General features: G+C 39.1%; 2 protein-coding genes across 5 annotated transcripts; one reads left to right on the top strand and one right to left on the bottom strand.

The window, feature by feature from the left end:
* Nucleotides 1-1,810: 1,810 nt before the first annotated feature.
* LOC131140319 (piRNA biogenesis protein EXD1-like) lies at nt 1,811-9,177 on the bottom strand. 3 transcript variants are annotated; one of them, XM_058090603.1, is made up of 11 exons: nt 8,949-9,177; nt 8,728-8,796; nt 8,605-8,638; nt 7,570-7,643; nt 7,428-7,492; nt 7,273-7,359; nt 5,523-5,627; nt 5,373-5,453; nt 5,149-5,292; nt 4,891-5,082; nt 1,811-2,532 (listed from the first exon to the last, which is right to left on the bottom strand). In XM_058090603.1, the coding sequence occupies exons 1-11, from the start codon at nt 9,076-9,078 to the stop codon at nt 2,038-2,040; spliced, it is 1,476 nt and encodes a 491-aa protein (XP_057946586.1). In that variant the 5' UTR covers nt 9,079-9,177; the 3' UTR covers nt 1,811-2,037. The 3 variants fall into 3 exon arrangements, with proteins under 3 accessions (XP_057946586.1, XP_057946587.1, XP_057946585.1); XM_058090604.1 differs by having other exon boundaries at nt 5,200-5,292; nt 8,728-8,802; XM_058090602.1 differs by having other exon boundaries at nt 8,728-8,802.
* Nucleotides 9,178-11,158: 1,981 nt separating this feature from the next.
* On the top strand, nt 11,159-42,486 carry LOC131140554 (RAS guanyl-releasing protein 1-like). Of its 2 annotated transcripts, none has more exons than XM_058091090.1 (17): nt 11,159-11,512; nt 13,237-13,412; nt 21,658-21,763; nt 26,024-26,086; nt 26,165-26,296; nt 28,285-28,438; nt 28,618-28,791; nt 32,081-32,197; nt 33,364-33,639; nt 33,878-33,958; nt 36,274-36,378; nt 36,463-36,572; nt 38,324-38,468; nt 38,547-38,583; nt 40,408-40,542; nt 41,230-41,552; nt 41,616-42,486. In XM_058091090.1, the coding sequence occupies exons 1-17, from the start codon at nt 11,376-11,378 to the stop codon at nt 41,760-41,762; spliced, it is 2,418 nt and encodes an 805-aa protein (XP_057947073.1). In that variant the 5' UTR covers nt 11,159-11,375; the 3' UTR covers nt 41,763-42,486. The 2 variants fall into 2 exon arrangements, with proteins under 2 accessions (XP_057947073.1, XP_057947074.1); XM_058091091.1 differs by having other exon boundaries at nt 11,160-11,512; nt 41,628-42,486.
* Nucleotides 42,487-68,341: the final 25,855 nt, after the last annotated feature.

Genomic DNA, 68,341 nt, shown 5'->3' on the forward strand with positions numbered 1-68,341 from the left:
GACTTCTAACTGTATGGGAGTTATTCATGAAAACACTTTTTCCAGACCAGTTCAGACCGGTTCAAATGCAAAAAACTCATAAAAATAACGTATCTCGGAAACGGAAAGTCATAGCGAGTCGTGCTTGGTATCGTTGGAAAGATGGCGGCGATTTATGCAGGTGGGAATTAGTTCCAAGTCAATAGGACTTCTTACCGTATGGGAGTTATATGCAAAAAACACTTTTTCCAGACCAATTTAGACCAGTTTAGACCAGTTCAAACACACAAAAAACTGATCAAAAATTGCGTATCTCGGGAACTGAAAGTCGTAGAGTCGTGCTTAGGACCGTTGGAAAACTGGCAGTGATTTATGCAGGTGGGAATTGGTTCCAAGTCAATTGGACTTCTTACCGTATGGGAGTCATATGCGAAAAACGCTTTTTCCAGACCAGCTTCAGACCAGTTTAGACCAGTTCAAACACACAAAAAACTAATCAAAAATTATGTATCTCGGAAACGGAAAGTCGTAGCAAGTCATGCTTGGTACTGTTGAAAAGCTCACTGCGAATTGTGTACGTCGGTATTGATTCCAAGTCGGTAGGACTTCCCGTTCGGGAGTTTTTTGTTCCATACTGTAGATCAAAGGCAGTGCAGTCTTATAAGTCTTATAATATTCTATTTTATCAGAAGAATATCACTCCGGTATAGTTCCCCCATTGGGTATCCCGTATCGTCTTAAAGCCCCTGAAATAAGCATTTTTAGGGGGCAACATCAACACAGCTGGACACCCTCAAAGTTTGTGTGTTTACGTCTGTTCGCTACCTTTCCAACTTGACTCTAAAAATAGCTCGGGTGCATCCGGTTGGGATGTGAACAGTGCAGTCATCTTTCCCTGTGAAGGACACAACAGTGTCTGAAGTTTTGGGAGCAGGGAGAAGGGGGTTTGGGGGGCGGGGGGTAGCGACAGGGGGAAGGAAGCTGTGACTACCGTGTGACAAGCGCCCTGTTCCTTCCTCCCAGGCCTGGGAAACAGGAAGTGCTACACACAAGGCATTATTGTGATGGGTGAGGAAATGCAAGGTCCTCTAAAATAAGAGCCTCAATCTGGTTGTCAATGACAGGAGACTGTCCTCCACAGAGACCGACCCCCCCCCCCCACACCCCCCCACCCACCTCCACTAGTGAGGGATACGGCACTTGTACTATTTTATGTACTAGTGGAAAGATACAAGTTGCATGTCTTGTCGGTCCCCAGCATGAGTAACGACATTTCAAAGTGGGGGCTTTCAGGGTGGGGGGCAAAAATGGGAGGCAGTTTGTGTTCAGCAGACGTCGAGGAGGAGCCGGTTGCTAAGAGAGATGCAAGGCTTTGTAGTGGGCCGCCTCCCAGTTAATCAAAACCCTTCTTTTTATCTGTTTCACGCTTTCAATTAGACAGCTCTGGAAACGGTCCCGAGCCTCTGCATTGGAGATAACCATGGCAGCCCATTGGCAAGGCAGGCTCCAGCCGCGTCCTGCTGTTTGTTGTCCGTGCCTTGTTTCCATTCCAGATACCAGACCCCCCCCCACCACCACCATCATCATCAGAGCAAAACTGCAGCGTAGTGTCCCTTCTGCCAAAAGCAGCATGGCACCTCTTGTAGCAAATTAAACGGCTAAGATCTCAATTTTTGGTCGAATTTGGGAAATTAATAAAAGATCCATCAATGTCTGTGTCGGCTTTTCAATACTAATTAAAGCAAAACAGATGCCAAGGCTCTTTAGGTCATCAATCACACTTGGCAAAGATGCTTGCATTCAGTGTGAAAATATACTAACAATAACAATATCGCTTCAAATATTTTAATTATTATAATATTTGACATTGAACTTGTAGTCATTATGTGCAACTCAAAACAGGCGTCATAACAATGGAAATAAAGCTATTTAAGCGACCTTACAGGTGTTGAACAAAAGCCAAGATTTACTGCCATCTAATGGTTAAACTGCGGAACAACAAACTGGAGGAACTGGCTGCAGTATTGGGGTTTGAGGTCTGACCAGGAAGTAGCTGCCTCAATCCCAATGACTATGAGCCTCCCACTTCTCCAGATTTGTGCTAGTGGTCTCCAAAAGCGAGGGCATGTCCTGTACTAGCTCACTATCTGATCGTTCCTTACCAAAGAACGTTCCTCGACCCATCGCTCCCATTAGTAGTCCTGTGAATCCTCTACCCGCACCCTGAGAGAAGGGACGACTCAAAGGTATCTGGCTCCCGGGGTCACATAAGGTGCTAGAGACTGGATCTCGAGGGGCCTCATTTATAGAAGCAACATCAGTGACATCATAGAGATGTGTGAATGCTTGCTTTTGATCCACTTCCGGTGATGGTAATTCCACACTTGGTTCTTGTTCCACAGGTGCGGTCTGGGTGGGGGACCCAATTTCAGGACCGAAGCGAGCCAACAGTCCGTTATCAGTGACTGGGTAGTGTTTGGCGGCACATTCTCGACGATGAATGCGCATCTGCTCCAGCTGCCTGAGCTCCGAGGGTAACTCAAACACACTCTCCTGTGGAAGCAACACTTGAACATAAAAATGCAGGTACATGATACAAGGTGTCACTTTAAACCTTTTGGGGGTTTGGTATACTTTTGGGTTTAGAATTCCACCTGAAAAACTGTACGTCTTGCCTCGGTTGGTTTGCTTTTCTTCAGTACCACCTTAAGTATGACTGTACAGTTACTTTTTAGATTTTATGTGACTTCAAAAATTATACAGGGTCAGGCAAAATGATATGACACATTTCATTAAATAAAAGGCAAATAAAGTAAAGAAACAGAAAAGTACATATAATGTAATTCTGTTTCATTATTTTATTTACATTTTATTTATTTTAATTTAATTTAATTTAAATTGATTAAATTTTATTAAATTTTATTTAAATTTATTAAATTTTATTAAATTTTATTTAATAATAATAATTTAAATTTTATTTAATAATAATAATAATAATAATAATAATAATAATAATAATAATTTTAATTTTAATTTTAATTTTAATTTTAATTTTATTATATAATATTATAATATTATTATATAATTTGATGGTGTTGTCTACCAAGATTGACGTGCAAACGGAACGCTCGTTGTGTTGCAGTTACAGATTCGTTTGTCTTGAGCAACGTTTTCCACAATAAAAGCGCCACCAGTCTAATTCATGGCAGCAACTGAAAAAGAAACCAAAAACCATGAAGGTTATAAAGAATTAAAAGAATTAGCATTATAATGAAACAAAGCAAAATGGCGTTATATGTACTTTTCGAAAATAAAAACAATATTTTTAAATTGTACTTTATTTGCCTTTTATTTAACCCTGTATAATTTTTGTGGGTGCTCACCAGTTCCAAAAAATTGCATTATATGTACTTTTCAAAAATAAAAACACTTTTTGTTTTACTTTATTTGCCTTTTATTTAACCTACAAAAATTATACAGGGTTAAATAAAAGGCAAATAAAGTAAAATTTAAAAAAAGCCTTTTTATTTTGATTAGAAGTAAAATTTAAAAAAAAGTGTGTTTTCGAAAACAAAAACACTTTTTTGTTTTACTTTATTTGCCTTTTATTTAACATACAAAAATTATACAGGGTTAAATAATTTAACATACAAAAATTATACAGGGTTAAATAAAAGGCAAATAAAGTAAAACAAAAAAGTGTTTTTATTTTCAAAAACACACTTTTTTTTAATTTTACCTTTTATTTAACCTACAAAAATTATACAGGGTTAAATAAAAGGCAAATAAAGTAAAACAAAAAAGTGTTTTTATTTTCGAAAACACACTTTTTTTAAAATTTTACTTTATTTGGCTTTTATTTAACCCTGTATAATTTTTGTAGGTTAAATAAAAGGCAATAAAAATAAAAGGCTTTTTTTAAATTTTACTTTATTTGCCTTTTATTTAACCCTGTATAATTTTTGTAGGTTAAAGTAACATTTTTAAATGTTACTTTATTTGCCTTTTATTTAACATACAAAAATTATACAGGGTTTTTGCCTTTTATTTAACATACAAAAATTATACAGGGTTAAATAAAAGGCAAATAAAGTAACATTTAAAAATCTGTTTTTATTTTCGAAAAGTACATATAATGCAATTTTTTGGACTGGTGAGCACGGCGCTTTCATTGTGGAAACGTTTATCAACACAAACAAATCTGTAACTGCAACACAACGAGCGTTACGTTTGGACTACAATCTTGGTAGACATGATCCCGTACCAGCTCAAAAACACCATCTTGTTATGGGTTACCAACTTCAGAGCTACTGGATCGCACCGGCAGAACTGATTTAATTTTTTAAAACATAATGAAACAGAATGGCATTATATGGACTTTTGGAAAAGTAAAATAAAATAAAATAAAATAAAATAAAAATAAATAAAAATAAAATAAAATAAAATAAAATAAAATAAAATAAAATAAAATAAAATAAAATAAAATAAAATAAAATAAAATAAAATAAAATAAAATCAACTGTCCGACCTCGCACAGCCAGAACTGATATAATTTTTAAAACATAATGAAACAGAATGACATTATATGTACTTTTGGAAAATTAAAAACACTTTTTTGTTTCTTTGCTTTATTTGCCTTTTATTTAACCTACAAATATGTCAGATCATTTTTGCCTGTATATTTTTATGTAGTAACTGCTCCAAGCTGAACATTTAAATCCGGCAAAAAAAAATCGGTAAATCAATTTTCAAATGTGTGTACTACTTGTAGCAGATCATTTGAATACACTTAAATTATGTTAGTATGAGCAATGAGTTGTTGCGTTCAAAGACACCGCATCATTTAAGTTGAATTCACAAGTTTTCTGTGTTTTTGCTAGTGATTATTATCAGCAGTAAAATGACTCTCACCATATTTAAGCTCTCCAGATTATCCAGCGGGTACTGGCTGTTAGTGAGGTAGGTGTCCACCAGGGTCATGTAGTCCGTCAGGAGAGTATCCAGCAGCACCAGTCTCAGAGGCTGCAAGTAGATCACCGACAGCGCCATCACCTTCAGGAGGGGTATGGGACACGGACGCTTGTACCACATCTCTGTTTCCTCCTGCATAAAAACACACCGTCATGGAGTAGATGTTAAAACCGCGTTCCTCCTCCATTTACATAGTACCTTTGTCAGCTGGGACTTGGTCTTTAGTGACAAGAGCTGGGAGGACGGCACCTTCAAGTGGAGGCTCACCACCTCCTGAAGGGTGCTCACTCTATCTGGAAGGAAGCCTCCTGTCTCAGAGTGGAAGCACATGACATCTGCGACCTTGGACAAAAAAGGTCAAAGAGTACCTTCAAGGTAAAAATATATATAGAATATGTATTACTACTACTCTACCCTTATACCTGTGTGTCAAAGACATTCATTAGCTTTACTCCAAACTGTGTCATCAGACATCCAGCAATCGCTCTGCAGTCATGGATGACCTGCAGCGTGTAAAAAAATCAACAAAAGTTACGCCAGAATCTGCAAGACGAAACACAAACGATGCTCACCTTCAGGATGCGCTTATTCTCCAGAATCATGGAAAGACCATTTTTAAAGGCCCGCGCTCCAAGTAATAAGACGTCAAATAAATAGACCTTGTTTTTTGTGGCAATCTAAAAGAAAAACAAATAACATGAAAAAGTATCAAAAAATGTGACATTTACATACTTTAACCTTCATTCATCCATCCATGTTCAATAATAATAATAATCATCATCATAATAAAGCAGGGTACTGTCATGTCTGTCGTCTAGCTAAAACTCAACTCTGAATCCCCAATCTCACTTCCTGTCCGCACTTCCAGAAGACATTTATTGGAACGCACACAAGTGCCAGTCTTATTTCTGACTTAAATGTCTTATTTTCTGATTATATACACTATAGTGCAGGGGTCTCAAACTCAATTTAAAAAAAAAACAACAAAAAAACGCATTTATTAAAAACAAAAAAATTTAAAAAAACTTCACCTTGGTTCCAATTTTCTACAATAAAAGCTCTGATAAAACATTCCACTGTTCTCAAATATCTTACTTTTTATTTTTCTACACAAAATAAGACAAAAAATAAATAAACAAATCAAGAATAAAGAAAATCAATCAATCAGTAATAAATAAATAAATATAATAATAATAATAATAATAAAACGGCAAATAATCAAAACTTAAGAAACCACATATAGTTGGTGGGTAGACAAATTATTTTTTTCACATTAAAATGAACAAAGCATTATTAGAGCCCTGTAGACATGACAAAACACGACTATAGTCACACTTATACTCTTTTTATTTACAACATATTGCGCAACTGCAGGGTCTTGAGACACATGCTAACTCGCAAACTAGAGAGCTATAGCGACCTAAACGGTAGCCTTCAAGTTATTTCCTTTAAACTTAAATAGCCAAAAACTTACCACTTCCACACGGATAGGGAGGATAACTATTAACAGTTATTTAACCTTTAACATGAACATTAATCAAACGTAATAATTTTTTCTGGGTACATGATGCCATACAGCGGGGGTCTCAAACACGCGGCTTGCGGGCCACATTTGGCCCGCGGGCCGCGTGTTTGAGACCCCTGCTATAGTGGGTATTACGATTATAAAGGTGACTATGGGGTTGTTATGCTACGTTTCGAGGAGGTCATAAATAGGTTTTCGATGCTCTAACTCCCAAAATACTTGATTCATAAATACAAAATCCTACTTCGCAGAAATTCACTTATCACTATTGGGTCTACAAGCAATGAAGCATGATAAACGAGGGATTACTGTACTAGAGAAGGGTGGATTAAACTAGGAAAAATGTAATGACGACCGTGCAACCAGAAAGTGGATTTAAAGAATTCGGTGCCACACATGTCCTTGTTCTGGCTGCTAGGTACAAAACGGTCAAATTCAATTCCGTTATCCAATTGAAAATTAGTACATCAAAAATGTTACTGTATAGCACTTAATTATATAAAGTACGATGCCTGTTTCTGTCACCAATTCCCATTAGTTACGTGTCAAAGAGTGAGTAATTTGTTTATTTTAGTTTTATTTAGTCACCTATACAGTGGGGGACTTATTTTTTATCTTTATATGACAGTTAAGAATGTTACACTGTTACTTTAAAAGCATTGTTTGGACAATTTATGACAGATTTTTATGAGCTTTTGACCTTGGAATTGGGAGTCATGGAAACGTTCGAACACCCAAATCATTCCTGGCTACGGAAGGTCAGCACCAAGCTGACCGTTCTCACTTCCTGTTCTCACCTGAAGCCAACACAATCTCCCGTGATTGTATATCGCGACCCCGTCAACCCCCACGCCAACCACATGCTGCTTCTTGATGTCCATCACCTAAAAGTATGAAGGTAGACGTTATTTTTGGACGTAGCAAACGTAGCTTAAACACTCCGTCAACTTACAGCAGATGCAAATTTCTCCTGAAACTCATCAATAACTTCAAAGTTGATGTATTCTTCATCTTCATCTATATAAAAAAAATAATGGTTATTTATATTTTGGATGACAATGAATAATGAATATGATAATTGACATAGAGCTCACCGTGGTAAACAGTCTGTCTGTATGGTTGGAACTTCTTCACCTTCAAGTGCTCTTCCAGATCTTCAGGAATATTTCTGGCCAACATGTTTTGTTGAGAGAAACTCGATAAACGAGTCACTGGCGTCGGGCGAATTTTGGTATCGATCCATTACCAAGTAAATGATTTAATAATTTTGCCTTTAAATTACTGATCATGGGCTGCACGGTGGATGAGTGGTTAGCGCACAGACCCCACAGCTAGGACACCTGAGTTCAATTCCACATTCGGCTATCTCTGTGTGGAGTTTGCATGTTCTCCGTGTGCATGCGTGGTTTCCTCCCACCTTCCAAAAACATGTTCCAAATTGTCCATATGTATGAATGTGAGTGTGAATGGTTGTTTGTCTATATGTGCCCTGTGATTGGCTGGCCACCAGTCCAGGGTGTACCCCGCCTCTCGCCCGAAGGCAGCTGGGATAGGCTCCAGCACCCCCCGCGACCCTCGTGAGGAAAAGCGGTAGAAAATGAATGAATGAATAAATGAATGTCCTATTATGTGCACGGTGGATTAGTGGTTAGCGTGCAGGCCTCACAGCTAGGTGACCCGAGTTCAAGTCCACCCTCAGGCATCTCTGTGTGGAGTTTGCATGCGTGGGTTCCAAAAACATGCTAGGTTAATTCCCGACTCCAAATTGTCCATAGGTATGAATGTGAGTGTGAATGGTCGTTTGTCTATATGTGCCCTGTGTGACCCCGCCTCTCGCCCGAAGACAGCTGGGATAGGCTCCACCCACCCCCTCGTGAGCCTCGTGAGGATAAGCAGTAGAAAATGAATGAATGAATGAATTACTGACTGTGATTAATTTCATAATAAAACACAGGGTAGCTTCCACACAACTAACTTTAACCATAAAAATTAGACATATTTTTGCCCAATACATAAATGGTAAAATGTAAACAATGCAGCAAAAGAGTATCGGCAAATAATTATGTCATGTTGACATGATCGATATATGGATCGATCCGCCCACAGAAACCCGACAGAAGGCAACTTACCCATGAACGGCGTCCTCTTGGTCAGTAAACTCAACTATTGAATCACACACACAAACAAATATTAATAATTTTACATTTCTACCCAAACTATAGCGTCCAATTCCACCAGACGGCTTCCCTCACCGTTTAGAATATCACGACCGAAGAACAACCTCGACCCGGAAATGTTACAGCATTTGCCGCCATTTATGACTGAAACTTGGAAACAAATTTAACACTCACAGGAGTTCTATTTTGGTTCTCTGACATTCAGTACAATATAATAATTACTCATAAGTAACTTACGTAGCTAATAAAGCTATAAGTAGCTAATAAAAATGCAAATATACGAACATATGCCCGACCTTCCGTGAGGACCACTGTCTTGTTAGTATCAATGCGTTGCACGACGCCGAGGTAAGACGACGTCTTCAGGGTCAGTTTAATGCGTTTCCCTCGGAAGATATTTATGAAGTGGGTGTCGTCCTCCAACATTGTAATGTAATATTATTATCATATATAGACAGCTTCACAATGACCAGACACTCATCCGTGGACAATACACACATGTAGCGGCGTAGTAATGGTAATGATGGTGCCTTCAAGGACACGCTGCGTGTCACGGAGAAGTTCCTGAATAGGAAACTCCAGCATTGTTTCTCTTCTGTAGAGCTCCCCCAAAATACATTTATTATACAACAAAATGACAAATGTAAATAAACATAAAATCACTACTTCCCACCTCACCTCTCGGGCAAAGTCAGCTGGGATAAATGTCGTAGAAAGTGGAAATGACTGTAAATTCCCAGTGACTCCAAAGATCCCTTAAGAACAGGCACCATGTGAACTGTTTCTATGGTTCAGTAGAATTGTAACGCAACAGGTAAGTTATAATATAATAATTCACTCTTTTTAAACGTATAAATGTATTACATTTTGACGGGCTGAACAATAATAACATTTAGGCCTGCAAGTAGCCACACGGGGGCAGGCTTAATTCATGCAAACCTGTCATTTGCATTGCATGTACAGTCGCCATCATTAGTATGAACAATTAGTGCAAATATACAAGGGAAACTATGTTTATACACAATTAATTTGATGAAATTAGCTTTTAATGTGAAAATTGTATATATTTTAATCTATTTATTCAAATAAATAAGTATAATTGCATCCTAAATAAATAACACAATGCATGAGAATATACAGTATGGTCACATTCTACACAAAATAAGATGAAAAATAAATAAACAAATCAAGAATAAAGAAAATCAATCAATCAGTAATAAATAAATATAATAATAATAATAATAATAATAATAATAATAATAATAAAACGGCAAATAACAAAAACTTAAGAAACCACATATAGTTGGTGGGTAGCCAAATTATTTTTTTCAGATTAAAATGAACAAAGCATTATTAGAGCCCTGTAGACATGACAAAACACGACTATGGTCACATTTATACTCTTTTTATTTACAACATATTGCGCAACTACAGGGTCTTGAGACACATGCTAACTCGCAAACTAGAGAGCTATAGCGACCTAAACGGTAGCCTTCAAGTTATTCCCTTTAAACTTAAATCGCCCAAAACTTACCACTTCCACACGGATAGGGAGGATAACTATTAACAGTTATTTAACCTTTAACATGAACATTAATTAAACGTAATAATTTTTTCTGGGTACATGATACCATACAGCAGGGGTCTCAAACACGCGGCCCGCGGGCCATATGTGGCCCGCAGGACACTAGTTTGAGGCCCCCGCCTTGATATGAAAGTTTAGTGTTAGTGCGGCCCGCGCAAGTTTGATATGGATGCTGTATGGTATCATGTACCCAGAAAAAATTATTACGTTTGATTAATGTTCATGTTAAAGGTTAAATAACTGTTAATAGTTATCCTCCCTATCCGTGTGGAAGTGGTAAGTTTTTGGCTATTTAAGTTTAAAGGAAATAACTTGAAGGCTACTTATTTTGCGCAGAAAAATAAAAATTAAGATATTTGAGAACAGTGGAATGTTTTATCAGAGCTTTTATTGTAGAAAATCGGAACCAAAGCTCCGAAAAATTTTGTATAAAAATTTTTGTATATAAACTAGAGGCCCCCGCCTTGATATGAAAGTTTAATGTTAGTGCGGCCCGCAGAGAGCTAGCGACCTACGCGGTAGCCTTCAAGTTATTTCCTTTAAACTTAAATAGCCAAAAAACTTACCACTTCCACACGGATAGGGAGGATAACTTTTAACAGTTATTTAACCTTTAACATGAACATTAATCAAACGTAATAATTTTTTTCTGGGTACATGATACCATACAGCATCCATATCAAACTTGCGCGGGCCGCACTAACATTAGGCGCGGGCCTCAAACTAGTGTCCTGCGGGCCGCATTTGGCCCGCGGGCCGCGTGTTTGAGACCCCTGCCTTAAAAGTTGCATTCGCATCACAATTGGATTGAAACTAGAATTCAAGGGGGTGGAAAGCTCAGCGGTTTATACCATATGCATATGTATAAATACTTAGTATAAATACCGCAAAGGTAAGCAAAAGTGTCTTTAGCAGCAAACAAGTGACGTTCATAGGAGTTCCTCTGCCCACTATGGAGTGAAGTTAATGACATGCAGGCCACAGTGCAGCCTGCCTCCCGCCCACACACAAGCTGCCGCTGAATGTTGCTTGTTGCTTGTGTCACGTCCATTGACGAGTATGTGTGTGTGAGTGTGTGTGTGTGTGTGTGTGTAAGCTGCAGAGAGCCGAGCACCAGTGAGGCAAGCACAGTGATCAGATGCTCCCATCGAGGAGGACGCAGATGGACAGCTTAGTGCAGCCTCTCGTCGCCCAATACCTCGCCATGGGCTGTCAATCAAAAGTCAACAACAAAAGTGAAAGTATACCCACGGACAACAAGGGCAAAGACGATGCGTGAGTTTCTAAATATTCTTATTATGTTAAATATAGTCATTTTTGCACTTATTTATATTTGTAGTACCTTTGTTTAATTTGTAATGATTCACTCTATAATATGTTTAATAATACTGTAAAAATGCAAGTAGAGTTTTCAGCAAAAAAATGTTGTTTCTTTGCACCTTAAAGCAAATTCTTGTTATCATTTCCTGGTCAGCCATCAGCTTGAGCTGGATGTCCGTAATTAAGCGGTATTTCCCATTCTTAAAGGAAGGAAATGAGAACAATGCATATCATCTCATGGGAGTTCCTTTACATAGAAATCCCCCCGTTGTACACTTTGCATTTTTTGTATGAGAAATATTAAGATACATTTATGTATATAAGTATTTGACAAAATACACAGATTGTTATACAGTAAGTGAGGAACCCCGTTCATATTTCAGCAACCATATTTTGTTACGGTGCATCTTCTTAAGCAGGGGTCTCAAACACGCGGCCCGCGGGCCAAATGTGGTCCGCAGGACACTAGTTTGAGGCCCCAGCCTTGATATGAAAGTTTAATGTTAGTGCGGCCCGCGCAAGTTTGATATGGATGCTGTATGGCAGGGGTCTCAAACTCAATTTACCTGGGGACCGCTGGATCTAAAAAAAAACTTATTTATTAAAAACAGAAAAATATACAAAATTTTTCAGTGCTTTGGTTCCGATTTTTTACAATAAAAGCTCTGATAAAACATTCCACTGTTCTCAAATATCTTAATTTTTATTTTTCTGCACAAAATCAAGTTACTTCCTTTAAACTTAAATAGCCAAAAACTTACCACTTCCACACGGATAGGGAGGATAACTATTAACAGTTATTTAACCTTTAACATGAACATTAATCAAACGTAACCATTTTTTCTGGGTACATGATACCATACAGCATCCATATCAAACATTAAACTTTCATATCAAGGCGGGGGCCTCAAACTAGTGTCCTGCGGGCCACATTTGGCCCGCGGGCCGCGTGTTTGAGACCCCTGCTGTATGGTATCATGTACCCAGAAAAAATTATTACGTTTGCTTAATGTTCATGTTAAAGGTTAAATAACTGTTAATAGTTATCCTCCCTATCCGTGTGGAAGTGGTAAGTTTTTGGCTATTTAAGTTTGAAGGAAATAACTCGAAGGCTACCGTTTAGGTCGCTAGCTCTCTAGTTTGCGAGTTAGCATGTGTCTCAAGACCCTGCAGTTGCGCAATATGTTGTAAATAAAAAGAGTATAAATGTGACTATAGTCGTGTTTTGTCATGTCTACAGGGCTCTAATAATGCTTTGTTCATTTTAATCTGAAAAAAATAATTTGTCTACCCACCAACTATATGTGGTTTCTTAAGTTTTTATTATTTGCCGTTTTATTATTATTATTATATTTATTTATTACTGATTGATTGATTTTCTTTATTCTTGATTTGTTTGTTGATATTTATTTTTCATCTTATTTTGTGCAGAAAAATAAAAATTAATATATTTGAGAACAGTGGAATGTTTTATCAGAGCTTTTCTTGTAGAAAATCGGAACCAAAGCACTGAAAAAGTTTGTATATTTTTCTGTTTTATGCTTTAGAGTAGCCAGTGTACAGCAGTATAAATTTACTGTCTTCTAAAAACGACTAAATAACACAGCTGTTATTGTCTAAATAGCTATAAAGTTAGTTGTAGGTTCCATTAACGCCCCTGCGTTGGTGCTGACTTAAAGGAGAGTGACTCCAGGATGTGGCTCCAGGTCTAGAGTTTCCCCGCCGGGACGTCCTCAAAGGTTCCACAAACCCAGCCAGGTCCACACCCCCACAAGCAAGCCGATGACGTCTCTGGGTCACCTCACCAAGGGGGCGAGCTGGGAGGAGCTCATCCAGGCTTGTTTGCAGGCCTTTGGTAAGCCTTAAATGACCCTCCATTGAACTGTGAACCTTCATTCATTCATTTGCTGGAGCCTATCCCAGCTGTCTTCGGGCGAGAGGCGGGGCACACCCTGGACTGGTGGCCAGCCAATCACAGGGCACATATAGACAAACAACCATTCACACTCACATTCATACCTATGGACAAATTGGATTCGTCAATTAACCTAGCATGTTTTTGGAATGTGGACGAGGCAATTTACCTTTCTGCAGACTCGTCAACCATCCCGTTTTCCCTGGGAAACCGACGTGTTTTGCCCTTCTTTCCCGTTGCTTGACCATTTAAATAGGTTTATATAAATTTGTGTGAGCTTAAAAAGAAAGCTAAAATCATCACACTGCGACTTAACACTCAAAGAGTAGTTATGAAATATACAAGACAAGTATGCACGGGGAGAACACACAGAGATGGCAGAGGGCGGAATCGAACTCGGGTCTCATATTCTATTTATATTGAGACATTCATTCATTCATTCATTTTCTACCGCTTATCCACATGTAGGAGTAGGAAGAAGCAAAGCTTATTAAATCCTACCCCTCCATCTGGTACTTTTACAGTCAGTAACTGTTACATTTGTTCACTTCCTGCTTTCCTAAAAATAATTTAGTTTTATTTAATTGTATTTTTTTAATTAAATTTTTTTTTAACATTTTTTAATTTTTAAAAATTTTTTTTAAATGGTTTTATTTCATTTGAAAATGCATCGGATTACAATTGAATGCATCCCATAATCAGTTCACAGTTCCACATGTCCAAAAGGAGTAGGAAGAAGCAAAGCTTATTAAATCCTACCCCTCCATCTGGCACTTTTACAATCAGTAACTGTTACATTTGTTCACTTCCTGCTTTCCTAAAAATAATGTAATTTTATTTAATTGTATTTTTTTAATAATTTTTTTTAAATTTTTTAAATGTTTAAAAATTTTTAAAAATGGTTTTATTTCATTTGAAAATGCATCAGATTACAATTGAGTGCATCCCATACTCAGTTCACAGTTCCACATGTCCAAAAGGAGTAGGAAGAAGCAAAGCTTATTAAATCCTACCCCTCCATCTGGTACTTTTACAATCACTAACTGTTACATTTGTCACTTCCTGCTTTCCTAAAAATAATTTAATTTTATTTAATTGTATTTTCTTAATTAAAATTTTTTTTACATTTTTAAATTTAAAAAAAAATTAAAATGGTTTTTAATTTTTTTTACATTTTTTATTTTTTTTTTACATTTTTTAAAATGGTTTTATTTCATTTGAAAATGCATCAGATTACAATTGAATGCACCACATAATCAGTTCACAGTTCCACATGTCCAAAAGGAGTAGGAAGAAGTTACAATCAGTAATTGTTACATTTGTTCACTTCCTGCTTTCCTAAAAATAATTGGAATTGAACACTGGTTTCTTAGCTGTGAGGTCTGCGCGCTAACCACTCGACCACCGTGCCGCCCATGTTTGGATGTGTTTATCCTTGGTACTTAGTCAGTTGCGGGAGGTATTGACGAAACGTTGTGCACGGCCATTTGGTCGAAAAAGGCTGGAGTTTGGATCAATCAAGTGAACATAATTGGCTTCATCAAGTTGTCAGGAGAGCTCTCTGAGTTTTTGGTGATTGTATTCAGGCGAGAGAAGCTTTCAAATTGCTGTTGCCTGGTTACGCAAGTGGAGCAATAGGGTAGGTGTTACAATGCGCCGCACATAAAAGGACATCCTGGTAGCGTTTGGCTAGCAAAGAACCGCACACGCGTATGTTTATAATATCAGTGCCAAAGTTGCTTCGACAGTATTATTACTCTTGTGCACCACGTTGTGCACCCACATCACAGGCGAACCCCCTAAGGTTCCGTCGGTCTCGGTGGCGGAATTTCAAATGCGAGCGTTTGCGTGTGAGTTATTTGAAGGATTACCTGATGGTCGCTTCAGGACCGGCTGAGCCCAAAAGGTCAATTCTCCTAACTGTGTCGTTCACATGGTGACCAGCCTTTGAAAAGCAGGGAGCTGGGAGGCATTGATCAACGGCTGCTGACATCATCAACCCCCCCCCCCCCCCCCCCGCATCCCACCCCACCACCACCACCACCTGAGACCCCGCTTCTTGTTACTGTACTTAAACCAGATAAGCTGTAATCTATTCCAATTTGTATTAAAACTCTAACATGTATCTAAACAGTTAGTTCTCATAGTAACAGCAATATTAATTTTTAATTTTTTTCATGGCTGCACGGTGGTCGAGTGGTTAGCGTGCAGGTCACACCTAGGAGACCCGAGTTCAATCCGGACTCTGGTTTCCTCCAAGGTTAATTGGTATGAATGTGAGTGTGAATGGTTGTTTGTCTATATGTGCCCTGTGATTGGCTGGCCACCAGTCCAGGGTGTACCCCGCCTCTCGCCTGAAGACAGCTGGGATAGGCTCCAGCATACCCGCGACCCTCATGAGGATAAGCGGTAGACAATGAATTAATGATTTTTTTCATGGCTGCACGGTGGTCGAGTGGTTAGCGTGCAGGTCACAGCTCGGAGCCCCGAGTTCAATCCAGACTCTGGTTTCCTCCTAGGTTAATTAGCGACTCCAAATTGTCCATAGGTATGAATGTGAGTGTGAATGGTTGTTTGTCTATATGTGCCCTGTGATTGGCTGGCCACCAGTCCAGGGTGTACCCTGCCTCTCGCCCAAAGACAGCTGGGATAGTCTCCAGAAACCATGAGGAAAAGCAGTAGAAAATGAATGCTAGAAGTGAGGCTACACGGTGATTGAGTGGTTAGCGCACAGGCCTCACAGACAGATTACCCAAGTTCAATTCCACCCTCAGCCATCTCTGTGTTTCCTGGTACTCCGGTTCCCTCCCACTTTCCATGGTGGCATGTTTTTGGAATGTGGACGAGGCAATTTAACTTTCTGGCCGAGGGTGGAATTGAACCCTGGTCTCCTCGCCGTGAGGTCTGCGCGTTAACCACTAGACCACCGTGCCTTCATGTAAACTATTGGTAATGGTAATTCTTTTTATGCATAAAAATGTAAAACAAGAGGACGGTTAAGGAAAACAAGGCACTGATTTTTTTTACCAGCTGCTGATGAATATCTAAGATAACCTTAAAAGCAGGTGTTGAACAGCGTATACAAACGGTGTCGTTTACTGTTTCCACCTTTGTGGGTATCTTTTCCTCATTTTCCAAAGAATAGTCCAAAGGGAATTTCCACGGATAGTTTCCACCGATAGGATGGGGTAATTGTTTACCTAACAGCGACGCATTACTTCCTCTTTGCCCTTTTTTTATGCCTTTATAGTACTGTTTGAGTGACACATGAAACAAATATGCTATAGCGACCCAGTAAAAGTATGTGGTGTCACTGGTGAGGTCACCGGTATTGGACCGCCGATGCCTGACCGGCACCAACGGAAACACTGCCCATGCAGGATATGAGGTCTGACGTACGTCTCCGTGGAGAGGCTGCCTGCTTACAGATAACAAAGATTGGAAAATGTGTTGCCATGGCGTCTGAAGTCTATCCGAGGCGATAACTGCTTTCAAACTGCAATCCAAGCACCTGACGGCCCTGAACCTTTAAAAGGGGGGGGGGCAGACTAACCCTGAATGAATGAAAACATTCGCTCTTGAAATGTTCATAATGTGAAACATTTGATTATATTGTCTGGTATTTAATATGCTTCCTCTTTACATATAAACACCTCACTGAAAGAGGTTTTTCTCGGAATTTAAATAGTCAGGAAACAGGCGTGTGCGCTATGAAATTTTTACCACAACGCTGCTGTTGTGTTTTTTTTTTTTTTTTTTTTTAATCTTCAAGATTAATTTTTTGTTTCTGTCTTGAGACAACCGAGATAAACAAAAATGGCAGGGTCACAAAGACAGGAAGTGATTCAGCGTAAAGAGGAGCAAAAAGAGGAACAGAAATGGTTGTAGAGACATGCAAACGAGTGGTTAGCGCGTAGACCTCGCAGCTATGACACCCGAGTTCGATTCCACCATCGGCCATCACTGTGTGTTCTCCCCATGCATACTTGTCTTGTATATTTCATAACTACCCTTTGAGTGTTAAGTCGCAGTGTGATGATTTGAGCTTTCTTTCTAAGCTGACACAAATTTATTGTAGAGACATGCAAACGAGTGGTTAGCGCGTAGACCTCACAGCTATGACACCCGAGTTCGATTCCACCCACGGCCATCTCTGTGTGTTCTCCCCGTGCATACTTGTCTTGTATATTTCATAACTACCCATTGAGTGTTAAGTCGCAGTGTGATGATTTGAGCTTTCTTTCTAAGCTGACACAAATTTATTGTAGAGACATGCAAATGAGTGGTTAGCGCGTAGACCTCGCAGCTATGACACCAGAGTTCGATTCCACCCTCGGCCATCCATGTGTGTTCTCCCCGTGCATAATTGTCTTGTATATTATATAAAACTACCCTTTGAGTGTTAAGTCGCAGTGTGATGATTTGAGCTTTCTTTCTAAGCTGACACAAATTTATTGTAGAGACATGCAAACGAGTGGTTAGCGCGTAGACCTCGCAGCTATGACACCCGAGTTCGATTCCACCCTCGGCCATCCATGTGTGTTCTCCCCGTGCATGCTTGTCTTGTATATTTCATAACTACCCTTTGAGTGTTAAGTCGCAGTGTGACGATTTTAGCTTTCTTTCTAAGCTCACACAAATTTATTGTAGAGACATGCAAACGTAAAAAATCCACTCAGTCACTGAAGTCTATTCATATGATGACATATTTCATCACATTATTATTATTATTATTATTATTATTATTATGTGTACACCTGTGTTTTTCCATCTAGCTTGAAATGATGTCACTGGCATGGATGACGTTACTCAGCTAGTTTGACTATTTTCTACCAGGTTGCACGGTGGTCAAGTGTTTAGCGCGTAGACCTCGCAGCTATGACACCCGAGTTCGATTCCACCATCGGCCATCTCTGTGTGTTCTCCCCGTGCATGCTTGTCTTGTATATTTCATAACTACCCTTTGAGTGTTAAGTCGCAGTGTGATGATTTTAGCTTTCTTTCTAAGCTGACACAAATGTATTGTAGAGACATGCAAACGTCAAAAATCCACTCAGTCACAGAAGTCTATTCATATGATGACATATTTCATCACATTATTATTATTATTATTATTATTATTATTATGTGTACACCTGTGTTTTTCCATCTAGCTTGGAATGATGTCACTGGCATGGATGACATTACTCAGCTAGTTTGACTATTTTCTACCAGGTTGCACGGCTGCACGGTGGACGAGTGGTTAGCGCGCAGACCTCACAGCTATGAGACCCGAGTTGGATTCCACCCTCAGCCATCTCTGTGTGTTCTCCCCGTGCATACTTGTCTTGTATATTATATATAACTACCCTTTGAGTGTTAAGTCGCAGTGTGATGATTTTAGCTTTAAATGGTCGAGCAATGGGAAAGAAGGGCAAAACACGTCGGTTTCCCATGGAAAACGGGATGGTTGAGTCTAAAAATATGAAAGCTAAAGTCATCACACTGCGACTTAACACTCAAAGGGTAGTTATGAAATATACAAGACAAGTACCAATCCGTCATTAATTTTCTACCGCTTATTCTCACGAGGGTTGCGGGTGGTGCTGGAGCCTATCCCAGCTGTCTTCGGGGAGAGAGGCGGGGTACACCCTGGACTGGTGGCCAGCCAATCACAGGGCACATATAGTCAAACAACCATTCACACTCACATTCATACCTACGGAAAATTTGGAGTCGCTAATTAACCTAGCATGTTTTTGGAATGTGGAAAGAAACCTGAGTAAACCCGGAGAAAACCCACGCATGCACGGCGGAGAACATGCAAACTCCACACAGAGATGGCCGAGGGTGGAATCGAACCCTGGGTCTCCTAGCTGTGAGGCCTGCACACTAACCACTCTCCACTGTGCAGCCGTATTGTACAAAATTCATTCATTCAATCATTTTCTACCACTTATTCGCACGAGGGGTGCTGGAACCTATCCCAGCTGTCTTCGGGCGAGAGGCGGGGTACACCCTGGACTGGTGGCCAGCCAATCACAGGGCACATATAGACAAACAACCATTCACACTCACATTCATACCTATGGACAATTTGGAGTCGCTAATTAACCTAGCATGTTTTTGGACTGTGGGAGGAAACCGGAGTAAACCCGGAGAAAACCCACACATGCACGGCAGAGAACATGCAAACTCCACACAGAGATAGCCGAGGGTGGAATCGAACCCCGGGTCTCCTAGCTGTGAGGCCTGCGCACTAAACACTCGTCCACTGTGCAGCCGTATTGTACAAAATTCATTCATTTTCTACCACCTATTCTCATGATGGGTGCTGGAACCTATCCCAGCTGTCTTTGGGGAGAGAGGCGGGGTACACCCTGGACTGGTGGCCAGCCAATCACAGGGCACATATAGACAAACAACCATTCACACTCACATTCATACCTATGGACAATTTGGAGTCGCTAATTAACCTAGCATGTTTTTGGAATGTGGGAGGAAACCGGAGTACCGGGAGAAAACCCACGCATACACGGTGGAGAACATGCAAACTCCACACAGAGATGGCCGAGGGTGGAATTGAACCCCGGGTCTCCTAGCTGTGAGGCCTGCACACCAACCACTCTTCCACCGGGCAAATTATTTTATGCTGTATTTTGAACAGATGTAATTGTACAATCGGAAACAAAATGCCTATTTATGGATGCCAAAATGTTTATGTTTATTGTGATTTGGAACGTGGATATGGATAGCTACGGTGTGCTTCTGCTGCATGCAAATGACGATGCGCTTGTGCAGCAGGAATACTCATAACACCTTTTAAACGTACGTAGATGTGATGAATCATACTGTTTCTGTCTTGGTGAAATATGGCTCAACATGAGCTGTTGGACTTTCCATTTTTGGGTTTTATTTTTTTCCACTCTTTTCTGTCACTATTTCCTGTTCTGTGCTCTTATTTTGTTATTACTTTTTCCTGTCCTGTCTAGCACCAGACCTTTTTTTTGCAATATTTGCGAGTTGCGTTCACAACTCCCCTCTTATCAGAGTGAAAGTACTTAAGATGAAGATATGCCTTTATTCGTCCCTCAGTGGGGACATTTGTATTGCACAGCAGCAAGAGTACAGAAGTCAGTTAAGCAGTACAAAATACACAATATAGAAAAATAAACAACATAAACAACCCAAGTATTAACAAAAAATCAACAGTTTTTCTCAGAGTTATATACAATACAGTATGTAGGTAATATGAAACGAGATGAGATACATAACCAGTCTATACACTGAGATCTTGTTAGAGCAGGGGTGGGCAAACTACGGCCCGGGGACCACATCCGGCCCGCCAAGTGTTTCAATATGGCCCGCCTGTTTTTTTCCAAATATTTCATTTGAACTCAACATACAACCTGGCATCGTGGCTTGGGCCAATTTTTTGATGGTTGAGGTAGCTGCTTTATCAATTTTGTTATTTGATAGATAGATAGATAGATAGATAGATAGATAGATAGATAGATAGATAGATAGATAGATAGATAGATAGATAGATAGATAGATAGATAGATAGATAGATAGATAGATAGATAGATAGATAGATAGATAGATAGATAGATAGATAGATAGATAGATAGATAGATAGATAGATAGAAATCCGTTATAAAAAAATTCGATATATGCAATGAATTTTATTGTATTTTTAATTACATTTTTTTTAAATGGTTTAATTTCATTTGAACATGCATCAGATTACAATTGAATGCATCCCATAATCAGTTCACAGTTCCACATGTCCAAAAGGAGTAGGAAGAAGCAAAGCTTATTAAATCCTACCCCTCCATCTGGTACTTTTACAATCATTAACTGTTACATTTGTTCACTTCCTGCTTTCCTAAAAATAATTTAATTTTATTTAATAGTATTTTTTATTATTATTTTTTACATTATTTTTATTAATTTTTTTATTATTTATTTATTTATTTTTTATATGATATATGCAATGAATTTTTATTGGAAATGCATTACAGAAAAATCGGTTCTTTTTTTATCTGTCCGTTGTGAGCGAATTTCCGATATATCCGAGTCCGATATATATCCGAGGTTTACTGTAAATCGGGAAATACTGACTGATAATCTTGACAATCACGTCACTGATGTCGCCTTTATTGTGATTCTTTACACTGACTAACTTCATTGTCTTTCCCTTCAGATTCAGACGGCTCCGTATGGCAACGCAGCCACTTATTGAACATCACCCTGACCATGCATCGTCTCCTCATCTCCTCCAGCGATCTGCTGGATAAGCTCACTGCTTTATATCCTTCAAGCGACGTAAACGTAAATCCTTCATCGATATCACACTCGCTTCAGACAAATTGCATATTGAGCCGTGTGCTACACTTTTTTGGTTGTCAAGAGCAACAGGCAATTAATCCCAGTGTACTTGCTCACAATGTAGGCTGGAGGCAATTTTCAGTCTCCGGATTCTTTTTTTTTTTTTGCAAGTTAAGTTTCAAATCAATATGACAGCGACAATACGAAACAATATATGTATTTTTTTTTTACCAAATTGGGTTTCAAGTCCAAGACAAGATGGAGCCTATCCTTGTGTACTTTGTGCTGACATAATTGACCATAATTGAGCCTATCCCAGCTCTTGGGGCAAGAGGCGGGGTACACCCTGGACTGGTGGCCAGCCAATCAATTTTTTTTATAATTTTTTTTAAATGGTTTTATTTCATTTGTTCACTTCCTGCTTTCGTAAAAATAATTCAATTTTATTTAATTGTATTTTTTTCATTAAATTTTTTTTTAATTTTTTTTAATTTTTTCAATTTATTTTAAATGGTTTTATTTCATTTGAAAATGCATCAGATTACAATTGAATGCATCACATAATCAGTTCCCAGTTCCACATGTCCAAAAGGAGTAGGAAGAAAACAAAGCTTATTAAATCCTACCCCTCCATCTGGTACTTTTACAATCAGTAACTTTTACATTTGTTCACTTCCTGCTTTCCTAATATAATTTTATTTTATTGTATTTTTTTAATTTTTTTTTTAATTTTTTTTAATGGTTTTATTTCATTTGAACATGCATCATATTACAATTGAATGCATCCCATAATCAGTTCACAGTTCCACATGTCCAAAAGGAGTAGGAAGAAGCAAAGCTTATTAAATCCTACCCCTCCATCTGGTACTTTTACAATCACTAACTGTTACATTTGTTCACTTCCTGCTTTCCTAAAAAATAATTTAATTTTATTCAATTGTATTTTTTTCATAAATATTTTTTTTTTATTTTTTCAAGTTTTTAAAAAAATTTTAAAAATTTGAAAAGTATATTTTTTAATTAATTTAAAAGAAATTTTTTTTAAATGGTTTTATTTCATTTGTTCACTTCCTGCATTCCATAATACAGTTTAAGGTTTTTGTTTTTTTTTTTTAAATAATGCACCTCGTACCAAAGTACAAGGTGATATGACCATCCAATGACATAATGGGTAAATATAAGATCATTCATTGCATTTTTACCTGACTTCAGCCAAAGACAAAACAAGAATGGGAAAAATAAAAACCATGTGACACATGAAATACTTTGCTTTGCATATCGCAGTATCAATTGGCATCATATACGTTACCGATCAATACCAGCAGTATTGATAATACTGCTGGTATTGAAACAGTCCAAATGGTGTCCATACATACACTGTACTGTAACACAACATTATGTATTTTGTCAACATCTCTTCCGGTCCGCGGATCTCACGCATTCACAAAACCCGAGTCTGTTAATCATTGTTTTCTCTCTGGTGTGGATGAGACGCTTTCATTTCCCCTACGCTCACAAAACAACGAACGCATCTTGTTACATCGCATCTTACGACCGGAGTGGTGGGCTTTTAATCTCGGCTTTCTATTCAGGAAACAGCGGTGGCCTCACAAAGCCTCTCTCGGAGGAGTGTGCACTGGCTTAGCGAGCAGCCTCGGGGTTTCAGGTGTTAATTACCTCTGTTCTTTTCACACGAGTCCTCTTCAGCTATATATAAACACGTCTACAGCTTAAAGAGGCGCCTGCTCGAAAAAAAACAAAAAAAAACATACGTCACAGCATACAATACCTTACCCTCTTTGCTATTTTTACACCTCTCATTCGGAGCTGAAGACCCAAAAGGAGACCCAGGCCATTAGGAACCTTCGGTATCACGGTCTGGGATTGCGTGGGCACGTCTTCTTGCTCCTATGACGCAATGTGCATCACGTTAAGATGATTCCTGCCACATCGGAACCGTGGTGTCAGTCCATTGATTCACGAGGGGTGACTCTCTGATCACACTTTGGTTTGTTTTTTGGGTATACAGAATAATAAGCAGATAAAGGTCATATTATGCAAAATGGCTGTAAATTCATAACCCAAAATAATTCAACCGGGATGATATCAAAGCAAGACTATTACTACACACTGTAAAAAGTATACTTGATTTGATTATTTACACCAGGGGTCTAAAACTCAATTTATCTGGGGGGCCACTGGAGCTAGGGTCTGGGCGAGACTGGGCCGCATCAGGTTTTCCAAAAAAAAAAAAAAATACAAAAAATGCATTTATTAAAAACAGAAAAATGAATAAACTTTGCTTTGGTTCCGATTTTCTACAATAAAAGCTCTGATAAAACACTGTTCTCAAATATCTTACTTTTAATTTTTCTGCACAAAATAAGATGAAAAATAAACAAACAAATCAAGAATAAAGAAAATCAATCAATCAGTAATAAATAAATAAATATAATAATGATAATAATAATAAAACGGCAAATAAAAAAACTTATAGTTGGTGGGTAGACAAATTATTTTTTTCACATTAAAATGAACAAAGCATTATTAGAGCCCTGTAGACATGACAAAACACGACTATAGTCACATTTATACTCTTTTTATTTACAACATATTGCGCAACTGCACCGTCTTGCGACACATGCTAACTCGCAAACTACTGAGCTAGCGACCTAAACGGTAGCCTTCAAGTTATTTCCTTTCAACTTAAAAAGCCAAAAACTTACCACTTCCACACGGATAGGGAGGATAACTATTAACAGTTATTTAACCTTTAACATGAACATGAATCAAACGTAATAATTTTTTCTGGGTACATGATACCATACAGCATCCATATCAAACTTGCACGGGCCGCACTAACATTAAACTTTCATATCAAGGCGGGGGCCTCAAACTAGTGTCCTGCGGGCCACATATGGCCCGCGGGCCGTGTGTTTGAGACCCCTGCCATACAGCATCCATATCAAATTTGTGCGGGCCGCACTAACATTAAACTTTCATATCAAGGCGGGGGCCTCAACCTAGTGTCCTGCGGGCCACATTTGGCCCGCGGGCCGTGTGTTTGAGACCCCTGCCATATAGCATCCATATCAAACTTGCGCGGGACGCAACTAACATTAAACTTTCATATCAAGGCGGGGGCCTCAAACTAGTGTCCTGCGGGCCACATTTGGCCAGCGGGCCGTGTGTTTGAGACCCCTGCCATACAACATCCATATCAAACTTGCGCGGGCCGCACTAACATTAAACTTTCATATCAAGGCGGGGGCCTCAACCTAGTGTCCTGTGGGCAACATTTGGCCCGCGGGCCGTGTGTTTGAGACTCCTGCCATACAGCATCCATATCAAACTTGCGCGGGCCGCATTAACATTAAACTTTCATATCAAGGCGGGGGCCTCAAACTAGTGTCCTGCGGGCCACATTTGGCCCGCGGGCCGCGTGTTTGAGACCCCTGCCATACAGCATCCATATCAAACTTGCGCGGGCCGCAACTAACATTAAACTTTCATATCAAGGCGGGGGCCTCAAACTAGTGTCCTGCGGGCCACATTTGGCCCGCGGGCCGTGTGTTTGAGACCCCTGCCATACAGCATCCATATCAAACTTGCGCGGGCTGCACTAACATTAAACTTTCATATTAAGGCGGGGGCTTCAACCTAGTGTCCTGCGGGCCACATTTGGCCTGTGGGCCGCGTGTTTGAGACCCCTGCCATACAGCTTCCATATCAAACTTGCGCGGGCCGCACTAACATTAAACTTTCATATCAAGGCGGGGGCCTCAAACTAGTGTCCTGCGGGCCACATTTGGCCCGCGGACCATGTGTTTGAGACCCCTGCCATACAGCATCCATATCAAACTTGCGCGGGCCGCAACTAACATTAAACTTTCATATCAAGGCGGGGGCCTCAAACTAGTGTCCTGCGGGCTACATTTGGCCTGCGGGCCGCATGTTTGAGACCCCCGATTTACACCATTTGTTCCTTTTGTTGGTATTAATGAGCATTTGTTCAGCAGTAAATGAGACTGTGTTTTTGTACATTTTGTTATCATCTGTATTCTACAGTGATTCACTGTTTGGTTTCATGCAGTTCATCCTCCTACATTACCAAATGTCATTTCTTGGAGTTGCTTGTTATTCATGTGCAGTGTGGATAAAATAAATTAAAAGCACGTTTTAACAACCGTTTTTTTTTTTAGCAATTGTTCAGAATCCTTACTTCCTTAACAAGCGTTTACATTTAAAACAGCCATGGACAACGAGCAGCCAGCAGAGTGCCAAAGGATATGCTACCTCATCAGGTATTTACATTTAATATTTACGTTTTCTGATTGGAGTTTTGCATTTGTAACACGACATCATCTCTGACCTCCATACAGGCACTGGATTCAGGAATTCTGGATGATGTTCAGGTTGCAACACAGCTTGTCAGACAGCTTGGATCAACTCCGGGATTTGATCATGGAGCAGGGACAGGAGCATCTCTGCTCTCTTCTAGAGACCAAATGGATGTAAGTGTTACTGTGGGACCAGCTGTCAACTGATGAACATGACTCCCAGATCAGTCAGGACAAAACTCAATTCAGTCACGATCACACAAAAAAAATAGCAGGCTGCAAGTCAATTAACCTAGCATGTTTTTGGAATGTAGAAAGAAAGCTAAAATCATCACACTGCGACTTAACACTCAAAGGGTAGGTATGAAATATACAAGACAAGTACCAATACTAGTTTAAAAAAAAGAGCATTTTAACTAACATTTTACCCGGAGAACATGCAAACTCCACACAGAGATGGCCGGAGGTGGGATTGAACTCGGGTCTCCCAGCTGTGAGGTCTGCGCGCTAACCACTTGACCCAGGCTGCAAGTGTTAAACTAAAACTTAATAATAACCGATGGTTAAGCTGCACATGTCCACATCATAAGCATAGAAAGAAAGCTAAAATCATCACACTGCGACTTAACACTCAAAGGGTAGGTATGAAATAAACAAGACAAGTACCAATACTAGTTAAAAGAGTATTTTAACTAACATTTTACCCGGAGAAAACCCATGCATGCACGGGGAGAACATGCAAACTCCACACAGAGATGGCCGGAGGTGGGATTGAACTGGGGTCTCCCAGCTGTGAGGTCTGCGCGCTAACCACTTGACCCAGGCTGCAAGTGTTAAACTAAAACCGACTAAATTAATAATAACCGATGGTTAAGCTGCACATGTCCACATCATAAGCATAGAAAGAAAGCTAAAATCATCACACTGTGACTTAACACTCAAAGGGTAGTTATGAAATATACAAGACAAGTACCAATACTAGTTTAAAAAAAGAGCATTTTAACTAACATTTTACCCGGAGAAAACCCATGCATGCACGGGGAGAACATGCAAACTCCACACAGAGATGGCCGGAGGTGGGATTGAACTCGGGTCTCCCAGCTGTGAGGTATGCGCGCTAACCACTTGACCAAGGCTGCAAGTGTTAAGCGAAAACTTAATAATAACCGATGTTTAAGATGCACATGTCCACATCATAAGAAGACAGCATAGAAAGAAAGCTAAAATCATCACACTGCGACTTAACACTCAAAGGGTAGTCACCACAAAAGTTTTTTAAATGAAATTAAAATATGGGAAATTTATGTAAATCTATTTAAATGGTCGAGCAACAGGAAAGAAGGGCAAAATACGTCGGTTTCCCAAGGAAAACATGCTAGGTTAATTTCTCGAATCCAAATTGTCCATAGGTATGAATGTGAGTGTGAATGGTTGTTTGTCTATATGTGCCCTGTGATTGGCTGGCCATCAACCTGTCCAGAGTGTACCCCGCCTCTTTCCCAAAGACAACTGGGATAAGCTCCAGCACCACCCGCGACCCTTGTGAGGATAAGCGGTAGAAAACGAATGAATGAATGTTTTCCTAGAGGGGCTGCATGGTGTTCCAGTGGTTAGCGCACAGGCCTCACAGCTAAAAAACCCAAGTTCAATTCCACCCTCTGTGTGGACTTTGAATGTTCTCCTCGTCATTCCCCGTTTCCTCCCACATTCCAAAAACATGCTAGGTTAATTAGCGACTCCAAATTGTCCATAGGTATGAATGTGAGTGTGAATGGTTGTTTGTCTATATGTGCGCTGTGATTGGCTGGCCATCAACCTGTCCAGAGTGTACCCCGCCTCTCTCCCAAAGACAACTGGGATAGGCTCCAGTGTCACCTGCGACCCTCGTGAGAATAAGCGGTAGAAAATGAATGAAGGATTGGTACTTGTCTTGTATATTTCATAACTAACCTTTGAGTGTTAAGTCGCAGTGTGATGATTTTAGATGATTTTTTTTCTTTCTAAGCTGACACCGTGAGTCGATGAAGGATTTCCCATTGGTTGATAAGCTCATTGTGAGTTTTAAAGCCTGGTTGTCACAAGTTTTATTTTAACACTTGGAGCCTGGGTCAAGTGGTTTAGCGCCCCACTTATTGTGACCATTTGTGATCATTTTGTTGTAGAAACGAACGGGACTGGTCTTGGAAAGCCAGCCAGAAGATCAAAGCTAACAGCAGCAAAAAGAGGAAGGTATCTCTTCTTTTTGACCACCTGGAACCCATCGAACTGGCCGAACATCTCACCTTCCTGGAGTTTAAATCATTCTGCAGAATATCAGTGAGTCTATCTCTTATTTGTTAAGCTTCTTTGTGAGGCATACGGTATTTCCTGCCAAAGGAAATGCCTTGCAGTGTTGTGTGTGTGTGTGTGTGTGTGTGTGTGTGTGTGTGTGTGTGTGTGTGTGTGTGTGTGTGTGTGTGCGTTTTGTTACTGACTGTCTCTGTTATCGCCACAAGTTTGTAGACTATCAGAAATACATCCGCAACTGCTGCATGAAGGACATCCCCTTGATGGAACGTTCCATCGCGCTGTGTAATGGTGTCTCCCAGTGGGTGCAGCTGATGGTGCTGAGCAGGCCGACCGCTCAGCTGAGAGCTGAGGTTTTCACCAAGTTCATCCATGTGGCACAGGTGCAGGTTTAGTCCTCTCATGGCTGATTTTATAGATTTGTTTGTCGGTTTTCATAACAATGATAATAATATTAATATTTTTTTATTTAATAGTTGGCTATTAGGGTTGGAAAATTCCCTGAAAAGTTGCAAATTTAGGCTCTGTTTCCACTTGAATCTGAATAGGTGTAAGGAAATTAATGGATAATTAATGGATTAATGGAATATAAATTAATGGAAATTAAACTGGAATAAACAATAATACAAAATATCATTCAAAGGACATTAGAGCACAAACCAGGAGTATAATACAGTAAACCTCGGATATATCGGACTCGGATATATCGGAAATTCGCTCACAACGGACAGATAAAAAAGAACCGATTTTTCTGTAATGCATTTCCAATAAAAATTCATTGCATATATCGGATTTTTTATAACGGATTTCGCCCATTTCGGACAAAATCTCCAGTCCCGTTCCAATGCATTTCCATTAAATTTCCCTCGCATATATCGGATATATCGCCGCATCGTGGCGCTCCGATTCGCCGAATCGTGACAGGCCGCTATACGACGTCATTTGCAGCGTTTGCAGCGTTGCCTGCGCGTCCAGGTACATTGGAAACATAGTCAAGGAAGTGCCTTTTTATAACGGATAAAATCCGATTTACGCATATACCGGATATAAATCCGATATATGCGTAAAAACGGACATTTTCCGGTATACGCATATAACGGATTTCGCTTATATCGGACAAAACCAGTGGGAACAATTGAATCCGATATATCCGAGGTTTACTGTATTACACTTTTTGACAGTTTTTCACATTTATGAGATACTGAATTTTGTTTTGTTTTTTTAAGCTGTAAGGTACATCATAAAAAATATTAAGAAATACATTCCTGATATGTCTGAAATTGCAAAAACTAAGCTTCCGATTGGGTTGATGTGCCCACTTTTGTGACTTTTTGTCTGTGAAAGGTACTCATTCATTCATGCGGGGTACAAACTGGACTGGTCGCTAGCCAATCACAGGGCACATATAGACAAACAACCATTCACACTCACATTCATACCTATGGACAATTTGGAGTCGCTAATTAACCTAGCATGTTTTTGGAATGTGGGAAGAAACCTGGAGTACCCGGAGAAAACCCACGCATGCACGACGGAGAACATGCAAACTCCACACAGAGATGGCCGAAGGCGGGATTGAACTCGGGTCTCCCAGCTGTGAGGTCTGCGCGCTAACCACTTGACCCAGGTTGCAAGTGTTAAACTAAAACTTAATAATAACCGATGTTTAAGCTGCATGTCCACATCATAAGAAGACAGCATAGAAAGAAAGCTAAAATCATCACACTGCGACTTAACACTCAAAGGGTAGTTATGAATTATACAAGAGAAGTACCAATACTAGTTTTAAAAAAAAGAGCATTTTAACTAACATTTTACCCGGAGAAAACCCATGCATGCACGGGGAGAACATGCAAACTCCACACAGAGATGGCCCGAGGTGGGATTGAACTCGGGTCTCCCAGCTGTGAGGTCTGCGCGCTAACCACTTGACCCAGGCTGCAAGTGTTGAAAGAAAGCTAAAATCATCACACTGCGACTTAACACTCAAAGGGTAGTTACGAAATATACAAGACAAGTACCAATCCTTCATTAATTTTCTACCGCTTATCCTCACGAGGGTTGCGGGTGGTGCTGGAACCTATCCCAGCGAGAGGCATGTTTTTGGAATGTGGGAGGAAACCGGAGTACCCGGAGAGAAAACCCACGCATGCACGGGGAGAACATGCAAACCCCACACAGAGATGGCCGAGGGTGGAATTGAACCCTGGTCTCCTAGCTGTGCTTGAGACACATGCTAACTCGCAAACTAGAGGGATAGCGACCTAAACGGTAGCCTTCAAGTTATTTCCTTTAAACTTAAATAGCCAAAAACTTCCACACGGATAGGGAGGATAACTATTAACAGTTATTTAACCTTTAACATGAACATTAATCAAACGTAATAATTTTTTCTGGGTACATGATACCATACAGCATCCATATCAAACTTGCGCGGGGCCGCACTAACATTAAACTTTCATATCAAGGCGGGGGCCTCAAACTAGTGTCCTGCGGGCCACATTTGGCCCGCGGGCCGCATGTTTGAGACCTCCGCCATACAATATCTATATCAAACTTGCGCAGGCCGCACTAACATTAAACTTTCATGTCAAGGCGGGGGCCTCAAACTAGTGTCCTGCGGGCCACATTTGGCCCGCGTGTTTGAGACCCCTGCCCTACAACATCCATATCAAACTTGCGTGGGCCGCAACTAACATTAAACTTTCATATCAAGGCGGGGGTCTCAAACTAGTGTCCTGCGGGCCACATTTGGCCCGCGGGCCGCATGTTTGAGACCTCCGCCATACTACATCCATATCAAACTTGCGCAGGCCGCACTAACATTAAACTTTCTTATCAAGGCGGGGGCTTCAAACTAGTGTCCTGCGGGCCACATTTGGCCCGCGGACCATGTGTTTGAGACTCCTGCCATACAGCATCCATATCAAACTTGCGCGGGACGCAACTAACATTAAACTTTCATATCAAGGCGGGGGCCTCAAACTAGTGTCCTGCGGGCCACATTTGGCCGGCGGGCCGCATGTTTGAGACCCCTGCCATACAACATCCATATCAAACTTGCGCGGGCCGCACTAACATTAAACTTTCATATCAAGGCGGGGGCTTCAAACTAGTGTCCTGCGGGCCACATTTGGCCCGCGGGCCGCGTGTTTGAGACCCCTGGATTAGATATTATAAAGTATATCTATCATATATTTGTGGTCTTAACATACTTTACTCTCAAAAAATATCCTCATGTTTGTTTGTATTTATCAAAAAGTGGAACATTCCTGGTCAGTTTGATTACCTACAACTAGGGTTGTGCTGCAGTCATGTGATGCATCGGTTCGTACCATGAAAGCGCCACTCTGCTGCTGCTGCTGCCAACTGCTGCAAGCACAAAGCCCGTGGGGTGTGGAGACAAATTTCGCACCATAACTCTCTAGTGACAGCAGGAGTTAGAGAGCTGAGAAGAGATGGAAAAGCAAAAAAAAAAAAAAAAAAAGTGAGAAAAGCAACAACAATTGAAGTGGTTTATGTAACGGCATATTTTTTTTAATGTATTATATAAACAAGGTTACCTGGACGTTGCAAACTATAACCACAATGACAAAGTATTGTTAAGTGAACACCGCGCTGACTGAGCATTGTTAGGTTTGTAATGGAGCTCATCTTTATTGTGCCCAACAGGGTTTGCACGTCATGCACAACTACAACACATTAATGGCAGTGGTGGGAGGGCTTTGTCACAGCTCCATATCCAGACTGAAGGACACCACCTCCCATGTACCCAGTGAGGTCATCAAGGTAAAATATGTGTTCTTTTTGAAGTAGGTATTACTTTATTACTTATGGAAATGGTCATTTCTTTTGGACATGCTTTAGTCAGTATTTACTTACAATTAAACATTAAGCAATTACTTAGTCAGTGATGGGAATAACGTTGTTTAAACGAATTACTTTTAACGCCGTTACCATTTTCGACACCTCTTTACTGCACTTTACTGAAGCCACCTACAAATAGCCAATCAGAACTTGAGTGGGCGGGTGTTTACAGCACATACGCAATGAGGATTGGCTAAAGTTTTAGTAAAATTGCGTCTTCAGCCAATCAGAGAACTTTAAGTGGGCGGGTGTTTAGAGCACATAAGCAATGAGGATTGGCTAATGTGTAGTAAAATTGCGTCTTCAGCGAATCAGAGAACTGAAGTGGGCGGGTGTTTAGAGCACATAAGCAATGAAGATTGGCTAAAATTTAGTAAAATTGCGTCTTCAGCCAATCAGAGAACTAAATTGGGCGGGTGTTTAGAGCACATAAGCAATGAGGATTGGCTCAGGTTTTAGTAAAATTGCGTCTTCAGCCAATCAGAGAACTTAAGTGGGCGGGTGTTTAGACCATATAAGCAATGAGGATTGGCTGATGTTTAGTAAAATTGCGTCTTCAGCCAATCAGAGAACTTAAGTGGGCGGGTGTTTAGAGCACATCCGGGTGGGTGCCGGGTAGTAGATACAGCATAGCTAAAGATGGCGAACGAAGAGGACTCCAGTGAGAAGACAGCCTTTGCCAAATGGCGGTACAGACACTACTTTAAACTCGTTAAATTCAAAGGTAAAAATATACACGTCGAATGTATATTATGTCACCGAAAAAAAAGTTTGTCCACGTCTTGTGTGAGCCACTCAAACCGACAGAAACACCTGTTGACTGTAATAAAGTCAAAGGGGAGTGTAGCAGGGGCGTTACTTTTACTGGTAACTAATTACTTTTGTAGTGGAGTAGCTCAGTTAGCAACTCAGTTACTTTTTTAGAGAAGTAACTAGTAACTATAATTACTTTTTTTAAAGTAATGTGCCCAACATTGGTCTTAGTTTGTTATGTCTTGTGTATTCCTTGTACTCGAGATAATGTTTTCGCCCCATGTCAACCTATGGAGTGTTAAAGGAAAGTAAAATATCTCCCTCCTTCTTCTCAGGTGTTAAATGAAATGACAGATCTGCTGTCCTCCTGCCGGAACTTTGATAACTACAGACAAGCATTCAGCAGGTATACAGGTTTTAAAATCCCCATCCTGGGGGTCCACCTCAAAGACCTAATTTCAGTCAACGAGGCCATGCCGGACTATGTGGAGGACAATAAAGTGAACGTTCAGAAGCTCCAGGCACTCTACAGTCACATCAACGAGCTGATCCAGCTCCAGCAGATCCCCCCCAAGCTGGACGCCAACAAAGACCTGGTCCATCTGTTGACGGTATAGTGCCCCGCACCCCCGAACGCTTTCATGATTCACCATCTTGTTCTTCTTCAACACACATGCAGATGACTGTGTTACAACATGTGGATTGTCCGCACTCATGTGGGTGTGATGAGAGTCCAGGAGTGTGTGTGTGTGGGTGACAAAATGAGTACTCGTGTGTTATCCATGAACCACTGAATGAGTCCTTGAAAATATGCTCTTCTCCCATGTGACATGATTTCTGTCCATGCAGCTGTCCTTGGACCTTTACTACACCGAGGATGAAATCTATGAACTCTCTTACGCTCGGGAGCCCAGAAACTGTAAAGCCACTGTGAGTAATAGATGCACTTTATGTTTACAGTTATAAACCTACGCTGCATATGCTCTTGCTCACAACTTTAGGTATTTTTTTTTTATCCATGCAATACAGGAGCTGTGCCAAAGATTCTGCATTAAAAAACATTATAATGCTGGGCGTAAAATGTGGTTGGAATATTTAATAATTCCCAAAAATGCACAGTAGTTGCCACATTTACATTTAGAGTTTTTCCTCTTTTTGAATGGAATCTTTCCGAATGACTTTTCCAAAAACAATGGTATACATGGAAAGGAATGTTCCAATCTCTTGTCTACATGCGCCGCTATAATCAAACAGAATAGTCAATGGGGCATGCGCGGTAAAGCGTAAACATCAACATCACGTGATACCGTTTTTCTTTCACTTGTTGGAATAACGTCGTATTGCGAGTTTTTTGTTCATCCAGTCTTGAAATTTAGTTTGGATCAAAAACAAACTTTTCCCCAGCAGTCCAGTACCGATTGCTCGTCTCCATTGTTTAAAACTGAACAACGTCTCAAGCTGCGTGTTACATCATATCTGAGCATGCGCTGAAAGACCTCGCTGAAAGGAAAAGATAAAAATCAATCTTGCTAATACAGTAAACCTCGGATATATCGGATTCAATTGTTCCCACTGGTTTTGTCCGATATAAGCGAAATCCGTTATATGCGTATACCGGAAAATGTCCGTTTTACGCATATATCGGATTTATATCCGGTATATAATCAAGTAAATCGGATTTTATCCGTTATAAAAAGGCACTTCCTTGTGCCGCATCAGGTTTTCGTCACATACGCAGTACGCAGGGAGACAAATATAACGGCAAGTGATTTGTGAGGTCTGATTTTTTATTTTTTTATGAGGAAAGTACGTATTACTCTTTTGAACGCATATTGTTACATTTTGAGAAGCCTTTACTTAAATCGCCCCATCAACTAAACTGGGGGGGTAAATCACTGATGATGACAGTAAACCTCGGATATATCGGATTCAATTGTTCCCACTGGTTTTGTCCGATATAAGCGAAATCCGTTATATGCGTATACCGGAAAATGTCCGTTTTACGCATATATCAGATTTATATCCGGTATATGCGTAAATCGGATTTTATCCGTTATAAAAAGGCACTTCCTTGACTATGTTTCCAATGTACCTGGACGCGCAGGCAACGCTGCAAACGCTGCAAATGACGTCGTATAGCGGCCTGTCACGATTCGGCGAATCGGAGCGCCACGATGCGGCCATCCGATATATGCGAGGGAAATTTAATGGAAATGCATTGGAACGGGACTGGAGATTTTGTCCGAAATAGGCGAAATCTGTTATAAAAAATCCGATATATGCAATGAATTTTTATTGGAAATGCATTACAGAAAAATCGGTTCTTTTTTTATCTGTCCGTTGTGAGCGAATTTCCGATATATCCAAGTCCGATATATCTGAGGTTTACTGTATTTTATAATTAAACTCGGGACATGTTTATAGAAGTGTTTAGATTCCGTTACAAAGATGGCGGTAATGCACACCAAAAGCTGCTTGCCAACCGTCAATAAACAACAGAAGAAGAAAAACACGACGAAGAAGAACGCACCCTGACAATTTTCCGTTTGAGCGGGTACAAGATACCTCAATCGGATTGGGGAAAGGAATATTCCACCTCTGTGAATCTGATTATACATGGAAAAAGTCGAAATTACAAGATAAAAAGTCGAAATTATGAGATAGAAAATCATAATAATGATATAAAAAATAGAAATAATGAGATAACCTTGTAGAAGAGCAGGATTCACATCACATGGATTGTGAGTACATTGAGGAGTACTTTTAAGTGTAGCTTTTCAAGTGATGAAATACTTCATTTGCTGGTGAATTCACATGGAATTGTACTAAGCAAACGCACAGTGGAAATAATTTTGAGGCATCGAAATAATAAAAGGGATGTAGCCATTTTGTTAAGTGACAAAGACGCAGTTGGTATCTCGTAATTTCGACTTTCTTATCTCAAAATTTCGACTTTATATGTTGTAATTTTGATTTTTTTTTTGTTTTTTTCACTTTTTTTTCAGAAACGGGAAATTATATTTACATTATTATATAATTATATGTACATTCGGATTGGCACTTTTCTTTCGGAAAGAGGTGTGTACAAAGGTTAAATTGAACAAATAAAGCGAAATATAAAGGATATAGGAATATAATAAAATATAATATAATAAAATAAAGGAATATTTGCGTCCATGTATACGTGACTATTGTCAAATAAGTGTGTGGCCCGTTCTTGTCTTGTCGTTGTCGTTTCCCATCAGCCATCCACCCCATCTCGACCTCCAGTGGTTGTGGACTGGGTATCAGGAGTTGCCCCCAAACCCGATCCCCGAACCATCAGCAAGCATGTGCAGAGAATGGTGGACGTAAGTCACGTGCGGGATTTCTTTGACGGCGGCATTGTGGTTGTTTCATGAACTTTCAAGCAATGTTCATTTACGTCTTCGCAGTCCGTTTTTAAGAACTACGATCACGACGAGAACGGCTTCATTTCCCAGGAGGACTTTGAGAAAATTGCCGCCAGTTTCCCCTTCTCCTTCTGTGTCATGGACAAAGATAAGTGAGTGCTCGGCGGGTCCCGCGCCTACAGTATGTGCAGCAAAACGCGGTACTTGTAGTGATATATGTACATAGTGAGGCAACAGGAAATGTGAAGTACCTGCAAAACTAACCATAACCTCACCACTGCATGCATATACCGACTTCCACTGTGCTCACAGACCACAGAAAAAAAGCATGCAATCCCTATGAACCTGCATAATAAATACATATTAGATTAGATTTTAGATTAGATTCAACTTTATTGTTATTGCTCATGTCACTTGTACAGGGCAACAAAATGCAGTTAGCATCCAACCAGAAGTGCAATTTTTTATAAGTACATTAGTATGGACAGATCTATGTAAATAAAACTATACAGGCTATGACTATAATACAGTGAGGATATGTACAGGGATATAAATGACTATAATATGGCTATTGTAGATTATACAGATTATAAACAGTATGGGTATGACAATATATAATAACAGTAATATATACAGTATTGCAATGGAGTGACTAGGGTATGGAAATGACTATAATATGGCTATTGTAGATTATACAGATTATAAACAGTATGGATATGACAATATATAATAGCAGTAATATGTACAGTATTGCAGTGAAGTGACTAGAGTAGAGTATGGTTATTGCAGATCAGGGGTGCTCACACTTTTTCAGCATGCGAGCTACTTTTAAAATGACCGAGTCAAAATGATCTACCCACTACAAAAATGCAAAACATCTATTTATTTTCAAATGCATTGAGGATTATTTGTACGTACAATGTATGTTGATGTACCTTACATAACCAAATGAGCCAATATTGCAAAACACATAATTAACTATTAAAATTTTTGTAATTACCTGAGTTTACTTTGATGACTTGCACTGAATTGAATCAGCCAGGGATGCATAGTCCGGACAGTAGCTGCTGATAGCCAGCCTCAAGCACACTTCCAAATGTTTATCAGTCATGGATAATATCCGTATCATAATACCCGTATAATATTCCATATCCGTATGGAAGTGATATGTTTTTTGCCTTTTTACTTGGTCCAGTTTTTGCCTTTTTACTTGGTCCAGCTCCTTCACTCATTTTAGTGACCATAAACTTTAGCGAGGGCTTTAAAATCTCGCAATTCGCCGACTAGCTTAGCACTTTGCATCGTTGTTTACGCATGAGCGGTGACCTAAAGGTCAAAATTCAGTTGTCATCTGATTGGTTGTCCTGTATGTCAATCAAGTAACGGGGATGGATGATAGGCTGACATCGTAAGTTCTGCTGCACTTAGAGACGTTGTTTGATTTGATTGGTCGCCCGAAGGGCAACATTCAGTTGTCATCTGAATGGCTGCCCTGTATATCAATCAAGTGACGGCATTGATGCTGGGATGATATTTTTTTAATGTCACGCCGCGATCGACCAGCGATCGACCAGTACCACCTCCGCGATCGACCGGTAGCTCGCGATCGACTTAATGAGCACCCCTGTTGCAGATTATATAAATTAAACAGTATGATCAATGAATCAACAGATAGTATATGTACAATAGTGCAATAGTACAATAGTGCAATGAAGTGATGGGGGAGGGCATAGGTCAGCGGGGGGATGTACGTAGTGGAATGGGTGGGCAATGGGGGGCAGAGTTCAGCAAGGAGACAGCTGTTGGGGAAAAAGCTGTTCCTGAACCTGGTGGTTCTTGTCCGTAAACTCCTATATGTTTACATATAATGATTTATTTAATCCTATTATTCTCCTGTTGACAGAGAGGGTCTCGTCAGTCGAGATGAGATCACGGCTTATTTCATGCGGGCTAGCGTCATCTGCTCCAAACTGGGGCTTGGCTTTGTCCACAACTTTCAGGAGACAACATACATGAAGCCCACCTTCTGTGATAACTGCTCAGGATTTGTAAGCAACACCACACACATATATATAAGAAGAAGAAGAACATTTGTGCTTTAATGTCTGCATGTTCTTCATTCACAGCTGTGGGGTGTCATCAAGCAAGGCTACAGATGCAAAGGTAAGCGTTTTAAATATTAGTCATGCGTTGGAGGCATTTTTTTTTATTTTTATTTTTTTTACAATGCACCGGCGACATTGAGATTCAATACAAGCGCTATATGAAATATTCTGCCTTTATAAAGATGACTGGAAGTTTTCAACGTGAAATGAAAAGGAGCCTCAGTAACTGCATCATCATGGCATCTATTATGCTACCAAGTTCAAAGTTAAAGGCATAGTCACATTTTTTTGAACATGAAGTCGTATCACATCGCCATCTGAAGTGTAGTACATCATCAGTGACTTACCCCCTCCAGTTTAGTTGCTGGAGCCATTTAAGTAAAGGCTTCTCAAAATGTAACAATATGCGTTCAAAAGAGTAATACGTACATTTCCTCATTAAAAAAAAAAAAAAAAAACGCGGGTAACCGGGGCGACTCTCTTGAGCGTGGGGCATGATGGCCGTAGCCTGCGCAAAGGGTCCGCCCACTCTTAATTGGTGAGCTCACAGGAAGGGGCTCCCATTGGGGTCCCATGTTGCACACACAGCTAAATCTGTGAATTTTTTTTTTCAAATGTGTAGATATGTTGCTACAATAGTACTCCCTAAACCAGGGGTCCCCAACTTTTTTGTACCACAGACCGGGAATGTGTGACAGAACAATACAGCAAATATAAAATAACAAGACGGGGCTAAAAGCTAATATTAATAAATAATAAATAATACTAAAAATATTACCCGCAGAATCAGTGGGAGGCCTGAGCTCGTTTTGTTGAGATGAGATGGTCCCATCTTGGTGTGATGGGAGTCGTTAATAAATTATTTATTATTTCTGTGCGGCCCGGTAGCAAATGCGCCACGGACCCGGCGGTTGGGGACCCCTGCCCTAAACAATCGAAAGTGTCCCAGTTGCCGTATACGAGCATGCGTTTCATCTTGAACAACAATCTGGCAAGCAAAAGTGAGCATAAAAGTTGAATTCAGATATCCTATCTCATTAGATCATTGGTTGCAAACTTGTGGCCCGTGGGCCAAATGCAGCCCACTGGACGCTAGTTTAAGGCCCTCGCCTTGATATGAAATTTTAATCTTAGTGCGGCCCCGTGCGAGTTTGATACGGATACTGTATGGTATCGTGTACGATTTTGCCCCGCCCATACGCGAGCGAGCCCGCCTGGGTTGCTTTTTCCCCTCATCATCCATGACCGAGATCGCCATCATCACTGCGCCGTACTGCTCTGAAAGTCCGAAGCTCCACTCCACTATCATTTCTGGGTACATGATACCCTTTGGGAGGTGCACAGAGCTCGGCTGGTTCCAATGCCTGGTCGACGTGGCTTCCAGCGGTACTTCAGGCTCAGTTTGAGGACCTGCTAGCTCGGGTTAGCGCCAGGATTTTCCAGGCAGGAAACCAACTACAGGCACTTTATTTCAGCTGTGCCTGTCCACCTGTCTCTGGTGAGTCTAGCGGTGTTTGTTTGTGTCCAAATCAATAAATAAGGCGCTGTTAATGCGCCGTCAACATTGTATTAGCAGTGAAGCTACAGGCTTACGACGCTGGGTACAAATAAAAGCAGGAAACTATTTATTTTATTTTATTTTTTGAAAACCTGATGCGGCACAGCCTCACCCAGACCGTAGCTCCAGTGGCCCCCAGGTAAATCGACTTTGAGACCCCTGCATTAGATGTCGTGGGTGAACTAATACTCCCCGCCCGCACCGCACCGCCATACAAAAGCATTTGTTCTTCAAAGTGCGCTCGCAAAGAGTTGCATTTGCAGAACAAATTCAAAGAGAAGTTGGTTGTCGAGTTCCTGTTCTGACTCTGCTGTGCATTCTCAGACTGCGGGATGAATTGCCACAAGCTGTGCAAGGACCAGGTGGCTTTTGAGTGCAAGAAAAACACCAGAGTGAACAATAACGCCATCGACAGTCCCACGCCGAGCTCCACGCCTGTTACCACGGGAACCTCAGAGGGTGGGTCGGTGCACTGCACACACATCCACACGCATCGTAATCTTACTATACCTACTATAAGACTTTCTCCAGGTACTCCGGTTTCCTCCCACATTCCAAAAAAACATGCTAGGTTAATTAGCGACTCATTCAAGCTGACACCGTGAGTCGATGAACAATTTCCCATGGGTTGATCTTATAGCTCTTATAGCTCATGATTGGCTACTGTCAGAGAGCCACTCCACTGTACATCTCCATAGAAGAGGCCCTGTAGCGCTAGCACATACAATCAAACATTGCTATTATCTGCCTGAAATAAAGGCAAAATGTGCTTTGCGTGATTTCACTCCATAAGGAAAAGAAGCGTCGAGTTGTTTCTTGCAATGGGTGGGTGGTTTCCCCCCCCCCAGCTGCTTTTCATTTTCTGTAACCCTGAGGAGGCCGCCCACCTGCTTCAGAAATCTGCATTACTCAAGGCCGCTGGAGAGCATCTCCGTCTCATCACTTCTTCATTTGAGTCATTTATTGTTAGCGTGGATGATGTTGTCAGTTTATATTATACGTAAAAATGACTTAGCATAGGTTTAAGTTTATGTCTTCAACCGTGAGCTTCGTCTCAAGCAATATAAAAGCTCTTCCTGTCCACTGAAAAGCTATCCAAAAAGATAAAAATACACAGAATTTACTTCATGATGTGATTTTGTCCAGGTTCAGACGAATGTCCTTTCCCGTACCCGTCCGATGACAGCAAAGACTGGAGCCCAGACTCCCCGGTCTCCTCGCATTCGGGGCTAAACAGAGTCCACAGCGCCACCCAGACCGATGGACCTCCACTGTCGCCCGAATCCGCTCACACTCAACCGGCCCTGCTCGTCCCGGCCCCCGCCCCGACCTCCCCGACGTGCCCCAGCCCGCTGCTCCAAAGGAAACAACGCCATTGTGCCAAGTGGGAGAACCGAGCTTCTCTTGTGCAGAAGCCCAGCGAGCCCGAAGAAGAAGAGAATCAATCAGTCAGCGAAACCCTCCAATCAGTAAGTGTCGCGTCTCCCATGGTACTTGAACGCAGTACACATATTGGCACGTTCATTTCCTAGCGTCTTTGCCAGGAGAACCAAAGGCTCCAGAAGGCCAACGAGACGCTACACAGGAAGTTGAAGGAGGCCGAACAGGAGGTGGAAATGTTAAAGACGCTGCTGGAGAGGCGCACACTTCATCCCGTGGAGGAGGACGACTCCTTCTAGATACATCAAGTACTGTACATGTACAGTAAACCTCGGATATATCGGATTCAATTGTTCCCACTGGTTTTGTCCGATATAAGCGAAATCCGTTATATGCGTATACCGGAAAATGTCCGTTTTACGCATATATCGGATTTATATCCGGTATATGCGTAAATCGGATTTTATTCGTTTTAAAAAGGCACTTCCTTGACTATGTTTCCAATGTACCTGGACGCGCAGGCAACGCTGCAAACGCTGCAAATGACGTCGTATAGCGGCGTGCCACGATGCGGCGATATATCCGATATATGCGAGGGAAATTTAATGGAAATGCATTGGAACGGGACTGGAGATTTTGTCCGAAATAGGCAAAATCCGTTATAAAAAATCCGATATATGCAATGAATTTTTATTGGAAATGCATTACAGAAAAATCGGTTCTTTTTTATCCGTCCATTGTGAGCGAATTTCCGATATATCCGAGGTTTACTGTACATGAAACGGGCATTTATGATCCGGATCTGGTAGAATACACAGTGGAATCTCCAAGGTTTGGATTTCAAGCTACATTTTCTCAAACCAAAAAAAAAAACCCTGATGCCGTGCGAGATACCCGCAAATCCTTTAAGCATGTCAACTTTTTCTTCGGAAAAACTAATGCTCAGCTTCCTGAATCCTCCTCATCAGGTCAGCACATGGAAGACGGCGCCCTCTACTGACGTGATACTTGAAAAAAAAATAACTCCTCACGCATTAAGGCGTCTACTGTTTCACAAAATGAAACCAACAACTGTAAGTCAAAAACATTATGTTTTGTTGTTAAATAAGGTTTGCTAACAAGGAAAATCACACAGTTTCGACTCTGTTGCTGCCTTATGCTTACAACAGTTTTTAATTCCAGTACCTATAAAACAGGGGTGCTCACACTTTTTCAGCATGCGAGCTACTTTTAAAATGACCGAGTCAAAATGATCTACCCACTACAAAAATGCAAAACATCTATTTATTTTCAAATGTATTGAGGATTATTTGTACGTACAATGTATGTTGATGTACCTTACATGTACCAATATTGCAAAACACACATAATTAACTATTAACATTTTTTGTAATTACCTGAGTTTACTTTGATGACTTGCACTGAATTGAACCAGCCAGGGATGCATAGTCCGGACAGTAGCTGCTGATAGCCAGCCTCAAGCACACTTCCAAATGTTTATCAGTCATGGATAATATCCGTATCATAATATCCGTATAATATTCCATATCCGTATGGAAGTGATATGTTTTTTGCCTTTTTACTTGGTCCAGTTTTTGCCTTTTTACTTGGTCCAACTCCTTCACTCATTTTAGTGACCATAAACTTTAGCGAGGGCTTAAAATCTCGCAATTCGCCGACTAGCTTAGCACTTTGCATCGTTGTTTACGCATGAGCGGTGACCTAAAGGTCAAAATTCAGTTGTCATCTGATTGGTTGTCCTGTATGTCAATCAAGTAACGGGGATGGATGATAGGCTGACATCGTAAGTTCTGCTGCACTTAGAGACGTTGTTTGATTTGATTGGTCGCCCGAAGGGCAACATTCAGTTGTCATCTGAATGGCTGCCCTGTATATCAATCAAGTGACGGCATTGATGCTGGGATGATATTTTTGTAATGTCACGCCGCGATCGACCAGCGATCGACCAGTACCACCTCCGCGATCGACCGGTAGCTCGCGATCGACTTAATGAGCACCCCTGCTATAAAACAAACGTCCTCTTCCCGGTTTCTTGGTATCCCAACTTGGAGGCTCCACTCTGCTGTATAATCATAATATCATCATAATAAAAAAAAAAACAAGACAAGGTATTATCGAACTAATGAGGGTATTTACCAATCAAATGTGTCATCTGATGTTTTTGCATGTCGTTTGTCTTGTTAATGACCAAACATTACAAAATAGTATAAGCGTATAAAGAAGCGGGACGCCACTGAATCGAGTGCCACTTTAAGTACATCGGTGTCATGATGATAACTGGTTTTAGTGCATCCTTTTTATGATGGTCGTGTGTAACACTACACAGTTCATTACACATTTTTTTTTTGTACATTGGTACTATTAGATATATGTTTGCGTATTTTGGGTTTAATGCTCCACAGTGTTGTAAATGGACTCTGTGTGTGTGTGTGAGAGAGAGAGAAATTAGGTATTGGCTTACTCGACCATATTTCCTGTCAGTATTGTGAGCTTTTGTTTGAAAATAAATGCTGGGCGTTCATTGTGAAAGCGTTGCTTGTGTTACTGCGTGCGAGCACCAGGGGGCGGCAGAGTGCTATAACAAACCCTAATAGGCTACCGTTTTTATTCTAACAGGGGTATTACAATTATTCATTCATTAATTTTTTTACCGCTTATCCTCATGAGGGTTGCGGACGGGATGCTGGAGCCTATCCCAGCTGTAATTATGATTTTTTTTTAAATATTATGATAGCAAAGCTTAATTTATAGCAAAACTTATTGTTTGTTTTTGTTTTAGAATTCTCATACAAACATTACAGTACATTTCTCTACAAGCAAAAGCTCTTACTAAGACATTGTGTGTTTTTTGGGGTTTTTTTTTTTTCTTGGACGCGTAATGACTTGTGGAGCTGGGAATATTGCCTCCCACGTGTATATAGCGGCAACCCCTCAAGTGTAGCACCGGTGACAGCTCATTTAGATTTTTTATTTGAATGTCCACCCATCCATTGTCTGCACTGCTTGTCCTCACCGGGGTATGCCGGAGCCTATTCCAGCTGTCTCCAAAGCGAGAGGCGGTGCACACCATGGACCGGTCACAAGTCAATCTCAGTAGAACTAGGAATTCTGGATGGGAAGGAAGAAGGGAGATCTTTAAAAAACATTTAAAAAGGAATGTTTCACCAAGCTGGAGGTGGGAATTTAGTTGGTCCCATTGATGAATCAATCAGGTGAAAATCAATATACAAGGTAATCTATTGGTGGTGAGGTTTAGCCTGAAGGACACCGTTAGACATGAGCTAAATCAGGGGTGGGCAAACTTTTTGATATAACAAAATTTCCAGCGGGGGGGGGGGGGGGGGGGCAGACTATATATTTTACACGTAAAAGTCCACCTGGTATTATTGTATCTGTAAAATTGTCATGCAATCTGCTATTATTATTTATTATTTTATATTTATATTTAAATATTTTAAAAATAATAAAATATTATAATAATTACAATAAAATTAAAATAATTATTATTATATTATATTATTATTACCACCCTCGGGCATCTCTGTGTGGAGTTTGCATGTTCTCCCCGTGCATGCGTGGGTTTTCTCCGGGTACTCCGGTTTCCTCCCACATTCCAAAAACATGCTAGGTTAATTAATTAAATAAATAAATTAAATTAAAAAAAATAAAATTATTATGTAAAATATGCAAATATAACATTATTATATATAATTAATAAATTAGCATTAATATAATAAATATAATAATCATAATAGTTATAATAATAATATAATAATTATTATTTTAATTTTTATTATTATTATGTGCTTGTGTCTCTTTTTTTCAGGAGCACTTTGTAAACAACAGACCATGTCAAACAACGAAATTGATACAACCATCAAAAGGTTGGCTCAGGCCATGATGCCAGGTTGTATGTTGAGTTTAAACGAAATACTTTTGAAAGATTGGGCGGGCCGTATTCAAACACTTGGCGGGCCGGATGTGGCCCCCGGGCCGTAGTTTGCCCACCCCTGAGCTAAATGATACATTGCATTGCTAAAAAGTCAGCCTGCGGAAAGAGACTGATGATTTATCATCCAGACGTCATCGGTGTACATTGGGGAATCGGACTGCAGTAAGATACCCATCAGTTAACTCACTCTAATGAATGTGCTCTGAAAGTAATTAGGTGAAAATACACAGAAAAAGCATCCCCCGATACACAAAAAAAAAAACATAACAAAAGTGCCTTTTACACACATTTACACACTGCCTGGAGGATGCTACAAAGTCTCGATTTATGAAACGTGAGTTCATTAGCTTCTTAATGATGGCCGAAGGACGAATGTGGGTACCACAGAGGGGGGGGAAAAAAAACTGTTAAAAATGAGGATTCTGTGAAGACATCTAAATGTTTTAATTAACCTTGCGGCCGCTGCTTCTTAATGAGTTTTAGCCCATGTGTCAGAGTAGAGCCAGAAGAGGGGGAAAGTGTGAGTTTGATTGCATAAGTGAGCAAAATTATGACTTCCAGGATGGACTATTTCAAGCAAAACATTACATTTTTTTAGTCTGCATCTTCTGTAAATGTATGTTATTACATTAATAATTATGTTTAACCTTTAAAATGCCCTTCGTTATCCTAACTCGTTAGGATAACTGCCGTCAAAATATGATGACATACCACCGTACGCTACATCGGTGTGCTCCTCGCCATCCAAACCCTCCTGACATTGACCTTGTCTTCCAATTTTGGATCAACATTTGCAATAAAAATGATTGTTGTAATTATTAGCTCCAGATCCCTCCCCTTCTCTCTTCAATTACCGTTGAAGGAAGCGAATAAGCTACATGCCTCACACACATTAACTACCAAATACATATTTATATGTCAAAAATGTGATGATGCAACTACACAATACAGGAGAGCATGTTTGGTGCATTTTTAAGCTAAAAAAAAAAAACAGCCACTAGGTGGTTGAAGTGCATTTTATTGGAGTCGCTAATTAACCTAGCATGTTTTTGGAATGTGGGAGGAAACCCACGCATGCAAACTCCACACAGAGATATCCAAGGGTGGAATTGAACTCGGGTTTCCTAGCTGTGAGGCCCGTGTGCTAACCACTCGATCACCGTGCAGCCCAAAGCGAAAATTATACTTGAAATGTATCTTTTCACAAAAAGCCTTTTATGTCCCTTTTTTTTAGTTGAGAGCTGATATTTTCCTGAAACTTACCTATGTTCTATTGCTGATTACTAAAGAACTGGAAAAGGTAGAAACAAACTTTTTTTTTCTGATGAAAGATGAGACTCTAGTCTTTCTTTTGGTATATAAGATGTTTATATAGCTCAAGAGCACAATATTTTGTATGCCTTCAAAAATCATCAAAAATGGCTAAGGTAAAGACCATCTAAATTGTAAAATGTATATGTAATCACCATTAACGTATGATGATTCATTCATTCATTCATTCATTTTCTACCGCTTTTTCCTCACAAGGGTCACGGGGGTGCTGGAGCCTATCCCAGCTGTCTTTGTGCGAGAGGCGGGGTACACCCTGGACTGGTGGCCAGCCAATCACAGGGCACATATAGACAAACAACCATTCACACTCACATTCATACCTATGGACAATTTGGAGTGGCTAATTAACCTAGCATGTTTTTGGAATGTGGGAGGAAACCGGAGTAGCCGGAGAACATGCAAACTCCACACAGAGATGACCAAGGGTGGAATTGAACTCGGGTTTTCTAGCTGTGAGGCCAGCGTGCTAACCACCCCTCGACCGCGCAGCCCAAAACGAAAATTATACTTGAAATGTATCTTTTCACAAAAAGCCTTTTATGTCCCTTTTTAGTTGAGAACTGATATTTTCCTGAAACTTACCTATGTTCTATTGCTGATTACTAAAGAACGGGGAAAGGTAGAAACAAACTTTTTTTTCCTGATGAAAGATGAGACTCTAGTCTTTCTTTTGGTATATAAGATGTTTATATAGCTCAAGAGCACAATATTTTGTATGCCTTCAAAAATCATCAAAAATGGCTAAGGTAAAGAGCTTCTAAATTGTAAAATGTATATGTAATCACCATTAACGTATGATGATTCATTCATTCATTCATTCATTTTCTACCGCTTTTTCCTCACAAGGGTCGCGGGGGTGCTGGAGCCTATCCCAGCTGTCTTCGTGCGAGAGGCGGGGTACACCCTGGACTGGTGGCCAGCCAATCACAGGGCACATATAGACAAACAACCATTCACACTCACATTCATACCTATGGACAATTTGGAGTCGCTAATTAACCTAGCATGTTTTTGGAATGTGGGAGGAAACCGGATTACCCGGAGAACATGCAAACTCCACACAGAGATGACCAAGGGTGGAATTGAACTCGGGTTTCCTAGCTGTGAGGCCTGCGTGCTAATCACTCGTCCACCGTGCAGCCCAAAGTGAAAATTATACTTGAAATGTATCTTTTCACAAAAAGCCTTTTATGTCCCTTTTTTTTAGTTGAGAGCTGATATTTTCCTGAAACTTACCTATGTTCTATTGCTGATTACTAAAGAACGGGAAAAGGTAGAAACAAACTTTTTTTTCCTGATGAAAGATGAGACTCTAGTCTTTCTTTTGGTATATAAGATGTTTATATAGCTCAAGAGCACAATATTTTGTATGCCTTCAAAAATCATCAAAAATGGCTAAGGTAAAATGTATATGTAATCACCAGAAATATTAGTGGAGAGTTATGGAGAAAAGGATGCTTGCCAAGAAGTTGCACAATATGCCACTGCCGAGAAGCAGGAGGTGTTTGCTATCTGAGTTGTTTGCTATCTAAGAGCAAGTGAGGCAAAGAAAATGCAGAGAAAATATTGGAGAAAAAAATATGCAGGCACCCCCACTGACAATTTCTCACGACCAAGATGTGGCAAAGCACAACTCAAACCCCCCCAACAGCAGTATGACCGCTTTTATAGCAACATGGAGCCGCTGTGGTGGACCAGAGGTTCTGTTTTTATATTTTCAATCCACTAAGCTTCATAAAAAATATGTTATTTATTTGTTTCATTATTGTTTTTTTATAGTAACCCTTGGTGGGGGAGGATACCATACCTACCATATTTGGTAAGTTCCATACATCCTTTTTCTATGCCGCATATCCTCACTATGTTCACGAGGGAATGCTGGAGCCTATCCCAGCTGTCTTTGGGTTGTTGTAAAATATGCATGTTTAAATCCATTTGAAGTTGTTTTTACCCAACTGGGTTCGCAAAAGTACAAAAAAATTCATTCATTTTCTACCGTCGCCGGGGATGCTGGAGCCTATCCCAGCTGTCTACACCCTGGACTGGTGGCAAGCCAATCACAGGGCACATATAGACAAACAACCATTCACACTCACATTCATACCTATGGACAATTTGGAGTCGCTAATTAACCTAGCATGTTTTTGGAATGTGGGAGGAAACCGGAGTACCCGGAAAAAACCCACACATTCACGGGGAGAACATGCAAACTCCACACAGAGATGGCCGAGGGTGGAATTGAACTCGGGTCTCCCAGCTGTGACGTCTGTGCACTAACCACTTGGCCCAGGCTGCACTACACTACAACCAAGCAGCTCTCTGACAGTAGCCAGCATAGAAAGAAAGCTAAAATCATCACACTGCGACTTAACACTCAAAGGGTAGTTGTGAAATATACAAGACAAGTACCAATACTATAGTTAAAAAATGAGCATTTTAACTAACATTTTACCCGGAGAAAACCCACGCATGCACGGGGAGAACATGCAAACTCCACACAGAGATGGCCGAGGGTGGAATTGAACTCGGGTCTCCCAGCTGTGACAGCAACCAGTCATGAGCTATAAGAAAACAATGAGCTTATCAACTCATGTGAAATCATTCATCGACTCACGGTGTCAGCTTAGAAAGAAAGCTAAAATCATCACACTGCGACTTAACACTCAAAGGGTAGTTATGAAATATACAAGACAAGTACCAATACTAGTTTAAAAAAAAGAGCATTTTAACTAACATTTTACCCGTAGAAAACCCACGCATGCACGGGGAGAACATGCAAACTCCACACAGAGATGGCCGAGGGTGGAATTGAACTCGGGTCTCCCAGCTGTGAGGTCTGCGCGCTAACCACTCGACCCAGACTGCAAGTGTTAAACTAAAACTTAATAATAACCAATGTCACACAGTCCGTCCGACCAACCAGGCAGCTCTCTGACAGTAGCCAGCATAGAAAGAAAGCTAAAATCATCACACTGCGACTTAACACTCAAAGGGTAGTTATGAAATATACAAGACAAGTACCAATACTAGTTTTAAAAAAAGAGCATTTTAACTAACATTTTACCCGGAGAAAACCCACGCATGCACAGGGAGAACATGCAAACTCCACACAGAGATGGCCGAGGGTGGAATCGAACTCGGGTCTCCCAGCTGTGAGATCTGTGCACTAACCACTTGGCCCAGACTGCAAGTGTTAAACTAAAACTTAATAATAACCAATGTCACACAGTCCGTCCGACCAACCAGGCAGCTCTCTGACAGTAGCCAGCATAGAAAGAAAGCTAAAATCATCACACTGCGACTTAACACTCAAAGGGTAGTTATGAAATATACAAGACAAGTACCAATACTAGTTTTAAAAAAAGAGCATTTTAACTAACATTTTACCCGGAGAACATGCAAACTCCACACAGAGATGACCGAGGGTGGAATTGAACTCGGGTCTTCTAGCTGTGAGGCCTGCATGCTAACCGCTCATCCACCGTGCAGCCCAACCAAAAACAATACAAATCTAATCTAATGAATCAAATTAAAATTACAGTTTATTCTTGCCGAGCTGCCCCCAACCCACCAGTTGGGGAGCGTTATTCATGTCGAGCTGAGCTCTTCTGCTTGTCAGCCTTGAGACAATAATGCTGTGAAAGTGTGAAGAGTGTACATTTCCTCACTCCACCGCCTCTCCATCAGCACCGGCTGTTAAAGCCACGGGACCTAAATGGAGGACATCAAGGCTGTTGAAAGTGTCGGCTGGCCACCCTCTGCTGCTTTCCCCAATGACCCCAGACATTCAGACCGTACCATTTGAATAGCTCTCAGGCTGAAACACCTGAGGATACAAAAACGAATGTGCATTCATATCATTCTTTTTTTTAGGTTCTGATGATACATGCTGTAAAAAAAAAAGTCCGCAAGCGGTTCCATCATCACCCACCATTGACATTGTCAATTCCCTCAGAAGGTCAGGGAAAAAATTTATTTATTTCATAAATTCCTTCCGGGCGGCATAGCGGTCAAGTGGTTAGCGCGCAGTCCTCACAGCTAGGAGACCAGGGTTCAATTCCACCCTCAGCCATCTCCCCGTGCATGTGTGGGTTTTCTCCGGGTACTCCGGTTTCCTCCCACATTCCAAAAACATGCTAGGTTAATTAGCAACTCCAAATTGTCCATAGGTATGAATGTGAGTGTGAATGGTTGTTTGTCTATATGTACCCTGTGATTGGCTGGCCACCAGTCCTGGGTGTACCCCGCCTCTCGCCCGAAGATAGCTGGGATAGGCTCCAGCACCCCCGCGACCCTCGTGAGGAAAAGCGGTAGAAAATGAATGAATGAATGAATGAAAGTAATATTTAAGGCTGCACGGTGATCGAGTGGTTAGCATGCAGGCCTCACAGCTAGGAGACCCGAATTCAATTCCACCCTTGGCGATCTCTGTGTGGAATTTGCATGTTCTGTGTGCATGTGTGAATGGTTGTTTGTCTATATGTGCCCTGTGATTGGCTGGCCACCAGTCCAGGGTGTACCCCGCCTCTTGCCCGAAGACAGCTGGGATAGGCTCCAGCACCCCCGCGACCCTCATGAGGAAAAGCGGTAGAAAATGAAGGAATGAAATTCCTTACTTGCTTATTAAATCCTACCCCTCCATCTGGTACTTTTACAATCAGTAACTGTTACATTTGTTCACTTCCTGCTTTCGCAATATACTTAGGACAGTATTTCATTCATTCATTCATTTTCTACCGCTTTTTCCTCACGAGGGTCGCGGGGGTGCTGGAGCCTATCGGGCGAAAGGCGGGGTACACTCTGGACTGGTGGCCAGCCAATCACAGGGCACCTATAGACAAACAACCATTCACACCTTCATTCATACCTATGGACAATTTGGAGTCGCTAATTAACCTAGCATGTTTTTGGAATGTGGGAGGAAACCGGAGTACCCCGGAAAAAAAACCCACGTATGCACGGGGAGAACATGCAAACTCCACACAGAGAAATTGCCAAGGGTGGCATTGAACCCTGGTCTCCTAGCTGTGAGGTCTGCGCGCTAACCACTCGACCGCCGTGCCGCCTGAAATTAAGCACATAAAACACAAATTTACAGCATTTTTAACCCCATGACTAGATTTCTGAAGACTTGAAAGTGATATGGGATTTAATAACACCCGTTCCAACTCTTCAGACGTCCTTGGAGAAGACCTTAAGACCGATAAAACCAAAACACATTATCACTGAATGAGACGGTGAATTTAAAGGGAATTTCAGCTAAAGTGTTCCCTCGCTCTCACATTCATCTTTTGCGGATTTTTTTTTTTTTAATTACAGCGTATAAACCCTCTCATAGACAGACTAATTGCATTGCCTCTCTTGTCTATTTGCACCGCCCATTGTTTTCTGCGCTCTGATTGGCTGTTGGCCATTGTCAGCTAACCTCATTTGTGCTGCTCTGCCATTTCTCCTGTGTCATTGCTAGCTGTGTGCTAACTTGCAAATGAATATTCGGTCCCAAGGAGGAGGACTGCAGCAATATGATTTAACAAGGATACAAAAACGCTACAGTGCAGCGGAACGCTATGGTCAAAATTTAACTCAAACTGAAAATACTTACCAGCAAATGATGTATTTCCGCTCTGTTTTAATTGCGCTGCATTACCTTAATGGCTTTCCACTACTGAGACTATCTGTTAAGTCGCTGGAGTTAATGGAGTGTAAAGAGATGCAGCACTTATTAGTCTTATCAGACGGTCTGGAGGTGTGGAATAGAAATGTGGCGCTTGCCTACACAGCTGTGTGATCTCCTCCATTTCCTGTCTGGCTTGCCGGTGCATCACGGGAGGCACGGATGCACTGGTATTCTCGACATCAGGGGTCTCAAACACGCGGCCCGCGCAAGTTTGATATGGATACTGTATGGTATCATGTACCCAGAAAAAAATTATTACGTTTGATTAATGTTCATGTTAAAGGTTAAATAACTGTTAATAGTTATCCTCCCTATCTGTGTGGAAGTGGTAAGTTTTTGGCGATTTAAGTTTAAAGGAAATAACTTGAAGGCTACCGTTTAGGTCGCTATAGCTCTCTAGTTTGCGAGTTAGCATGTGTCTCAAGACCCTGCAGTTGCGCAATATGTTGTAAATAAAAAGAGTATAAATGTGACTATAGTCGTGTTTTGTCATGTCTACAGGGCTCTAATAATGCTTTGTTCATTTTCATCTGAAAAAAATAATTTTTTTGGCAGGGGTCTCAAACAAGCGGCCCGCGGGCCAAATGTGGCCCGCAGGACACTAGTTTGAGGCCCCTGCCTTAATATGAAAGTTTAATGTTAGTTGCGGCCCGCGCAAGTTTGATATGGATGCTGTATGGTATCATGTACCCAGAAAAAAATTATTACGTTTGATTAATGTTCATGTTAAAGGTTAAATAACTGTTAATAGTTATCCTCCCTATCTGTGTGGAAGTGGTAAGTTTTTGGCTATTTAAGTTTTAAGGAAATAACTTGAAGGCTACCGTTTAGGTCGCTATAGCTCTCTAGTTTGCGAGTTAGCATGTGTCTCAAGACCCTGCAGTTGCGCAATATGTTGTAAAAAAAAAAAAAAAAAAAAGTATAAATGTGACTATAGTCGTGTTTTGTCATGTCTACAGGGCTCTAATAATGCTTTGTTCATTTTAATATGAAAAAATAATAATTTGTCTACCCACCAACTATATGTGGTTTCTTAAGTTTTTATTATTTGCCGTTTTATTATTATTATTATTATATTTATTTATTTCTTGTAGAAAATTGGAACCAAAGCTAAGTTTTTTTTTTTTTTTTTTTTATATAATTTTTTTTTTTTTTTTTGGAAAACCTGATGCGGCCCAGTCTCACCCAGACCCGAGCTCCAGTGGCCCCCTAAGTAAATTGAGTTTGAGACCCCTGCTCTACATACAAGCATACCATAATTTAAATATTATAATCAACTCTGCTGTAACATGAAGTTCCTTGTTTATAATGTATTAAATACATTCTTAGCCCATGTCGTTATAGAATATACATGAAGCTGCACATACTGTACATAGTACATTTCACATAAAGAAACACTCAGGTTTCCTCTGCAGGATTTTTTCCTCTACCTACTTGGTAACCATGGCTACCTTAGGTGTCATTTTGTCTAGCTATTTTAAGAATTTTTATCATCTCTTATACTCATCCTACACACACACACACGAGCAGTAGGAGGGAGTTGGTCATGCAGACACTTTACACTTGCGTAATATTTAACTTTTGCTGCACTTGTGTATATTTTTAGCGACATTCGGACTGAACGCATTGGATTCTAATCCTTTCTAATCAATAGAAACGATGGCTTTAGTTGAAATAGAAGTTAAAAGACAGTAAATATCAGGCAAACCGCAGACATGAGAAAATGACTCAGCTTCAGTTATGTAGTCGGTTACCATGGTGATGATACAGTATATGTGCGGTATCACTTGATCACGACATAAAACTGATTTTTGGGGTCTCTCCTGTTATCACATAATTGCGTGAAAAATGACATTCGGAATCAAAATGATTCGCCTCCACGATGTATGAAAGGCTCTTTGTGAGTAAAGGCGCTTCCATCTGAAGACAAACAGTCCATAATGACATAATTAAAATTAATCCAATTACATCATGGTTTTTGTTCTGGAGGGAGTACAGGCGAAATTATTAGAAAAGGTCAGAGAAGAAACGGTCACACTAAAAAGATTTTTTCATGATAATAGATTGTCCTTGAACTTAAATAAAACTAAAATCATGCTGTTTGCTAACAGCAGAAAGGACACGCACCAGCAAATACAAATAGACGGTGTGGACATTGAAATGGTGAACGAAAATAAATTTCTGGGGATCAAAATAGAAGACCTGGAAACCTCATATTACAAATATACAACATGAGAAATATTTCAGTATTGAACAAAGCAAAAAAATTAGTTCTCAATCAGAAATCACTCCACACTCTTTATTGCTCTCTGGTTCTACCATATCTTACTTATTGTGTGGAAATATGGGCTACTAACTATAAAAGCAATCTTCACTCGCTAAATGTACTACAAAAAAAGGTCAGTAAGGATAATTCATAATGCCGCCTACAGAGAACATACTAACTCCTTATTTCTAAAATCACAAATACTTCAACTTGCTGATATAGTTCATTTTCATGATTTCACCTCATACTTCAGTACGTGACAAAAAATAAAATTTAAATTTTATTCATTCATTCATTTTCTAAATGTCATCCAATACTTCTCTACAAGAGAGAAGAAATATTAATTAAAATGTTAATTAAAAAATTAAAAATAATTTAAAAAAATACTTAAACTATATTAGGAAAGCAGGAAGTGAACAAATGTAACAGTTACTGATTGTAAAAGTACCAGATGGAGGGGTAGGATTTTATTCAAATTACTTCGGAATCTGATACATGTTAAAATGAAATAAAACCATAAAAAATTAAAACAATTAAAAGCAATTTTTTTTAATTAAAAAAATAAAATATTTTTTTAATTATTATTTTTTTAATTAAAAAAATAAAATAAAAAAAAATTAAATTATATTAGGAAAGCAGGAAGTGATTATGTGATGCATTCAATTGTAATCTGATGCATTTTCAAATGAAATTAAACCATTTAATTTTTTTTAATATTTAAAAAAATTGAAATAATTAAAAATAAAAAATAAAAAAATACAATTAAATAAAATTAAATTATATTAGGAAAGCAGGAAGTGAACAAATGTAACAGTTACTGATTGTGAAAGTACCAGATGGAGGGGTAGGATTTAATAAGCTTTGCTTCTTCCTACTCCTTTTGGACATGTGGAACTGTGAACTGATTATGGGATGCATTCAATTGTAATCTGATGCACGTTCAAATGAAATAAAACCATTACATCATCTTAAGCACCGTCATGCAACATAATGAGCCTTTACGAGTCATTCCAATATCCATATCAGATATCTATTATTGTACTGAAGTCCCCAAAGCTACACTCATCCTGTATGGGGTACACGGGCAATGATACGGGGTACACTTTCTAATATTTTAACTCATGTATAACTAAATGGAAATCTCCCTGAATATGTAAATGAGACCGTTTAATTTTACCAAATAATTGAGTGTGCTGCACAAAAAAAACGCACACACCGGAAGCAATGATGTTGTTGTCACGACATCCTGCTGATGGCCTCCATTTTTCTTTTGACAATAACAACAAACAACTCACACAATGAGTTTTTTTTTTTTGGAGGGGAGGGGAGGCAAATGGGGCTGTAATATTGTTACTTGGGATGAATTATGGATGGCGCGACGTGTATTATTAAGTCTGACAAGAGGCAAAATCGAGCAGACGTGTCGTTAAACATCATCCGCAGACTGACGTGATTATTTTCTGAGGCTGTATCATTTTTCAGCGATGTTGTCAATAATTGTATACGCATCTTTCTCTGTCTCTGTGCCATTTTATATTTGGGAACAGTATGTTGCAGGATTGTGGACCACGCAATGGTAATGGTTTAATTTCATTTGAACATGCATCACATTACAATTGAATGCATCACATAATCAGTTCACAGTTCCACATGTCCAAAAGGAGTAGGAAGAAGCAAAGCTTATTAAATCCTACCCCTCCATCTGGTACTTTTACAATCAGTAACTCTTACATTTGTTCACTTCCTGCTTTCCCAATATAATGTAAGTTTATTTTATTTTTTTAATTAAAAAATGTTTATAATTTTTTTTAATTATTTTAATTTTTGAATGGTTTTATTTCATTTGAACATGCATCAGATTACAATTGAATGCATCCCATAATCAGTTCACAGTTCCACATGTCCAAAAGGAGTAGGAAGAAGCAAAGCTTTTTAAATCCTACCCCTCCATCTGGTACTTTTACAATCAGTAACTGTTACATTTGTTCACTTCCTGCTTTCCTAATATAATGTAAGTTTATTTTATTTTTTTAATTAAAAAATATTTTAAATTTTTTTTTGCATTTGTTCACTTCCTGCTTTCCTAATATAATTTAATTTTATTTAATTGCATTTTTTAAGTACATTTTTTATTTTAATTTTTATCATTTTTTTCATTTTTTCAATTTTTTTTAAATATAAAAAAAATTTCAACGGTTTAATTTAATTTGAAAATGCATCAGATTACAAATGAGTGCATCCCATAATCAGTTCACGGTTCCACATGTCCAAAAGGAGTAGGAAGAATCTTATTAAATCCTACCCCTCCATCTGGTACTTTTACAATCAGTAACTGATACATTTGTTCACTTCCTGCTTTCTAATATAATTTAAGATTTTATTTTATTATTATTCGTTTTTTTAATTTTAACGTAGTCCTAGCATAGAAGTGTTTCAAAAGGAGTTCTTCCCTGAGATCATATTTCTCCTCTCTTGTAGAGAAGTATTGGATGACATTTTTAGCTAATTGGTTATTTTTAGCCTTATGCATTATTTTAGCTGTTTGAAGATGAACTATATCAGCAAGTTGAAGTATTTGTGATTTTAGAAATAAGGAGTTAGTATGTTCTCTGTAGGCGGCATTATGAATTATCCTTACTGGCCTTTTTTTGCAGTACATTTAAGCGAGTGAAGATTGCTTTTATAGTTATTAGCCCATATTTCCACACAATAAGTAAGATATGGTAGAACCAGAGAGCAATAAAGAGTGTGGAGTGATTTCTGATTGAGAACACATTTTTTTGCTTTGTTCAATACTGAAATATTTCTGTCCACCTTATGTTGTATATTTGTAATATGAGGTTTCCAGCTCATATTTTCATCTATTGTGATCCCCAGAAATGTATATTATTTATTTATTTCAAAATATGGCTAGCAAGTTCCGACGCCATTAATCTTCCTCGTCGTCCTGAATCCTCACGATAACTTCTCTCCAAGGAGTTACACACACAATCACACACTGACCTTCAGTGTCTACGTTCTTACTGTAGTTTGCTGATTTTTAGTCCCCACATTAGGTCACCAGACACACACATCAAAGTGGAAAACAAAAAGGCTGGGAAATTACTTTTAGAATTGCTCCTGCATTCATATCAAGGACTTTTAAGCTTGTGATTTATAGTCTCTGAACCATTATTGGCCCCCACGGCGTGATTGTATAAAAACACATGCAAAAAAAAAAAAAAAAAACACATTTTAACCCATCCTCCAATTACGTGTGGAAGTGGTAAGTTTTTGGTCTCTGATTTTGTCCTTTTTCTCGACTACATTTGAAACCCTAGTGGCTAGCTCCACGGAATTCTATATTTAAAGTGGCGGTCGTGTTTTGTGCCCCTGGCAGGCCTCACAGCTAGGAGACCCGAGTTCAATTCCACACTCGGCCATCTCTGTGTGGAGTTTGCATGTTCTCCGTCGTGCATGCGTGGGTTTTCTCCGGGTACTCCGGTTTCCTCCCACATTCCAAAAACATGCTAGGTTAATTAGCGACTCCAAATTTGTCCATAGGTATGAATGTGAGTGTGAATGGTTGTTTGTCTTTATGTGCCCTGTGATTGGCTGGCCACCAGTCCAGAGTGTACCCCGCCTCTTGTCCGAAGACAGCTGGGATAGGCTCCAGCATACCCCTGTGACCCTAGTGAAGATAAGTGTCATATAAAATGTATGACTGTGTATATTTGTGAATATAATGTAAAAAAACTGCTAAGAAAATACCGGCTGCACGGCGGTCGAGTGGTTAGCAGGCCTCACAGCTTGGAGACTCGAGTTCAATTACACCCCCAGTTTGCATGTTCTCCGTCGTGCATGCGTGGGTTTTCTCCGGGTACTCCGGTTTCCTCCCACATTCCAAAAACATGCTAGGTTAATTAGCGACTCCAAATTGTCCATAGGTATGAATGTGAGTGTGAATGGTTGTTTGTCTATATGTGCCCTGTGATTGGCTGGCCACCAGTCCAGGGTGTACCCCGCCTCTTGTCCGAAGACAGCTGGGATAGGCTCCAGCACCCCTCGTGAGGATAAGCGGTAGAAAATGAATAACTATATCAGATTTTTGATGCCCCCTGGAGGCCATGTTGCCCTTAGCATTTGCCTATATTGCCTAATGGCCCAGCAGGACGTGTACACACACACACACATCAATTCTCATAAGTGCATGTCCAGCTCAATGCCCACCATGTGATGCTGTCATGCCCTGACAAAAAAAAAATGACGTGTAGCAGCATGGCTGACATGCGGCGCTCTGTAATTACGTCCCAGTTGGTTCTTCACCGTGGAAACAAGTGTCGCACTACGGTGTAAAGTACATAAGTGGGGGCCCTTCCACTCCTCTTTTGACCACCCCCACAGGAATATCACACAGCCTCTAGTAGTGTTATTTGACAATGTGCACTGAAAATAGCTTGGACTGTATCTGAAAGTATCGATCCAAATCAGGTACCCATTAAAAAAGTATCCAAAATGGCTTCACCTGGTAGGAGATGATGTCATCCACAGCAATAATACACGTTAGAAGCTGATAGTGATGTCTGCTCAAACTCCATTTTCCTCACTGGAAAACACAACAATCAATCAGAAGGCAGCAATTCAACAGAGCTGCAGACGCAAAGAGAAAACCTAGCCCCCGGAATCAAAGAGTAGAGAAGAGCAAAGTCAGAGATCAAAAACTTACCACTTCCACACTGAATGGGAGAACGGGTTAAGATGCGTAGTAAAGCTTACAAGAGAGAGAGAAAAAAAAAAAACGATGTACTTATTGGGGCTGCACAGTGGTCGAGTGGTTAGCGCGCAGACCTCACAGCTTGGAATCACAGGTTCAATTCCACCCTCGGACATCTCTGTGTGGAGTTTGCGTGGGTTTTTTTCCGGGTACTCCGGTTTCCTCCCACATTCCAAAAACATGCTAGGTTAATTAGCCACTCCAAATTGTCCATAGGTATGAATGTTCACCGTCTGGAATCATCCGTGTGTTTTTAAAGCTCTCCAGGGAACTTGTTTTTTTTTTTTTTTTATGCGCTGACTTGCGCTGCTCAGACATGGTCAGTTGTTTTGTGTGGCTTTTCTCACTCTTCCGCAAGGGGGGAAACCTAGCCCCCGGAATCAAAGAGTAGAGAAGAGCAAAGTCAGAGATCAAAAACTTACCACTTCCACACTGAATGGGAGAACGGGTTAAGATGCGTAGTAAAGCCTACAAGAGAGCGAGAGAGAGAAAAAAAAAACGAGTCAGGTACTTATTGGGGGCTGCACAGCGGTCGAGTGGTTAGCGCACAGACCTCACAGCTTGGAATCACAGGTTCAATTCCACCCTCGGACATCTCTGTCATGTTCTCCCCGTGCATGCTTGGGTTTTTTTTCCGGGTACTCCGGTTTCCTCCCACATTCCAAAAACATGCTAGGTTAATTAGCGACTCCAAATTGTCCATAGGTATGAATGTGAGTGTGAATGGTTGTTTGTCTATATGTGCCCTGTGATTGGCTGGCCACCAGTCCAGGGTGTACCCCGCCTCTCGCCCAAAAGACAGCTGGGATAGGCTCCAGCATCCCTGCGACACTCGTGAGGAAAAGCGGTAGAAAAAGGATGAATGAATAATAGATATCAAGGCTACACGGTCGATGAGTGGTTAGCGCGCAGGCCTCACAGCTAGGAGACCCGGGTTCAATTCCACCCTCGGTTCCATATCTCTGTGTGGAGTTTGCATGTTCTCCCCGTTTTTTTTCCGGGTACTCCGGTTTCCTCCCACATTCCAAAAACATGCTAGGTTAATTAGCGACTCCAAATTGTCCATAGGTATGAATGTTCACCGTCTGGAATCATCCGTGTGTTTTTGAAGCTCTACAGGGAACTTGGTTTTATTTTTATGCGCTGACTTGCGCTGCTCAGACGTGGTCAGTTGTTTTGTGCGGCTTTTTTTTTTAATAGCGAAGAAATGCACACAACGCAGCCAAGGTTTGATTCTTATTTCTTCCTGGATGTTTCCTGAATAAAAAACATGGTGCTGGAATAAGTAACCAAGCACGGAGATTCATTATTTGGTTGTCGGTTATTAACCTTGTTTGTCATCTACAAATCAGTCATATAAAACCGAAACCAGCACTTTCTTTTAAAGTGTGGACATGAAAGGAAATCCATCATATTAATGATCTGGAGACCACTTCATTATTCACAGAGCAGTAAGCAGTCTGTCCGAATAAATGATCATTGGCCATCCATGAAGGGAAGTCATCAAATGTGGACATGGGGCAATGTCATTAGTGGGAACACCAATCCAATGAGATTCATTCATTCATTTTCTACCGCTTGGGTGCTGGAGCCTATCCCAGCTGTCTTCGGTGCGAGAGGCGGGGTACACCCTATATGACACAGTCATATAATAAAAGTAATATAATTATAGTTGCACATTACTTACAGACATTCATTCATTCATTCATTTTCTACCGCTTGGTGGTGGTGGTGGCCTGGCGGTGGCCAGCCAATCACAGGGCACATATAGACAAACAACCATTCACACTCACATTCATACCTATGGACAATTTGGAGTCGCTAATTAACCTAGCATGTTTTTTTTGGAATGTGGGAGGAAACCCGAGTACCCGGAAAAAAACCCACGCATGCACGGGAAAACATGCAAACTCCACACAGACATGGCCGAGGGTGGAATTGAACCAGTGATTCCAAGCTGTGTGGTCTGCGCGCTAACCACTCGACCGCTATGCAGCCCCAATAAGTACCTGACTCGTTTTTTTTTTTCTATGGACTTCACTACTCATCTTAACCCGTTCTCCCATTCAGTGTGGAAGTGGTAACTTTTTGATCCCTGACTTTGTTCTTCTCTACTCCGTTTGAAATCCAAGTAGCTAGCTCCACATATGCTATGTTTAAAGTGGCGGCCGTCTTTTGTGTCCCTGCAGTGAGTCTCATAGAACGGGGTGCCCTTAGCATCTCACTATATTGCCTATAGAACCCTCTTAGGATCCAACAGTGCAAAATGTAAACCAGTCATGATGTGCTATATATATATATATCACTATATTGACACTTACTATGGTACCCATTATGGCATTGGATGCTCATATCACCTCCTACTTTGGTACGTGACCAAAAATAAAAAATAAAAAATTTAAGTTTTAAATTTTAAATAAAAAAATTGAATTTTTTTTATTTTTTATTTTATAAAAATAAAAAAATAAAAAATAAAAAATTTAAGTTTTAAATTTTAAATAAAAAAATTGAATTTTTTTTTTTTTATAAAATAAAAAATAAAAAAATTTCAATTTTTTTATTTAAAATTTAAAACTTAAATTTTTTATTTTTTATTTTTGGTCACGTACCAAAGTAGGAGGTGATATGGACTTCACTACTCATCTTAACCCTACTCATCTTAAAAAAATAAAAAATAAAAAATTTAAGTTTTAAATTTTAAATAAAAAAATTGATTTTTTTTTATTTTTTATTTTTTATTTTTTATTTATTATTTTTTATTTTTTATTTTTTATTTTTTATTTTTTATTTTTTATTTTTTATTTTTTATTTTTTATTTTTTATTTTTTATTTTATTTTATTTTTTATTTTATTTATTGAGAGTGTCATCAGAGTGTATATTGACCTCCATTGGATTAATTAATCCACAAAGTGCCCCCGTTGCAAATTGTGGACACCCCCTGACATACAGTAAGCTATTTTAAAAAAAATGACTTCAAAGTGGGTCCCAACTGAGAGAATGTGGGCCACCATGTTGACACCAGTTAAGACTTCAAATGCACGATGATATTTTGCATCCGTGATATCAAATATGGAGATTTCACTCCAGTCATCATCCACGTATGAACGTCATGTACTGTATAGAACATCCGCCAGAGACCAAAGCTGTGAAAATCTCCTTATTCCTCCACCTCCCGTGGATCAATTTAAGTGGTCGTTTCCGCGCCGATCGGATTAGCCTGATTAATTCCCACAAGTGTTGACATGATTGACGGTAATGGGTGTTATGAAGATTTACGGCAGGTATAGAAGCACCGTAATGTACGCCTGTGAGTTCTCAACGTTACGGCAATGATTGTGGGCGATATAACGATCATGTGAGCCTTAGAACGGCGTCCTGAGATGCATGTGCTGCGGTGACATGACCGCTAAATTTAGAGTGGAAAATAGAGCAGAAGAAAAGAGGAGCATAAATATTCACAGACCATCTACACACAGGAAGGAGAACATGCTATTGTGAGCTGGAAAGCTCATATTAAAAAATATACAACATAAGGTGGACAGATATATTTCAATATTGAACAAAGCAAAAAAATTTGTTCTCAATCAGAAATCACTCCACACTCTTTATTGCTCTCTGGTTCTACCATATCTTACTTATTGTGTGGAAATATGGGCTAATAACTATAAAAGCAATCTTCACTGGCTAAATGTACTGCAAAAAAGGTCAGTAAGGATAATTCATAATGCCGCCTACAGAGAACATACTAACTCCTTATTTCTAAAATCACAAATACTTCAACTTGCTGATATAGTTCATCTTCATGATCACCTCATACTCAAAAAAATAATTTTTAATTTTTAATTTTTAATTTTTAATTTTTGATTTTTGATTTTTAATTTTTAATTTTTAATTTTTAATTTTTAATTTTTAATTTTTAATTTTTAATTTTTAATTTTAATTTTAATTTTAATTTTAATTTTTAATTTTTAATTTTTAATTTTTAATTTTTAATTTTTAATTTTTAATTTTTTTAATTAAATTTTAATTTTAATTCATTTTCTACCACTTTTAAAATTTTTAATGTTATATTCATTTTCTACTGCATTTTTAATTTTAAATTTTTTAGTTTTTAATTTTAAATAAAATTTAAAATTTGAAATTTGAAATTTAAAATTTAAAATTTAAAATTTGAAATTTGAAATTTAAATTTATTTTTATTTTTATTTTTATTTTTATTTTTATTTTTATTTTTATTTTTATTTTTATTTTTATTTTTATTTTTATTTTTATTTTTATTTTTATTTTTATTTTTATTTTTATTTTTATTTTTATTTTTATTTTTATTTTTATTTTTTTTTATTTTTTATTTATTTTTTTAATTCATTTTATAACGCTGAATGAAATTTAAAATTTAAAATTTAAAATTTAAAATTTAAAATTTAAAATTTAAAATTTAAAATTTAAAATTTAAAATTTAAAATTTAAAATTTAAAATTTCATTCATTTTCTACCGCTTTTCCTCACAAGGGTCGCGGGGGTGCTGGAGCCTATCCCAGCTGTCTTGGGGCGAGAGGCGGGGTACACCCTGGACTGGTGGCCAGCCAATCACAGGGCACATATAGACAAACAACCATTCACACTCACATTCATACCTATGGACAATTTGGAGTCGCTAATCAACTCCACACAGAGATGGGCGAGGGGGGAATTGAACCCTCGTCTCCTTGCTGTGAGGTCTGTGCGCTAACCGCCGTGCCGCAAATTTAAAAATTAAAATTCCACATGTCAATTTTTAATTTTTAAATTTTTACATTTTACATTTTACATTCATAAAATGAAGTTAAAAAAAACTTAAATTATATTAGGAAAGCAGGAAGTGAACAAATGTAACAGTTACTGATTGTAAAAGTACCAGATGGAGGGGTAGGATTTAATAAGCTTTGCTTCTTCCTACTCCTTTTGGACATGTGGAACTGTGAACTTATTATGTGATGCATTCAATTGTAATCTGATGCATGTTCAAGTGAAATAAAACCATTACCATTACCATTAAATATGTGCCATCATCCATAATTCCACATGTCAATAAATGTCACCCTGTTGATTCCCTCCTTATGTTGCATGCAAAAATCTTGGAATCCATCTGACTGATGAGAAGATGGAGGAGGAAGAGAAGCTAAATGGGTTTGACCCCCCCCCCCCCCACTTCCAATATCCACGTCCCCCCCCGAGGGAGCGGTATCCATCACGGTGACGGCCTGGCTGTTATGCCACGTCGCCTCGCGCATGTGAACACAAGGTGACTCCTGCCCAGTGTGAAATGCGGCTCCATGTTTCCGCCGTAAAGTGTCCATCAGCGCCTTAATGCTTCTCCCAGTGAAAGTGACAGAAGCTTGCTTTGCACATTATTAACTCCAGACGTTTTTACGAGGCTGTGGAATGGAGAAGAGTGCTCTTCTTCTGCATAAAGTACGTGTCCAACGTGAGAGCTGGGAATCACTCTTATAATTTTTGTCTCTCTTCCTGACTGTCTTTAATCCAGATTGTGTCCCTTAGAAATACTCCGATTATGGCGCAAGCCAAATAAATTAGGCTTAGGATGCATTAATCTATTTTGCCACACATGCCATTTATATTAATGTTATGTAAACTGGCGTTATGGTGATAAACGGTGACATGGAATCATAAGAAGCTTTGCAGAAGAGGACAGGGTTAAAGGCACAAGCAAATTGCCGGCCTCATGATAAATGCATAGGATTTGTCTAAAATATTCATCAATTAAGAATGTGCAATGAATTTATTAGTGGGAGTTGTATTTCCAGCGTGGTCACCGGAATATTATTACCATGTCTCGTAAAAAAAAAAAAACTCCTTCCGGGTACAGTTTACTGTAATGTACTTCGTTATTGAACTCATTTATACATTCTTCAGGGCCAAAAAAGGAAAAGGTAAAGGTCAGGCGTCAATGTTTTTGCTGTGCCACCAGTCATGAACGAGTCGTCAAAATGACTCATGGGTACTTTTATTCATTCACTTCATGCAAAAAACGTTAAACTGTTACGTTAAACTGTTCCGAGAACAGAACTTTAAAAAAAAAAAAAAATCCAAAAACCAAATAAGGAACAAGAACCGGGATAAAACTTTCCCACTTTTGTACAGATTTAGTAGATACTTTACTTTACTTTAGTATATTATTTTAGTCCACCATTAAATGTACACAAGTACACACAATCTATACTGCAAAACCGCTGCTCAATCGCTGCAACCATTCTGTCCAGTGGACAGTCATAATTGATATAATAATCATTATTATATTATTAATTAGCCTATTATTATTATTACTATCATCATTATTTTTCTGATTATTACTACTACTAGTAGTAGTAGTATTAGTAGGCTAGTATTAGCCTGTGTATTGGCTTTCTTATGAACCTGCTTTTGTCCTATTATATGAAATTTGTCACAGATTTTTTTTGTAATTTTTTTTATATACATGAAAAAAAATCTATAAAAAATATGAAATTATTTAGGGGGGCTTAAAAACATTTAAAAATATTTAAAACATAAAATGTTGTTGAAAACATTTAAAAACATTTTATGTTTTTAATGTTTTTAAGCCCCCCCCTAAATAATTTGATATTTTTCATATATTTTTTTCATTTATTTATTAATTTATTTTTTCAAAAAAAAAAAATCTGTGACAAATTTCATATAATAGGACAAAAGCAGGCTATATAGGGAGGCTTAAGAACATTTAAAAACATTTAAAACATAAAATGTTTTTAAGCCCCCCTAAATAATTTGATATTTTATTTTTACATGTTTTTAAGACATTTTAAACATTAAAAAAAAACATTTTAACATTTTAATTTTTTTTAAATGTTTTTATTTTTACATGTTTTTAAGACATTTAAAACAAAAAAAACATTTTAACATTTTAATTTTTTTTAATGTTTTTATTTTTACATGTTTTTAAGACATTTAAAACATAAAAAAAAACATTTTAACATTTTTTTTTTTATATTTTAAAAACATGCAAAAATAAAATATCAAATTATTTAGGGGGGCTTAAAAACCCTAAAGGTATGGTTAGGGTTAGGGTTAGGGTTAGGGTTCGGGTTCGGGTTCGGGTTAAGGTTCCAAACCCTAGGGTTAGGTTAACCCTAACCCGAACCCTAACCCTACCCTTAGGGTTAGCCTAACCCTAACCCTAAAAAAAATCTATGAAAAATAACAATAAAAATCAATAAAAATATATATATAATTATTTAGGGAGACATTTTAAAATGTTTTTAAGACATTTAAAACATTTTAAAATGTTTTTAAGCCCCCCTAAATAATTTTATATTTTTTATAGATTTTTTTGTTATTTTTCATATATTTTTTTCACTATCACTATCTTCTTCTCTTGTTTTTTAAAAAAAAAACATTTTAAAATGTTTTTAAGACATTTAAAACATCTTAAAATGTTTTTAAGCCCCAATGACACCGCTGGTTGAGCCACTAGTGGGAACAAATATTGAGCAGAAATATGGTTTTTATATTGTTTTTATAAGTTTACGTTTGTGGAAGGAAAATGTCAATTCTTCTTAGCGATACTGTAAAATATTCCAATTTCAGTTTTGAACAATTGATAACCCCCTTAGCTTTATTATAGGAAAATCTCTTTTCATACATCAAAAAAAAACCAACTAGCACACAATGATAAGTTAACATCCGTGGCTGAGGCAATAATTAGGGTTAGGGGTAGGGTAGGGTAGGGTTAGGGTTTAAAAAATCTACGAAAAATAACATAAAAATCAATAAAAAATATACAATTATCTAGGGGGACTTAAAAACATTTTAAAATGTTTTTAAGACATTTAAAACATTTTTAAAAAATTTTAACATTTAAATTTTTTGTTGTTGTTTTAAAATGTTTTTAAGCCCCCTAAATAATTTGATATTTTTTGATATGTTAAGACATTTAAAACATTTAAAAAAACATTTTAACATTTTAAAATGTTTTTAAATGTTTTAAAAACATTTTTTTATGTTTTTAAGCCCTAATGACACCACTGGTTGAGCCACAAGCATGAACAAATATTGAGCAGAAATATGTTTTTTATATTGTTTTTGATTACGTTTATTACGTCTAATATGTCAATTTTTCTTTGCAATACTGTAAAATATTCCAATTTAAGTTTTGAACAATGGATAACCCCCTTAGCTTTATTATAGGAAAATCTCTTTTCATACATCAAAAAACCCGACTAGCACACAATGATAAGTTAACATCCGTGGTTGAGGCAATAATTAGGGTTAGGGTAGGGTAGGGTACGGTACGGTAGGGTTAGGGTTAAAAAAAATCTATGAAAAATAACAAAAAAATCAATTAAACATATTAAAATTATTTAGGGGGACTTAAAAACACATTTAAATGTTTTTAAGACATTTAAAACATTTAAACATTTAAATTTTTGTTGTTGTTTTAAAATGTTTTAAATGTCTTAAAAACATTTTTAAATGTTTTTAAAACATTTAAAACATTTTTAAATGTTTTTAGGCCCCCTAAATAATTTGATATTTTTTGATATGTCTTAAAAACATTTTTAAATGTTTTTAAAACATTTAAAAAATACATTTTAACATTTTAAGATGTTTTTAAATGTTGTAAAAACATTTTAAAATGTTTTTAAATGTTGTAAAAACATTTTAAAATGTTTTTAAGCCCTAATGACACCACTGGTTGAGCCACAAGCAGGAACAAATATTGAGCAGAATTTTTTTTATATTGTATTTTTTATATATTGTTTATATTCTATATTGTTTATATTGTTTTTGATGAAGTTTACATTTGTGGAAGGAAAATTTTTCTTAGCGATACTGTAAAATATTCCAATTTCAGTTTTGAA

The sequence above is a fragment of the Doryrhamphus excisus genome, chromosome 13 (genome assembly GCF_030265055.1).
Source record: "Doryrhamphus excisus isolate RoL2022-K1 chromosome 13, RoL_Dexc_1.0, whole genome shotgun sequence".
In the NCBI taxonomy this organism is placed as follows: domain Eukaryota; kingdom Metazoa; phylum Chordata; class Actinopteri; order Syngnathiformes; family Syngnathidae; genus Doryrhamphus; species Doryrhamphus excisus.

Coding starts and splice junctions, on each gene's coding strand:
- LOC131140319 (XM_058090602.1), bottom strand. CDS start 9,078: ATGTTGGAGGACGACACCCACTTCATAAATATCTTCCGAGGGAAACGC. Junction 7,493..7,569: donor CAGACAGACTGTTTACCACG/GTGAGCTCTATG, acceptor TTTTTTATATAG/ATGAAGATGAAGAATACATC. Junction 5,454..5,522: donor AGAATAAGCGCATCCTGAAG/GTGAGCATCGTT, acceptor TACACGCTGCAG/GTCATCCATGACTGCAGAGC.
- LOC131140554 (XM_058091090.1), top strand. CDS start 11,376: ATGCTCCCATCGAGGAGGACGCAGATGGACAGCTTAGTGCAGCCTCTC. Junction 21,764..26,023: donor CTGGATAAGCTCACTGCTTT/ATATCCTTCAAG, acceptor ACAAGCGTTTAC/ATTTAAAACAGCCATGGACA. Junction 26,297..28,284: donor CTTCTAGAGACCAAATGGAT/GTAAGTGTTACT, acceptor ATTTTGTTGTAG/AAACGAACGGGACTGGTCTT.